The sequence below is a fragment of the Zophobas morio genome, unplaced genomic scaffold (genome assembly GCF_036711695.1).
Source record: "Zophobas morio isolate AGI-343-1 ecotype UQ-CSIRO unplaced genomic scaffold, CSIRO_AGI_Zmor_V1 ptg000017l, whole genome shotgun sequence".
Lineage (NCBI taxonomy): Eukaryota > Metazoa > Arthropoda > Insecta > Coleoptera > Tenebrionidae > Zophobas > Zophobas morio.
In genome coordinates, this window is record NW_026972122.1 from 222,073 (window position 1) to 292,605 (window position 70,533).

Below are 70,533 nucleotides of genomic sequence, written 5' to 3' on the forward strand. Positions count from 1 at the left end.
CTTTTCGTGTTTATTGGAACAGATATCGTGACGACGATTTCAGATTCGTAACTAGCGGCAGTTGGACACCATTTTCCTAGAGGGTATGCCATTAGCCATAACCAGTCTTATCTTAGCAAGAACTAGCCCCGCCTATCCGCCCTTTATTTTCTTAGAGGATATTTCATCTGCCAAAATCAGTATTGTCTTAGCAAGTACTAGCCCCGCCCACCCGCCCTCTATTTCATTGGGGGTATGTGATCTGCTAAAATCAATCTTGTCTTAGAAAGTAGTAGCTCCGCCTACCCGCGGACTTTTCACTGTAACAATTAATTTTATTTCTTCAGTATAAGATCCACCTTTCATTCTGACTAGACAAAACCAATCAATGAAATGGAAGCGGGGTGGGTGGGTGTGGTTAATTATTTTCTTCTCTCGTGTGGGAGTGGAAACTAATTGGGTCTAGGATCTGAAAAAATTCAAAAAAGGCCTAGTCGTAAATTTATTATTATACTACTTTTGACTTTGTTTTAAAGGCTTAGATTCTACCGCTTGTCAAAATAAAATTCAATTCCCATTTTACAGTAAATAAAATAAGTCAGTGAAATTGATAAAGGCGGTGGGCGGAGCTGAGTTTAACTTTTTTACAGAGTCTTATAAACAAACAGTTGCCCCGCCCAGTCGCCCTCTTCGCTCCAATAACTGCTCTTAATATTGTTCTATTTTATCTTAGTTGGTACTAGCCCTGCCCACCCGCACTCTGTTTTCCTAGAGGGTATGCCATTTGCCAAAACCAGTCTTATCTTAGCAAGAACTATCCCCGCCCACCCACCCTCTCCTTTCTTAGAGGATATGTCGTCTGCCAAAATAAGTCTTGTCTTAGCAAATACTAGCCCCACCCACCCCTTATTTTCTTAGAGGATATGTCATCTGCCAAAATCAGTCTTATCTTAGCAAGAACTAGCCCCGCCCACCCACTCTCTCCTTTCTTAGAGGATATGTCGTCTGCCAAAATAAGTCTTATCTTAGCAAATATTAGCCCCACCCACCCGCCCTCTATTTCCTTGAGGGTATGTCGTCTGCTAAAATCAATCTTATCTTAGCAAGTAATAGCCCCGCCCACTCGCGAACTTTTCACTCTAACAAGTAATTTTATTTGTTCAGTATAAGAACCACCGTTCATTCTGACCTGATTAAAGCAATCATTGAAATGGAGGTGGGGTGGGTGGGCGGGGTTAATTATTTTCTTCTCTCGTGTGGGACTGGAAAGTAATTGGGTCTAGGATCCGAAAAAAGTAAAAAAAGCCATATTCATAAATTTTTTATTACAGTATTTTCTATAAAATTGATTTCTTATTTCAAAAAAATAAGAGGAAAAGTGAGTGAGTGAGTTTAACTTTTCCCTACAGAATCTGATCTCTGATAAACAAGCAATTGCCCACCCACCCACTCCCTCTTCAATCTAGTGACTACTCTTGATATTGTTAATCAATGACAACATTATTAGCCATTAAACCATTGGTGGGAAAAGCGATAAATTGTTCAGCAAAGTATCAAACTGGTGTTAAATCAGCATACTAGACATGGGAATCACATTTAAAAAACAATATAACCGACACTCCTCCCACTCGCACAAGCTCCACCCACTTTAATAAATCGTTTCATTAGCCCGAAAAAGAGGGGCGGCGTTTGTAATTGTGTCTGCTTTATGTGATTTTTATTATTTAAATGTAAACGCTGTTGGTAAAGTCGTTTTTTGAAAAAAGAAATTAAAATTTAGTAAAAAATAAATTAAAAAAAATATCCTCGATTATATTAATTTATTTGTCAATATAAAATCCAACTTCCGTCGCAGAACCAATAAACTGAGTGATCAAAACGGAATAGGGGTGGGTGGGCGGGGCCACTTTTGACTTTGTTTTAAGTCTTAGATTCTCCTGCTTGTCAAAATAGAATTCAATTCCCATTTTACAGTAAATAAAATACGTCAATGAAATGGACAAAAACGGTGGGCGGGGCTGAGTTTAGCTTTTTTTACAAAATCTTATAACCAAACAGTTGCCCCGCCCAGTCGCCCTCTTCGCTCCAATGACTGCTCTTAATATTGTTCTGTTTTATCTTAGTTAGTACTAGGCCTGTGTACCCTCACTCTGTTTTCCTAGAGGGTATGTCATTTGCCAAAATCAGTCTTATCTTAGCATGAACTAGCCCCGCCCACCCACCCTTTATTTGCTTAGAGGATATGTCATCTGCCAAAATCAGTCTTGTCTTAGCAAGCCCGCCAACCCGCCCTCTATTTCCAAGTAATTGCCCCGCCCACCTGCGGACTTCATTCTAACGACTAATTTTATTTGTTCAGTATAAGATCCACGCCTTCATTCTGACCAGATAAAACCAATAATTGACATGGAGGCGGGGTTAATTATTTTCTTCTCTCATGTCGGAGTGGAAACTAACTGAGTCTAGGATCTGAAAAAAGCCATATTGGTAAATTTTTTATTATATTATTTCGTCGCCTGAGAACTTGTTTGATCTACAGACCAAAGCGCGCTCAGGCCACTGTCGACTCTAAAGGTTGTTTAACTAAGAATTAATTCTTTAATTGTGTTTGATACTAACAAAACGCCCTAAATTAGCAATATTGTTGAAATGGATTTTTTTCGGGAAAATTTAGTTATTTTTATGTTTTGGAAAAATTGTTTTCTTCTTTGTATGAATTTTTAAATGTTTTAAGTGACAATTTTTGTGGTTACTTTCGATAAATTGTATGTATGATGTCAACACTGAGAAAAAAATGAAAAATTAAAATAATGGAAAATTTAAAAAATCGAGAAATCGAAAAACCAAGATGTCAAGAAATCGAAACGTCAAAAAATAAAAAAAATGAAAAACCGGATTATTGAAAATCGAAACATCGAAAAACTGGAAAATTGAAAAATCGAGAAATCGAAAAGTTGGGAAACCGAAATAGGCCACAATCGAAAAGTTCAAAATTAAAAAATTTTTAAATCGAAAAATTGAACAATAGAATTATCGAAACATCCAAATTTCGATAGATCAGGAAATCAAAACATTGAAAAATTTTAAAACTGAAAAATCAAAAAATCGAAAATTTGAAAAAACGAAGCATTGAAAGATTAAGAAATCTAAACATTTGAAAAATTCGAAAACTTGAAAATTTGAAATAAAAAATCGAGAAATCAAAAAGTAATGTAAAATTTTAAAATCGAAAAATTGAAAAATCGAAAAAGTAAAGAAATCAACACATCAAAAAATCGAAAAGTCGAAGAATCGAAATTTTGGAAAATCCCAAAACCGAAACATCGAAAAACTGAAAAATTAAAAAATTGAGAAATCAAAGAGTCAAAAAAGTGAAGTCGAAAAATCAAAACCTTAAAAAAATGAAAAATAAAACAAGTAAACAATTTAAAATTTGAAGAATCGAAGAAATGGAAAATCGAAAAACTGAGAGTTTATCAAAGTCAAATTTGAAAAATTGCAAAGACCAAATATTTAAAAATCGTAAGATTGAAGAGGCGAAAAATTAGAAAAACGTAAAATTGAAACATCGCAAAATTGCGAAATCGAAAAATTGAAAATCATAATATTGAAAAATTGAAATTGTAAATCGAAAAATCCCAAAACCGAAATATCCAACAACTGAGAATTAAAAAGTTGAAGAACTGAAGAACTGGAAAATCAAAACATCGATTAATTGAAAAATCAAAAAATTGAGAATTTAGAAAAGTCAAAAATTGAAAAATCGGAATATTTAAAAATCGTAAAATTGAAGAGAAAAATTGAATAAGAAATAATCTGAAAAATCCCAAAATTTCGAAAAACTGAGAAATTGAAAAATTGAAAAATCAAAAAGTCAAAAAAGTGCAGACGAAAAATCAAAACCTTTAAAAATTGAAAAACTGAAAAACCAAAAATTTAATAAATTGAAGATTGAAGAAATGAAAAATCCCAAAACTGAAATTTATAAAAATTGAAAAATGAAAGAAAAACTAAAAAATTGAGAAATCGAAAAATCAAAAAAGTGAAGTCGAAAAATTGAATTGAAAAAGAATTGAAGAACTGAAAAATCGAAACAGTCGAAAGTCAAGAAATGGGAAAATCAAAACATCGATTAATCGAAAAATCGAAAAATTGGGAATTTAGAAAAGTCAAAAATTGAAAAATCGTCAAATTGAAGAGAAACATTGAATAACAAATAATCTGAAAATTCCTAAAACTGAACTTTTTAAAAATTGAAAAATGAAAAAAAGTCAAGAATGGAAAAACTGAAAAATCTCAAAACTGAAATATACAAAAACTGAGAAATGAAAAAATTAAAGAGTTGAGAAATAAACGGACAAAAAAGTGAAGTCGAAAAATCAAAATCTTCAAAAATTGAAAAATCAAAAACCTAAAAAAATTAAAAAGTGAAACTGAAGAAATGAAAAATCGAAAAACAGAGATTATAAAAGTCAAATTTAAAAAATTACAAAGACCAAATATTTAAAAATCGTAAAATTGAGAAATCGAAAAATTGAAAAAACGAAAAATCAAAAAAGTGAAGTAAAAAAATCGTAACCTTAAAAAATAGATTAATTGAAAAATCGAAAAATTGAAAATTTGGAAATGTCAATAATTGAAAAATTGTAAAATCGAGAAATTGAATAATAAATAATCTAAAAAATCCCTGAACTGAAACATCCAAAAACTGAGAAATTAAAAAATCAAAAACCTGAAAAATAAACTGAGTGATCAAAACGGAATAGGGGTGGGTGGGCGGGGCAATTTTTGACTTTATCTTAGCAGGTACTCGTCGCACAACGAAGTGTGTACCAAAATGACATTCGTGATTTACACAAATTTAATGTGTTTTTATTGATTGAAATTAACCCCTAAAATAAAATAAATATAAAACAGCGATACAAAGTATTTATTGAAAATATAATACAACAAAATACATGCACATTTTAATCTTATCTATACACTAGAAACAAAAACTGAATCCTTGAACTCCATCTCTGTGTACTTATTTCTTTCATATCCTGATTGTTGTTCAATTAAGTGACCTAGTTTAGATTTTCCTAAAAAAAATCCGTGCATACATACCACTTCATTTTTTAATAATCAAACAACTCTTCTGGACTATATACAAACATTTTTTACATTTTGTACATGGCGTGCATTCATGTGCCTCTTCAAGTGCGAGCTATACTTGCTTCTATACGTGCACTTTTCACATTCAAACCACTTAATATCCTTTTCATCCACGTGTCGAGTATTAACGTGTCTACATAAAGCTGATTTATATTTAGCTTTGTATGGACAGTTTTGACACTTATACCACTTGGTATTTTCGTCGTCCAAATGCAAAACACTCAAGTGCCGTTTCAAATGATTACTGTATTTGCTTTTAAACTGACACTTTTTACATTCATACCATTTCGCGTCTGGTCCATCCAAATGGTGCGTCTTTATGTGAATCACCAGATTAAAATTGTACTTGGTTTTGTAAGGGCACTGTTCACATTTACACCATTCAGTGCTTTGTTCGTCCAAATGGCGCGAATTTATGTGTCTTTTTAGGTCGCAAGTACGTACAGCTTTATATGGACAATTGGGACAGTAGTACCAACGTATTTCGGCGTCATTTGAGTGTTTTAAAAGTTTGTGCAGTTTTAAAGAGCCGTTGTACTTGTATCTGCGGTCACATTGATCACAGTTGTATTTCTTTAAACAATAATTTTTTGCATAGTTGGTTGAAAATTGTGGCTGATTCTCTTGGTTACATGTGGTAATATGTTGAAGCCATTTAAGTGAGAAGTGTGTCTGAAAGTTGCACTTTTTACAAATGTATCTGTATACAGAGTAGTCTTGATTTGGTGCTCCATTCTCGGTTTTGACACTGCTGTGGTTGCTGATATGTTGTTTCAAAAGGCAGCGGAGTTCAGTTTGAAAATTACAATATTTACAGTAATATGTTTCGATGCTGGCATGTTCACAGTTAAAATGTGCTGTTGTTATGAGATGGAGACTTATCATAAGAAAAAATAACGTTAGGTGTTCTTGCTAGAGGTGACTTCTATTTCTTTTTCTAGTTGTTTAGTTATAGTAACTAAAATTCATTCATTAGGGCCTTTTGGGGCACAAACAGAAAAACGGTTATGCTGTTCTCACTTACAATTTCATATAAAAATATTCTGAATTTTTTAAGACAAGTATAAACATAACCTTAAACACACCTAACCTCAAATATGGCCAAAATTCCCTAGAAGTTTATAACATTTTCAAACCAGAAGTAATCAAACAAAACTGCTAGAAAGGACGGTTAGGCACCAAAAATTCATCAATCAAAATGTTTATTGCCTTTTTTTCTCCAACATTTAATTGTAAAAATTTTGTATTGAATGTTTACATATAGAACAACGAGTTCATGATCAATCGCATCCGAAAATACCCATAGACAAGGGAGTTGTGTCATGCGTGGTTATATTAAATAAATTGAGTCGGGATTTTCTTCAGGTTTTTGGGTACTTTTCTAAATTTTTCAAAGTAAAAAATGGCCAAACGGATCCAGCAAGTTTTTGGCTCCTTAGTTTTAATTGTTATTGATGCACTCCAAAGTATATACGTTTTCAGGTTTCCTTTTATTTTTCAGTTAATTCAGATGCTCCAATTACAGAAATCAAGTAAACTTAAAATATAATATAAACAAAATAGAAATAAGTGAATTTTCGACCGACGCCAACACGTGTGTGAATTTGTTTTATTGTTTGTAAATTCACAGTTCATGTTAGGAGTTTAATCGTTAACTAGTGCTAACAACGCCTGATACATTTGTGTTGTTTATCCATTATGTGTTTTGTTTGATTCTGCTAACCTCAAAAATTACAACAATTACAAAGACATCCAGATTTTTGAAAAAATAAATAAATAAATAAAATTGTGCAACAATATTTATGCTCCTGCAATTGTGGTTTATGAGTTCGTGTTCAGTTTTACCTTTGATATCCATGATTAAAAATTTCCAGAAAATTCGGAATTAAAAGTGATTTTTTATAAATCGTAAAAATTGCTACATTTCAATTGGTAATTTTGGAAAAACACTAGAAAATGACCTCTGGACATCGGAATATGCAAGAAAATGTCCAGTTAATTTTCGAAAATAATTGAAAAATGGTCGAAAATGTCAAGAGTGCCAAAACAGTACTATCTTATCAAATATTAGACCCGCCCACCCACTCTCTATTTTATTAGAGGATATGTGATTTGCCAAAATCAGTCTTATCTTAGCAAGTACTAATCCCGCCCACCCACCCACCTTTTCTCATTCTAAGAACTAACTATATTTCAGTTCAGTATAAGATCATTCATTTCATTCAGATTGGATAAAATCAATCACTCAAAAGGAGGGAGATTGGGTGGGTGGGATTAATTATGTTCCGTAAATATCAAATTAGTTGAAAAATTCGAAAAATCGAAAAACAAAAAGATTGAAAATTCGAATATCGAATAATCGAAAAGTAAAAAAATTGAAAACCCTAAAACTGAGTGGAAAAATTGAAAAAAGCACAAATCGAAAATTTTAAAAATTGAAGAATTGAAAAATTGAAAAGAAATTAAACCAATTGTAAATTCGAATATGGAAAAAAAATCGAAAATTCGATTAATGAAATAATAGAAAACTTGAAATTCCAAGAAATCGGAAAACCCAAAAATCGAAATATAGAAAAAAAGTAATAGAAAGTTGAAAAGTCGAAAATTCTAGAATCGAAAAATCAAAATTTAAAAAAATTGAGTATCGAAAATTCTATATAAAATTGACGAGCGGAGAAATTGAAAAAATCACAAATCAAAAATTCGAAAATGCGAAATCGAAAAATCCAGGAAATGAAAAGGAATGAAACCAATTGAAAATTCACATCGAAAGAAAAACAAGAATTAGATGAATCAAATATTCTAAAACATGGAAATCCAAGAAATCGATAAACCGGAAATTGAAAATCTAAAAATCGAGGAATCGAAATATAGAACGAAGGACATATTGAAAAGTAAAAAATTCTAAAATCCAAAAATCAAAATAAAAAAAATCGAATATCGAAAAATCTTACCAAATACTAGCCCCGCCCACCCACCCTGTATTTTCTTGGAAGGTATGTCATTTACCAAAATCAGTCTTATTTTGGCAAGTACTACCCCCGCCCACCCACCCTCTATTTTCTTAGAAGGTATGTCATTTGCCAAGATCAGTCTTATCTTAGCAAAAACTAACTCCGCCCACCCGAAATTGTAGGTTCGGTATCCTTTGTATAGAGGGCGCTGCTACTAATTGAGCGAAAATAACCTATATAATCCACCACAGTACTTGTTAAGATAATGCTGATTTTGGCAAATGGTATACCCTCCAGGATAAAACTGATTTTGGCAAATGACACACCCCACAGCGTAAATTTTTGAAAAATTGCTGGGTGTTGGCTGTTGTTTCGGACTTTGACGGAAAAATAAGAGAAAACTTGAATGACGTTTAAATGTTGTCAAATTCTTTAAACGTATATAATAAGTTTTGTCATTTTTCCAATAACAGCACTAAAATAACTCAGAGTTACCCGCTTAATTTTGATTAATTTCAATCGTTTGAACAACAAAGAAAAACGAAGCAGAGCAACGTGTAACCAACTTTACTTTCTGTCAAATGGACTTGATAATTTATATGTAAAATTTAGTTTGTAATTTTATTTTAAGAAAGTAGCAGATTTAAATTGATTACTATACAAATTTACCATTTTAGACATGTTTTAAATTTGTTGTTTGTTGAAATAAGTCTACACACATTAAGAAAAAAAGGCAAAATATAAGCCCCGCCCACCCACCCTATCTCAATTGTGATGATTTTTTTATTATTCGTCGTGACCAAGAAGGCGGAACTTAACTGCAAGATCCATATTTATCTACAAGAATTTACGATTTTAAACATGTTTTAAGTTTCTTGTTCTAAAAAGATGATTACGTATATTAATAAAAAGGGCAAAATATGAGCCCCGCCCTATTTCTATTGTGATTTTTTTAATCGTCAAGAACCAAAAGAGCGGAATTTAATTGCAAAATTAGACTCAACGTTTCGCACACTTTCGTAAGTGGTATCTTCAGGAGCGGGATTTTTCCCAACCCGAAAAACAATCATATGTATATTGAATCCGACCGTGGAAACTTCCGAAATTATTTGCAAAATCCTTATTATTTCTCTACAAGAAATTACCATGTAAGACATGTTTTTGTGTATCGTGTTATTCAAATTATAGTTTATATTTATTGTTATATATATTTTGCCTTCTTTTCTTAATGTACATAGTATTCTTTGAACAACACGATACTCAAAAACGTGTTTTTAATTTCTTGTAAAGAAATAAGAATTTTGCAGTTAAGCTCCACCCTCTTGGCTCACAGCGAAGAAAAAATTCTTTACAATCGAGACAGGGTGGGTGGGCGGGCTTACATTTTGCCTTTTTGTTTTAATATGTGTAGACTTCTTTTCACAACATGAAACTTAAAATATATTTAAAATGGTAAATTAGTATAGGGAAACATCGATTTTGCAATTACGCTCCTCTCGGTCTGACAACGAATGAAAAATTCATCACGATTGATATGGACACGGATGGGTGGGGCTTCTCTCTTGGTTTTCTTTTTTAATTAATACATTTAGGTTTCTTTGTATAACACGATTACTTAAAAATATATTTAAATGTCTCGTAGAAAAATAAAGATTTTACAATTAAGCTCCGCCCCTCGACTTACGACGAATAAAAAAAAACATCAGAATTGAGATAGGGTGGGTGGGTGGGGCTTATATTATGCATTTTTCTTATTAATTTACATAGTCATCTTTTCATAACAATAAACTTAAACATGGTTAAAATGGTACTATTTTGCAACGAAATATAGATGTTGCAATTATGGGACGGAGCCGAATTGCAAAATCGATATTTCCTTATACAAATTTTCCGTTTTAAAAATATTTTTTTTGTTGTGAAAAGAAGTCTACACATATTAAAACAAAGAGGCAAAATGTAAGCCCGCCCACCCGCCCTGTCTCAATTGTGATGATTTTTTTATTCGCCGTGAACCAAGAGGGCGGAGCTTAACTGCAAAATACTTATTTCTTTACAAGAAATTAAAAACATATTTTTGAGTATCGTGTTGTTCAAAAAATACTGTGTACATTTAAAAAAAACAGTTTTTTAATTTCTCCTAGAGAAATAATGATTTTACTACAAAAATTTACCATTTCAGACATGTTTTAAGTTTGTTGTTGTCGAAATAAGTCTACACATATTAAGAAAAAAAAAAGGCAAAATATAAGCCCCGCCCACCCACCCTATCTCAATTGTGATGATTTTTTTATTATTTGTCGTGAGCCAAAAAGGCGGAGCTTAACTGCAAGATCCATATTTGTCTACAAGAATTTACCATTTTAAACATGTTTTAAGTTTCTTGTTCTGAAAATATTCCTACGTATATTAAGAAAAAGGCAAAATATAAGCCCCGCCCACCCACCCATTCCCTATTCTGATTTTTTTTTAATTGCCAAGAACCAAAGGAACGGAATTTAATTGTAAAATCTTTATCATTTCTCTAGAAGAAATTGCTATGTAAGACATGTTTTTGAGTATCATGTTATTCAAAGAATACTATGTATAATAAGAAAAAAATAAAGCCACAGATTAAGACCCACCCATAGCTGTAATGAACTTTTCATTCGTTAACAGACTTAGGGGCGGAGCCTAATAGCAAAATCCATATTTCCTTACAAAAATTCACCATTTTAAACGCGTTTCAAGTTTCTAAGAAAAAAAAAATCATGACAATGGAGATTGGGTGGGTGGGCGGGGTCTATATTTTGTCTTTTTTTCTTAATATACATAATATTCTTTGAACAACACGATCCGCAAATATGTTTTTAATTTCATGTAAAGAAATAAGTATTTTGCAATTAAGCTCTGCCCCCTTGGTACATGACTAATAAAAAAATCATTACAATTGAGACAGGGTGGGTGGGCAGGCTCATATTTTGTCTTTTTGTAAAAATATGTGTAGACTTCTTTTCACAACATGAAACTTACAACATGTCTAAAATGGAAAATTTGTGTAAGGAAATATCGATTTTGCAATTAGCCTCCGCCCCATAATTGCAAACCCCATATTTCCTTTAAAAATGTACCATTTTAACCATGTTTTAAGTTTCTTGTTGTGAAAAGATGGTTATGTATATTAAGAAAAAAAGGCAAAATATAAGCCCCGCCCACCCACCCTGTCTCAATTGTGATGATTTTTTTATTATTCGTCGTAGGCCAAGAAGGCGGAGCTTAACTGCAAGATCCATATTTGTTTACAAGAATTTACCATTTTAAACATGTTTTAAGTATCTTGTTCTGAAAAGACGACTACGTATATTAAGAAAAAAAGCAAAATATAAGCCCCGCCCACCCGCCCTATCTCAATTGTGATTTTTTTTAATCGTCAAGAGCCTAAGAAGCGGAATTTAATTGCAAAATCCTATATATGATCGTTTTCCGTGTTGTGACCGTGTCAATTGAGTATTTGGACTCAACGTTTTGCACGCTTTCGTAAGTGGCGTCTTCAAGAGCGGGGTTGAAAACTCTTCTGAGAGTTTTCCCAACCCGAAAAACGATCACATATTGAATCCGACCGTGGAAACTTCCGAAATTATTTGCAAAATACTTATTATTTCTCTACAAGAAGTCACCATGTAAGACATTTGTTTGAGTATCGTGTTATTCAAAGAATACTATGTATAATAAGAAAAAATTAAAGCCACAGATTAAGCCCCACCCATAGCTGTAATGAAGTTTTCATTCGTGGGCAGACATAGGGGCGGAGCCTAATTGCAAAATCCATATTTCCTTACAAAAATTCACCATTTTAAACGCGTTTCAAGTTTCTTAGAAAAAAAATCATCATAATGGAGATGGGGTGGGTGGGCGGGGTTTATATTTTGTCTTTTTTTTCTTAATATATATAATATTCTTTGAACAACACGATACGCAAATATGTTTTTAATTTCATGTAAAGAAATAAGTATTTTGCAGTTAGCTGAGCCCCCTTGGTACACGACTAATTAAAAAAATCATTACAATTGAGACAGGGTGGGTGGGCGGGCTTATATTTTGTCTTTTTGTAAAACAACCAGTCAAAAATGTAAAATTTGTGTAAGGAAATATCGATTTTGCAATTAGCCTCAGCCCCATAATTGCAAAATCCATATTCCCTTGCAAAAATGTACCATTTTAACCACGTTCTAAGTTTCTTGTTGTGAAAAGATGGCTATGTATATTAAGAAAAAAACGGCAAAATATAAGCCCCGCCCACCCGCCCTGTCTCAATTGTGATGATTTTTTTATTCATCGTAAGCCGAGGGGCGGAGCTTAATTGTAAAATCCTTATTTTTTACGAAAAATTACCATGTGAAATATGTTCTTAAGTAATCGTGTTATACAAAGAAAACTAAAATGTATTAATTAAAAAATAAAGCCAAACGAGAAGCCCCACCCATCTGTCTCGACTTCAATCGTGATGAATTTTTCATTCGGTGTCACACTGAGGGGCGGAGGGTAATTGCAAAATCGATATTTGCTTACACAAAGTTTCCATTTTAGACATGTTGTAAGTTTCATGTTGTGAAAAGAAGTCTACACATATTTTTACAAAAAGACAAAATATAAGCCCCCCCCACCCACCCTGTCTCAATTGTAATGATTTTTTTATTAGTCATGTACCAAGGGGGCAGAGCTTAATTGCAAAATACTTATTTCTTTACATGAAATTAAAAACATATATATATTGTGGCTTTTTCTTAATATACATAGTATTCTTTGGAAAACACGATATTCAAAAACAGGTTTTTAAATTCTTGTAAAAAAATTAGTACTTCGCTCTTAAACTCAGCTCCCTTGGTTCACGGCGATTAAAAAAAAATCATCACAATTAAGATTGGGCGGGTGCGCGGGTTTTACATTTAGCTTTTTTGTTTTAGATTTTCTGTTTTTCAATTATCGTTTTTTCAAATTTTCGATTTTTCAATTAATCGATGTTTTGATTTTCCCATTTCTTGACTTTCGAGGGTTTCGATGTTCCTGTTCTTCAATTCTTTAATTTTTCGATTTTTCAGGTTTTTTATTTTTTTAAGGTTTCAATTCTTCGACTTCACTTTTTTGATTTTTCTATTGCTCAATTTTTCGACTTTTTAGGTTCTCAGTTTTTGGATATTTCAGTTTTCGATTTTTTCAGGTTTTCCATTTTTCAGTTTTTCTTTCATTTTTCAGTTTTTCGATATTTCAGTTTTGGGATTTTTCAATATCTTGATTCTTCGACTTTTAGATTTTTGGATTTTGGAGTTTTTGATGTGTCGATTTTTTTACTTTTTCGATTTTTCAATTTTTCGATTGCTTAATCTTTCGATTTTTCGACTTCCCGGTTTTAGATTTTCTGTTTTCAGTTTAGTTTTCTTTGTATAACGCGATTTTACTTAAGAACATATTTCACAAGGTGATTTCTCCTAGAAAAATAAAGATTTTACAATTAAGCTCAGCCTCTCGACTTACGACGAATAAAAAAAATCATCAGAATTGAGATAGGGTGGGTGGGTGGGGCTTATATTTTGCCTTTTTCTTCTTAATTAACATAGCCATCTTTTCACAACAAGAAACTTAGAAAATAGTTAAAATGTTACATTTTTGCAAGGAAATATGGATTTTGCATTTATGGGGTGGAGCCTAATTGCAGAATTGATATTTTCTTATACAAATTTTCCCTTTTAAACATATTTTAAGTTTTATATTGTGAAAAAAGTCTACACATATTAAAACAAAAAGAAAAAAATATAAACCCCGCCCACCCACCCCATCTCAATTGTGATGATTTTTTTTATTCTTGAAAACTTAAAACACGTTTAAAATGTTAAATTTTTGTAAGGAAATAAAGATTTTGGAATTAGGGCCACCCCTAGGTCCGCCAACGAATGAAAACTTCATTACTATTTAGATCGGGGAAGGTATAGGTGGGGCTTTATTTTTCTTAATATACTCAGTATTCTTTGAACAATCCGATACTTAAAAACATGTTTTTAGTTTCTCTCGTAGAGAAATAAGGATTTTGCAATTAAATTCCGCCCCTTTGGCTCTCGACGATTTAAAAAAAAATCATCACCGTTGAGATGGGGCGGGTGGGCGGGGCTTATATTTTGCCTTTTATGTTAATATACGTGGTCGTCTTTTCACAATAAGAAACTTGGTTAAAATAGTAAATTCTTGTAGATAAATATCGATCTTGCACTTCAGCTCCGCTCCTCAATCTAACAACGAATGAAAAATTTATCACAATTGAGATCGGGGCGGGTATGGGGCCCCACCCATTTTTGGTTTAATATACATAGTATTCTTTGAAGAACCCGATACTCAAAAGCATATTTTTAATTTCTTGTAGAGAAATAAGGATTTTGCAGTTAAGCTCCGCCCCTTTGGCTCACGACGAATAAAAAAAATCATCACAATTAAAATAGGGCGGGTGGGCGGGGCTTATATTTTGCCTTTTTTTTCTTAATATACATAGTCGTTTTTTCCTAACAAGAAACTTAAAATCTGGTTAAAATGTTAACGAGCGTTCAAATAAAAACGACATGTTAGCTTTGGAAATGTGAACGTATCATTCACTAAGCCCTAAATTCACATTTACAAAGCCAGCTTGACGTCGTTTTTATTTGAACGCTAGTTACCTTTTTGTAAGGAAATATGGATTTTACAATTATGGGGCGGAGCTTTATTACAAAATCGATATTTCGTTATACAAATTTTCCATTTTGAACATGCTTTAAGTTTCTTGTTGTGAAAAGAAGTCTACAAATATTAAAACAAAAAGGCAAAATGTAAGCCCGCCCACCCGCCCGATCTCAATTGGGATGATTTTTTTTATTCGCCGTGAACCAAGGGGGCGAAGCTTAACTGCAAAATACGTATTTCTTTACAAGAAATTAAAAACATGTTTTCTATTTTGCCTTTTTTTCTTAATATGTGCAGGCTTATTTCGACAGCAAGAAACTTAAAACTACTCCCCCTAATGTTTGTCTATTAACTACCACACGTATTGTAAATTAAACAAGCTTCAAACAAAATTTATAGTATATTTCTTTCAATTCTGACATAACTTAAAGTGAATATTACACAAGACTGAAATTTACAATATATTCAGTGAATTTGGTGACTTTATTGCTTATTTCGTTAGTGTAACTACAGTTTGACGTTTGCATCCAACAACTAAATTTTACTTGGGGACACATCCATTTCAGCTTTACTGTATTTAATATCATTTTCGTCCAAATGGAGAATTTTTACGTGTCTTTTCAAAGACGCTCTATGCTTAAATTTGTACGCACACTTTGTACACTCAAAATATTTAATATCACTTGCGTCTAAATGAAGTGCACTGACGGTCTACTCAGCGACGATTTATGTCCTGTTCACACAAATCGTGGGCGGTGACACATTTCACATGTAATGGAAATTTAAAAATATGTACGCAACCAATTACACACGTGAAAACAGTCCATGAACGGATTTCAAAGTTTTCTTTCTATCGCAGAGAAAAATATATTCTGGTAATTTAACTTCACGATCAATTAATTTACTGAAAATATTCTGAATGTGTTTTTCTTTAATTTTTATTCCAGAAAACGCCTATAAAACCCATTTTTAAATTTGACGTCATTGTAGTACCATATCCTTAGTTGTGATGGCGTTAGTGAGCAAATACCCGCACATGAACTTGACAATCTATTTATTTTATTTTAATGTGACTGTCTTTTTAACCTTAAATCGTTGCTTTTAGTAATGTTCTAGTCCTCACACTAGTGTAAAAGAAAAAAAGAAACCACTCCAGAGATACAACAAAAATAATCAAAACATTTCGACAACCAAATGTGGGTTTGGTTTCGACCTTGAACGGAAACGTAAATTTTGAGGTTATATTTGTGTCTAAAACTAGCGAAGTAATAATAATGAAACGGTAAGATAAGAGCTAGTATTACATTTATTGTAAAACAAAGTATCCATAGGCAAACCACTATGTCAAGTCCAATGCCCCATGAAACCTTCCCTTGTGTCAAAAACCTTCACACTTGCAAACTTTGCCCGTACTTTAGTACATCACAGTTCCTTTTAACCAACCACGTTCGACGTCACCATTCATCGTTGCTCCATTTCAACTGTGAAAATATCAACATCGAGACTTACTACTGCAAGAACTGCAATTTCCAGACAGAACTCGCACTACTTTTAAAACAACACGTCGAACAACACCATAGCATTAAAAAAGAAAATGGTCAAGACTCATCACAGTTCAACATTCAAACGTACACATGCCAGAAATGTTGTCTCAAAACACACTTCTTACTAAAGTGGCTTCAACACGCTGCAACATGTCAACATAACCTACAAAAATCGAATTCAAGAAGAAATACAGTGAAAGACGTCTTAACGTGGTACAACTGCGACCAATGCGAACGCAAATACAAATTTAAACACTCGTTACGAGAACACAAAGTTTTGAAACACTTGAACGAAGATCAAGTGCTTTGGCACCATTGCACCAAGTGCTCGTACAAGTCACCACAGAGAAGACACTTGAAAGCCCACATGTACTTGCGACATACCGACGAAGAAAATATTAAATGGTTTGAATGCCATAAGTGTCCGTACAAAACCAAACAACACAACAATTTAATCAGACACATCAATGTACACCACTTGGACGGAGAAGACATTAAATGGTACGACTGCAAAAAGTGCCCTTTTAAAGCCAAAAGCGACTCAAGTTTGATTCACCACATGAAACGTCACCACGTAGACGAACAAGACATTAAATGGTACAAATGCAAAATGTGTTCGTACAAAACCAAGTACAATTTTTCTTTGCGACGTCACGTGATTTCGCGGCATTTGGATGAACAGGATATTCAGTGGCACGCGTGCGAAAAGTGCCCATTTCGGACTAAGCATAAAGTGTGTTTGAATCAACACATAAATGCGCGGCATTTAGACGAACAAGAGATTAAATGGTATGAATGTCAACAGTGTCCGTACAGAGCTAAGCAGAAAGTGTATTTGAAAATGCACATAAACGCGCGCCATTTGGATGAAAAGGACGTTAAATGGTATGAGTGTTCCAAGTGTTCGTACAAAAATAAGGACAGGTCGACGTTGGGTAGACACATAAATGCGCACCACTTGGATGGAAGGAGTGCCAAATGGTACGAGTGCGAAAATTGTGGCATCAAGTTTAAGTATAAGTCGTCTTTAACAAGACACATAAAGAAAAGTGTTTGTGTTAAACAAGACATAACCTAACTTTGTTTAATATAGTTTATGGAATAAATGTCAAACTGCGTTGTTGCCAACATAATTTTTTAACGCTAAAATGTTTTACTTATTGACTTCAATAAAGGTATAAAATAAAAATACAAACGAAAAACGCATGTGTTTTATTAATCCATATTATTATGTGTAACTGACAGTTGAACAGGGTTCATTTTATTATACAAAAAAGTGAGGTTAGTTTATAGCATTCCGCGTTGTTTTGGTTTCAATGTTGTTCGTCTTCGTCCAAATGTTCTGCTTTTACGTCGACCTTTAATTCAGAACTACATTTGGTTTTATTTTCGCAGCTCTCGCATCCATGCCATTTAATGTCCTGTTCTTTATGGCACGCTTTGACGTGCCTACACAAATGCGACATACGTTTGGTTTTGAATGGGCAACAGTCGCATTCGTACCATTTAATATCTTGTCCTTCCGAATGTTTGGCATTGATGTGACTTGTTATGTTCGACTGGTGTCGGGTTTTGTATGGACATTGTTGGCATTCGTACAATTTCGCATTGTTTTCGTGGCGCAGCTTTACATGCCTGGCTATATTTGAATTGTCTTTACTTTTGAACTGGCACAATTTACACTTGTACCATTTAACGTCGTTTCCTTGCAAGTGTCGCGCGTTTGTGTGCCTGCTTAAATTAGCCTGATGTTTTGTGACAAACGGGCATTTTTGACACTCGTACGATTTAATCTTACGTTCCTTTTTGACCGAATGTTTAATAGTATGTTCCCCTTTGACTGAATGTCGCGTTTTCATGTGATTTTTTAAACTAGAACTATATTTTGTTTTGAATGGACATTTTTCGCACTCGTACCGTTTAATATCGTGGTCAGGTTCATCAGAATGGAGCATTTTTATGTGATTTCTCAAATTAAAAATGTAGTGTGTTTTGAATTTGCATTTAACGCATTCGTACCCTTTAATAGTTTGTTCTGTATGTTTTGAGTGATGCAAACTTATATGAGTGTTCAAATTCAAAATGTCTTTAGTTCTGTATGGACACATTTTGCACTCGTACCATTTAACTTTATGTTGATCAGAATGACGCGCTTTTATGTGTCTACTCAAAGAGCACTGGTTTTTGGTGTTGAATGAACACCAATCGCATCCGTACCATGTGGCTTCGTTTTCATTTAAATGGAACGAATTAATGTGTCGGTTTAAAGACAACTTAATTTTAGTTTTAAATGAACACCACTTGCATTCGTACCATTTAATATCCTGCTCGGCTAAATGCTGCGTTTTTACGTGATGCCGTAAGCCAGAACTGTACATAGTCTTAAAAGGACATTGTTGGCACTGATGCCATTTAAAACTCGCGTCGTTAAATGAAGACTTTTTACATTCGTTATTAAGTTCTAAATTGTTTCCTTGGCCAGATTTATATGGGCGTATTTCGCATTCATACAATTTAATACCTAAAGCATTTAAGTGGTGTTCATTTATGTGTTTATATAAAGACGACCTATGTTTGCTTTTGAATGAACACTGTCTGCATTTATTAATGCCTCCCTCCCCAAAATGCCGTGAATACATGTGGCTTTTTAACTGGCGATTCAATTTGGCTTTAAATGAACACTCTGAACAATAATACCAGTGTATTTCATCATCAGTCAAGTGTTTCAGAATTTTGTGATTTTTTAAGTAACGCTTACACTTACTCTGGTATTCACACTGGTCACACTTATGCCAAGTGAACACTGTGTTTTCTGCACCACTTTTACCATTTGGTATCTGAGGGTTTTCTTGACTCCCTAAACATACCGTAGTATGTTGAAGCCACTTAAGGGAGCAGAAAGTTTCAAAGCTGCATTTTCTGCAAATGTAGCTCTGAATTTCATATTCTTTATTGCTTTTAACGCCATGGTGCAGTTCAAGGTGATGTTTAAAAATCAAGGTAAGTTCTGCTTGGACATCACAGTCTTTGCAATAATAGGGTTCGATGTTGACATTTTCACAATTAAAACGCTGAAGTGACTGGTGTCGTCTGGCGTGCGTCGTCAATAGAAATACCGAAGTTGTGAAGTATGGGCAAATTTCACAATTGTGAACCAATTTCTCAGAGAACTCCAAAGTCGACATTTTTGCTAAAGCGAAAATTTTATTAAAAATTCTGTTAATCATTGGCGGTTTGGTCTCACCTATTATGTCTGTAAATTAATCAAGGAAGTTGTTTGGATTTTTCCAGTGTTAACATAACCTCAACGTTGTAACCCAAATTCGAAACAGGTTACAACCTAAAATAGTAAGATGTTATAGTGAAAAATATGCATTTATTTCATTATATTTATAAAATTAAACTAATTGGCTTTTATTGTTTTTAAAATTATTAAAATCAATGTAGCAAGTGCAATTACCCATTGAAGCGCAGGGGTTGCGATTGGAAAGATAATTGACATTTGTTAGTGTATTAATACAAAATTCCCTAAAAAGAATATTTTCGTTGGTGAAACGGAAGTACTCATATAATTTAATTTATAATAAAATGGCTAAAACGAACTACTTCAGGACATAAAGTAACTAAAAAGTAAAATAAAATCGTCTAAAGTCGTCACCTTAGAACTGGTTTGCCGCATATCCAGATCGCGTCCGAGGGATTTTCGCCTCTACTGTTTAGTGCAGATTTGCCGCATGTCGCACTTGGGCGAAGCGAAACATAGTTTAGATTCAGTGCTGATTTGCCGCATGTCCAAGCAGAAATCGATACAGTACCGTTATCCCTTTTTACGTACTTCCTTGCTGTTTTGCTTTTCAGCGTTAGGTTTGGGGTTGGGAAAGAAATCGTATTCAACTTCACGCGCAGAACAATAAGAATAATGTGAAATAAATAAAAAAGAGACTTAACAATTTTGATGAATCTGAAATTAAAAAAAAACAACTGTAATTTGTGCAACTCTTTTTCTGTTGTTATAGATGTTACAAATATTTTCAAATTATTAGATTCGAAATTTTACAAATTTAAATTTCAAATAGATTTGTTGTTCGATAAACAAATAATTTAATTTTTTACTAAACAGTAACATTTTTCTTTAATTTTTTCTCGGGAATGATTGAACTTATTTTCTCTAAAGTTTTAGTGAACAAGATTTATAACGCTGCATAGCAGTAAAAGAGTTCACAATTTTTTGTAGTATTCTTATTTGTAGAAACGATATTTCTACATCAATAATCACAAATAATAGATACATTTTTAATTTTTTAAATTAAAATGTTGTAAAAGTAATATGAAAATTAAAATTTCGAAGCAAAATCTGTTTAGGTGGATTTTGCTTCGAAATTTATTACTGGAACGTTTACAAAAATCAGCTTTTGACATAAAATGCTTGCAAATTTGAAACAGAATTGGAATGTTTCTTGACAATCATGCCTAATACATTTTTGACTTGTATCTTTTAAAAACAATTATTTCCGAATTTATAGCTATTTACAATTTACGACTTACTTCAAGAATAAATTCCGTATTAGAATTTTACCTATAACTAAATAGATGTATGTTGTTAACTTATATAAGGTACCTTACATCGAAACGGGTAATTTGTTTTTTAATATGACATTGCCTTTCTTTATCATTCTATTTGTCTAACAATTATTGTTGTGCAATTATACGCGTGTAAATAAAAATAACTTTACAATAACTTATTTATGGGTAATTTTTTTTACCAATTAATTTAAGTGGATGGTTATATGTAATGGTAATAATAGCCGCATAAAATTGACTCACTGTTTAGGTATACCAGATATCAAAAGCTATTAAATCCAAATGTTATTGTTTATTTTTTTTATGTCTCGAGCGTAAGCTAAGGAAGTATTGTAATCAAGTTCATCGGGCGACTGGCTACTTTTATGGCTTCTCAACGTTTCATGACTCCTATAATACGAAAACATAGGTCTCTCGTTTCCGGTTGATAAAACGCTGTTTGTAATCATCCTCCCCATCATATAACGTCATCTCCAACTTTTACAGCAAAAAATGTTATATAAATTTTAAAAAATAACATACTTTTTCATTTGTTGTTTATTGAGATTTTACCCTAAGCATCCAGATTGAATTGAATTACCATAACCCTAATTTCTTGAGACTTTGGAAACAGGATATACTACATACATAAAGAAAGTTAAAAGAATTTGAAGTAATGTAATGATACTCTTTTTACATCAACATACTATTATTTATCAATTAATTGGGCATCGTCCAAAATACTGTTCATAAATTATAAGTGCAGGAAGTTTATGCAAAAACATGCAAATACATTTTTTGCGTATAATAATATGTATTGCTTTATTATTAAATATCTACTCATTTATAAGAATTATTAAAATTAGTAAAAAAAAGTATTCAAGTCTCTGTCTAGTTTAATACCTTACCTTATTTAAAATAATAAGTTTAATCAATTATGTAGTTAGCAAACAATGACGTTTAATTTATACTTAGTAGGGTTCACGGCATGTTTAATTCGGAGTTATAATTTGAGAATATAATTTACCATTTTATTTATTTTTGTAGTTTAGTAGTACTTCAGCAAATTTAGAAAACTGTATGTTATTTAAAAATACGTGACAAATCACGACGCCAGGCAATCTAGAGATCTGACTGCTGGTTTGCGCGGGAAATACTGCATACTTTTTAGATAAAAGGAGCCTATGATAAGCGCACGTAGGAGATGATAGACAGAGAGCTAATATTTAGAGCTAATGTATTGGAAAGAAATAGGACAAGTTTACGTGCGCACACCACAGCCTCCCTTTCTTCTCTAAACAGTTTGGGATCATACCATAGTATCATAAATAATAATTGACAAAGAGTTCGCAAAGGAATCCAACGGAAATATTTATACAATTGTTTACAACTACCAGTACAAATAATTCTTTCATTTTCAACTGAAAAGCATATAACTATATTAAGTACTAGATATTATGGAGTTAGGGGTAATCAAATAGATTTGGGTTGCAGTCAACATAATTGTCACTGATACATAAGACATGGAAACGAATGATTTATTTCCAAATCCAAATATACTGCATTTACAGTTTTAAACAGTATCACTGCTAATTTTCTCTGGTTGCCCGACAATAGCTACTTGTAGTCAATATCCACGTAATGTAATAAAATACTGGAATCTAATTGTTTGAGACAACAAACTATTTTTACCCGAGTGTTCTTTATCAGTTTGAATATTTTATATAAAAAAATTACATATTAAGCTGCAATTTTAGTAGGACTGCAGCGAGTCAACGAGCCGCCTTTACTCCGCCAATGCAAAGAAAATATCATTTTATTATCCTTTGTAAAAATAGTTCCTTTCTGTAAAACACATTTAAATTTGGTACTCCGTATTTCGTTCACAATTCACCATTTAACATGGGCGCCCATAGAAACCTTTCTCAGGGGGGGCCACCCTGAAATTTTTGTAATATACTCTGTTCTTGTATATATAAATAATATAATGATATAAATCTTTACTATTATAAATATATATTTTAATCATCAACTACGTTAATCAAATCTACTCGCAAATAATTCTACAACATCATTATTCTTATTATTAACAAAACAGTGTAAAATATTAAAATTAAAAAGTTATAAAAATATAAAATTAATCAAAAGCAAATTGCTAATTTCTTTTTTCTTGGCCAAAATCGTCAATTACTCTACCAACAGATGTTTCTTCGCCATTAACTCTCTCTCTCTCTCAAATACTACTGTCAAGTTTTTTTATTTTTACAAAATCCTGCCAATTTTGGATTTCGTCTGATAAATTGTCAGTGGAGTAAAATTCGCCCAACCCTTTAAAGCAACTTGGTTTTAAGTTATGTACATTCTTTGGATGTAAGGAAAATAATGAGTATAATGACACTTTTGTTTCGGAAAATCATGTCCTTAAGGAAAGAATGAAATGATCCAGATATGGAATAAAAGTGCCAAAATAATTTTCTATGCTATCTGTATTGTAGTTCGCACGCTCATTGGTGAAACAGTTCTGGAGCAACCGAAATTTCCACTCGAAATCGATGGCTACTCTGAAAACCCGCCATCAGTAGTAATAAATAACACCACTTATTTTATACTTCTTATTAGCTGAAGTATCATCATCAGTATTTGTAATTTTTCTCTTGAAGAAATTTCAAATATCCATATTTCTTTGTTTTTAAATAAAATATTAAATTTAACATTTAAACAGACATCAAGAGTACTTACGCTTGTATTTTGAAATAAATAAATAATAAAAAGTATAGTCAACAAAACGCCGGTTTAACAACTGTTCGTCTTTACACGTCACTTCACCACAGATAAAAAGTGAAAACGGAATGAATTTTTGGACGTAAGCAATAAAATGTTTGCTCTTGTGTTGTAATAACTGTAAAAAGCAAATAACGAAACAACTCATAATTCAGTACCGGTTAAAAAGGATAGATTTATGATGTTTCCAGGCAAATCTGGGCCGAATAGAGGGTTTCAAAACCAGATGGTCTAAGTTTGTCACATTTCTGTGTTTGTGTGGCCATAAAACTGAAAGTGTAGGGTATGTATCTTCTCTTACAAATGTGCTGAAGTTTAATTTTCACAAATAAAAAGGAAATTGACGCAGAATCTCAGGGGGGGCCATCGCCCCCCCTGGCCCCCCCCTATGGGCGCCCATGCCATTTAACAATGGAAATTAACAATGCAATATTTGGATTCTACAGTTTTTAGGAAAAATGAATGACTGCAATGAGTTTTATCAAATGTAGATTTTATATAAAAATAAAGAAAAATAAGTTTCTTTATTTTAGAAATATTTAGAAAAAATCGAATCAAAACATCAATAACTTAACATTCATTGTTCGTTATACTTAGTTAACTACTTCACCACGAGATTTCTAATATCGTTTCAATGTTTCATTTATTTCACATTATGAGTCCTTGCCGTATTACTTGTTCTGCGCGTGCGAAATCTTAATCTTAATTATCTCTGAAAAATGTATCTATTATTATCTGTAATTATTGATGTGGAAATATCATTTCTACAAATACGAATATAGGTATGCAGCATTATGAATTTTGTTGACTAAAATTTTAGAGAAAATAAGTTCAATCATTTCCGAGAAATCATTAAATAAAAATGTTACTGTTAAGTAAAAAATTAAATTATTTGTTTAACGAGCAACAAATCTATTTGAAATTTAAATTTGTAAAATTTCGAATCTAATAATTTGAAACTCAATCTTCCTTAAAAAAAAAATCGAAAATATTTGTAACATCTATAACAACAGAAAAAGAGTTGCACAAATTACAGTTGTTTTTTTTTAATTTCAGATTCATCAAAATTGTTAAGTCTCTTTTTTATTTATTTCACATTATTCTTATTGTTCTGCGCATGAAGTTGAATACGATTTCTTTCCCAACCCCAAACCTAACGCTGAAAAGCAAAACAGCAAGGAAGTACGTAAAAACGGATAACGGTACTATATCGATTTCTGCTTGGACATGCGGCAAATCAGCACTGAATCTAAACTATGTTTCGCTTCGCCCAAGTGCAACATGCGGCAAATCTGCACTAAACAGTAGAGGCGAAAATCCCTCGGACGCGATTTGGATATGCGGCAAACCAGTTCTAAGGTGACGAAGTATCACTGATTTTTTAAAACTGGCTATAGAAAAATCCGTTCATAGATTGTTCTCACTTTCACTTGCCTGTATAACTAGTTGCATATACACATCTTTCAGTTCTTTTTGACTAATTTATTTACTATTTGTACAAAACACTCAATAAATAGGACAACACAATCACATTGTATTCATAGTTGTTCGCCTGCATGATGCACGTCTATATGACGCCGTAAATTCGACTTAACTTTGGCTTTATATGGACACTGTTTGCACTCATGCCATTTAATATCATGCTCCTCTAAATGGTGTAAGTTATGGTGGATATTCAAAGCTGACTTATCTTTAGCTTTATACGAACAAATACCACATTTGTACCATTTAACATCCACCCCATCCAAATGACGCGCATTTATGTGCTTCTTTAAATTATCGTTGCGTTTTGACTTATATGGACACTTTTTGCATTCATACCATTTAATATCCTTATCATCCAAATGACGTGCTGTAACGTGACCATTAAACGACGATCTATACCTAGTTTTATACGGGCACATTTTGCATTCATACCACCTGATATCCTTTTCGTCCAAATGGCGCGAGTTTGTGTGCTTATTTAACGCAGTTTTGTTTTTTGACTTGTACGGGCATTTTTGGCACTGGTACCATATCACATCCGGGCCATCCAAATGTTGCGCGTTTATGTGGCTTTTCAAATTAGCTTTTTGTTTAGCTTTGTATGAACATTGTTTGCATTCATACCATTTAATATCTTGGTCGCTGCAATGTCGCAAAATCGTGTGTTTTTTTAAATAGGATTTCGTTTTACCTTTATAGGAACATTTGTTACACTCGTACCATTTAATGAGTCGTTCATCCACATGATGCACACTTACGTGTCTATTCAAAGACGACTTATCTTTAGTCTTGAACGGGCACTTGCCACATTTGTACCACTTAATATCGGTTCCACACAAATGTTGCGTATTCATGTGGTTCTTTAAATAGCGCTTCTGCGTCGTTCTATACGTACACTGCGCACAACGATACCACGATATTTCTTTATCATTCATATGTTTCGAAATCGTGTGCATCTTCAAATTATATCTGTGTTTGTACCGTTGCTCGCACTGATCGCACGCGTACGGGTTATCTCCAGAGTTCGTCGCAAACCTCGTCCACGAATTTTCTTCGTTTCCCAAACACGCAGCACTATGGCGCAGCCACTTGATCGAAAAGTGGGTTTCAAAGCCGCATTTTTCGCAAACGTAGCTCTGAATCCGGTGCCCCTCACTCGATGACTCTTGACACTCTTTTTTAACGCCGTGGCGCTCTTCAATGTGTTTTTTAAAAAGCAGGGTTAGTTCCGTTTCAAAGTCGCAGTCTTTGCAGAAGTAAGTTTCGAGGTTTGCGCTTTCACAGTTGAAGTGTTGCACCACTGAGTGGTGGCATCTGACGTGGTTCACCATGACGAGGAACGAGGTCGTGAAATATGGACAGACTTTGCAGTTGTGGACGTTGTTGGGGGAAGATTTCATTTCGATTTGAGTTTCGGAATATTCGAAAACCGACATTTTGAACTTGTTTGATAAATTTTATCACGGTGTGTGTGTTTCTTTTCTCACTTGTGTTTTTGGCGAAAAATTGCGAGTCTAAAAAATTTTGTTGAAACATAACCTCAAAATTTAGATTTAGTTACCATCACTGTCGTGTTGGAGGGCCAAGGTTTTTGTTTACGTAGTTTAATTAATTAGTGATTTGTTTGTGATTGATGAATTAACGGTTTTTGTGCCGTTTTCACCCAAAATTTTTCTATTTTTATCAACATTGGATTGTAGAAGATGGCAGGTAGGCAACCATAAATACTTGTGATGTATCATGGCTCCATTGTATACAAGGTTTAAAAAAATACAATTTTAGACATATTTTAACTTTTTGCTATCGAAATAAGTCTACACATATCAAGAAAAAAAGGCAAAATATAAGCCCCGCCCACCCGCCCTATCTCAATTGTGATGATTTTTTTATTCGTCGTGAGTCAAAGGGGTGGAGATTAACTGCAAAATCCTTATTTCTCTACAAGAGAAACTAAAAAACTGTTTTTGAGTATCGGGTTGTTCAAAAAATACTGAGCATATTAAGAAAAATAAAACCCCACCCAAAGCTTCCCCGATCTAAATAGTAATGAAGTTTTCATTCGTTAATTCCAAAGTCCAAATTCTCTTACAAAAATTTACCATCTTAAACGTGTTTTATGTTTTTAAGAATAAAAAAAATCATCACAATTGAGATGGGGTGGGTGGGCGGGGTTTATATTTTGCCCTTTTTTTCTTAATGTACATAGTATTCTTTTAGTAATACGATACTCAAAAACATGTTTTTAATTTCTTGTAAAGAAATAAGTATTTTGCAATTAAACTCCGTCCCCTTGCTTTACGGCGAATAAAAAAATCATCACAATCGAGATAAGGCGGGTGGGCGGGCTTACATTTTGCCTTTTTGTTTTAATATGTGTAGACTTTTTTCACAAGATAAAACTTAAAATATGTTTAAAAGGGAAAATTTGTATGAGGAAATATCAATTTTGCAATTAGGCTCCACCCCATAAATGCAAAATCCATATTTCCTTGCAAAAATATAGCATTTTATTATTTAAATTAAAAATATAAGCCCCACCCACCCACCCTATCTCAATTCGGATGATTTTTTTTTATTTGTCGGACGTCAATTTCTCGATATTTAAGCTTTCAATTTTTCAATCGTTCAATGTTGCGTTTTTTCGGTTTCACAATTTCGACAATTCTATAATTTTTCGATTTTGCAGTTTTTTCGTTTTCCGATTTTTCGCTTTCGCGTTTATTCTTCTTTCTAATTTTTCGATTCATTATTTTTTTTAGATTTTTAGGTTTCTCGATTTTTAGATCGTCAGTGTTTCAATTTTTCGTTTCTTCAGTTTTTCGATATTTCATTTTTCGATTTACAAAAAACGTCTTTAGCCGACTTTCGACAGTAGTCGAAAAATGATAAGAACTCATAATGTTTGTCTTTTTCGAAAAATGTCCTAAAAATCCTCAAAAAGTTTGGGATTTTAATCTCTGATTTCAATTTTGAATTTTGAATTTTTCATTTCTTCAAATTTTCGATTTGCAATCTGTCGCTTTCTTTATTTTTACAATTTTTCAAATTTTCCATATTCCGATTTTATAATTATTTGTTTTTTAAATCTCAACTTTTCGGTTCTTCAGTTTTTCAATTTTTCATATTTTTTGTTTCTTTAATTTTACGATATGCAACTCTTCGAGTTTTTATTTATAAATTTTCAATTTTTGAATTTTTTGGATGTTTAAATTTTTATAAGTTGCCATTTCACGAGTTTTTAATTTTTCGATTTTTCAACTTTTGGATTTTTTTATTTTTGTTTTTTCGATTTTAGATTTTTCGTTTCTCGATTTTCAAATTTTTCGTTCCTTCAATTTTTGATTTGAATTTTTCTAGTTTTCATGTTTAATATATAATACAATTTACTTAATTATGATAATTTTTAATATTTTTCACTTTTTCAATTGTAGGATTTTAAAATTTTTCCATTTTTCGTTTATTCGACTTTTCAAATTTTCGATTTTTAATTTGTCAATTTCTCGATATTTAATCTTTCAATTTTTTGAACTTTCACTGTTGCGTTTTTCAGTTTTACAATTTTGACGATTCTATAATTTTTCGATTTTGCAATTTTTTGGTTTTCCGATTTTCTCAATTTTCCAATTTTTCGTTCCTTCAATTTTTGATTTGAATTTTTCTAGTTTTCATGTTAAATATATAATACAATTTACTTAATTATGATAATTTTTAATATTTTTCACTTTTTCAATTGTAGGATTTTAAAATTTTTCCATTTTTCGTTTATTCGACTTTTCAAATTTTCGATTTTTATTTGTCAATTTCTCGATATTTAATCTTTCAATTTTTTGACCTTTCACTGTTGCGTTTTTCAGTTTTACAATTTTGACGATTCTATAATTTTCGATTTTGCAATTTTTTGGTTTTCCGACTTTCTCAATTTTCCAATTTTTCGTTCCTTCAATTTTTTATTTGAATTTTTCTAGTTTTCATGTTAAATATATAATACAATTTACTTAATTATGATAATTTTTAATATTTTTCACTTTTTCAATTTTGGGATTTTAAGATTTTTCCATTTTTCGTTTAATCGACTTTTCAAATTTTCGATTTTTAATTTGTCAATTTCTCGATATTTAATCTTTCAATTTTTTGACCTTTCACTGTTGCGTTTTTCAGTTTTACAATTTTGACGATTCTATAATTTTCGATTTTGCAATTTTTTGGTTTTCGGATTTTTCCAATTTTCCAATTTTTCGTTCCTTCAATTTTTGATTTGAATTTTTCTAGTTTTCATGTTTAATATATAATACAATTTACTTAATTATGATAATTTTTAATATTTTTCACTTTTTCAATTGTAGGATTTTAAAATGTTTCCATTTTTCGTTTATTCGACTTTTCAAATTTTCGATTTTTAATTTGTCAATTTCTCGATATTTAATCTTTCAATTTTTTGACCTTTCACTGTTGCGTTTTTCAGTTTTACAATTTTGACGATTCTATAATTTTTCGATTTTGCAATTTTTTGGTTTTCCGAATTTCTCAATTTTCCAATTTTTCGTTCCTTCAATTTTTTGATTTGAATTTTTCTAGTTTTCATGTTAAATATACAATACAAATTACTTAATTATGATAACTTTTAATATTTTTCACTTTTTCAATTGTAGGATTTTAAAATTTTTCCATTTTTCGTTTATTCGACTTTTCAAATTTTCAATTTTTAATTTGTCAATTTCTCGATATTTAATTTTTCAATTTTTCGAATTTTCACTGTTGCGTTTTTCAGTTTTACAATTTTGACGATTCTATAATTTTTCGATTTTGCAATTTCTTGGTATTCCGATTTTCTCAATTTTCCAATTTTTCGTTCCTTCAATTCTTGATTTGAATTTTTCTAGTTTTCATGTTTAATATATAATACAATTTACTTAATTATGATAATTTTTAATATTTTTCACTTTTTCAATTGTAGGATTTTAAAATTTTTCCATTTTTCGTTTATTCGACTTTTCAAATTTTCGATTTTTAATCTGTCAATTACTCGATATTTAATCTTTCAATTTTTCGACCTTCCACTGTTGCGTTTTTTCAGTTTTACAATTTTGACGATTCTATAATTTTTCGATTTTGCAATTTTTTGGTTATCCGATTTTCTCAATTTTCCAATTTTTCGTTCTTTCAATTTTTGATTTGAATTTTTCTAGTTTTCATGTTAAATATATAATACAATTTACTTAATTATGATAATTTTTAATATTTTTCACTTTTTCAATTGTAGGATTTTAAAATTTTTCCATTTTTCGTTTATTCGACTTTTCAAATTTTCGATTTTTAATTTGTCAATTTCTCGATATTTAATCTTTCGATTTTTGACCTTTCACTGTTGCGTTTTTCAGTTTTACAATTTTGACGATTCTATAATTTTTCGATTGCAATTTTTTGGTTTTCCGATTTTCTCAATTTTCCAATTTTTCGTTCCTTCAATTTTTGATTATTGTAGTTATGCCATGTCCTGTTTATCTAAATGGCACGTATTGAAGTGTCTACATAAAGTTGACGGACGTTTGGTTTTGTATGAACACTGTTGGCTTTGATTCCATTTTATGTCCCGTTCGTTAAAATGGCGCATCATTGAATTTTGGCACTCGTACCATTTAATATTTTGTTCTGTGGAATGCTTTATCTCCGTATGTTTTTTCAAAGCGAATTTCTGACAGAAATAAGTTGTCATAGTTTTGGGTCTGATATTACTGAGACGTAAAATGGGTTGCCTATGCAGAAATATTCAAGCGTGAATATATAATGTGTTGCCTATATTATCCAATTTATACCTGGTGGTGACTTTTTTTCACTGTATTCAAAAATTACGAATAATATCATCAAATTTTCAGTAAGAAGAAAGTCTGTCTTCTCCACCGAGTTTTTAGCTAATTAACTAGGATAAATCATGTTGGTAAGAAAACACTTTTTGAGGTTATGTACTTTCGTGGTTCATAAACATTTGTTCCAGGAAACCACAGCGTGCTTAAAAAAGACCCATGACTCCAGAATTTGCCCCCATGGTGAACCACCTTTCAACTGTGAACATTCCACCATCAAGAATTACTCCTGCGAAAGCTGTGATTACAAAACAGAACTTAAACTTCTTTTAAAACAGCACGTGGAACAGCGCCATGGCATTAAAAAAGAAAACGAAGATTCAACAAGTGAGAAATACGTAATACAACTTTATATTTGTGAAAAGTGTAGATTCGAGACACACTTCCTAATCAAGTGGGTTCAACACACTAGTACATGTTTAGAAAGTAAAACTAACCCCAGTTTGTTTGAAAATGAAGACGACATTGTTAAATGGTACGTATGTAAAGAGTGCCCACTCAAAACCAAGTACAAGTCTGTGTTAAAAACCCACATAAACACGCACCACTCAAAAGATATTAAATGGCATGAGTGCCAAATATGTCCATATCGAAGCAAATACACCTCTAACTTAAAAAGCCATGTGGTGAGACATCACCACGGTCAAGGTAAGTGCTACGAGTGCCAAAAATGCCAATTCAAAACTAAGTACAGATCAGCGTTAAAGATCCACACAATGACGCACCACGTCGACACCAAACATGTTAAATGGTATGAATGCCAAATATGTCCATACAAAAGTAAATACCCCCCTAATTTAAAAACCCACATGCAGAGATATCATTCCAGAGAAGCTCAATGGTACGAATGTGAAAAATGCCACTACAAAACCAGACACAAATCAGCTCTAAAAATGCACACCAACACGCAGCACACAGAAGATATTCAATGGTTTGAATGTGAACAATGTGCATTCAAGAGTAAGTACAGGTATAATTTAAAAAGCCACACAGTTGCACAGCATTCCAACAAACAGGATCTTACCTGGCACCAATGCAACGAGTGCCCTTATAAATCTATATACATTTCTAGTTTACGAAAGCACGTCAATGCCAAACATCTAGAACCGGAGAATGTTAAATGGTACGATTGTAAGTGGTGTCCATTTAAAAGCAAACATGGATCTTCTTTAAAAGATCACGTAAATGCGCGCCACTTGGACGGGAACGATATTAAATGGTTTGAGTGCAAATCTTGCGAATATAAGACTAAAAGCAGTTCGTCTTTGAACGAACACGTGAAGAGGCGCCATTTACCTAAGCAGAAGGGTGATGTTAAATGGCATGAATGCCAGATATGTCCTTTCAAAACGAAGGAAAGATGTAATTTAACTCAGCATGTTAGAAGGCGGCATAGGGATAAAAAAGAACCGGATGTTAAATGGCATGAATGCCAAATGTGTGAGTTTAAAAGTAAAGACAAGTCGAGTTTAAATAGGCATTTGAAGAGGGTACATGTGGACGAAGGACAAGAAAATAAGTGAAATTAAATATTTCTGTAAAGACTGTTAGGGTTAAATTTAATAAATCGTATCACTGAGTCCCGTTTTAATTTGTTTACTTAAAAAAAATAAATAAATAACCAGAGAACATAGAGAAGCGTCATAGTTCAAATTAAATGACAGTTGAGGACTGCTCGACTTATGTTGGCAACAGTGTTTGTTTCTAAGTTGGATTTTACAATTTCTCAATTTTTCGGTTTCTCGGTTTTCAGTTTTTCTCTTCAATTTTACGATTTTTAAATATTTCGATTTTTTAATTTTTGACTTTTATAAACTCTTTATTTGGCGATTTTTCAATTAATTGATTTTTCAGGTTTTTTGGTTTTTCGTTTTTTCTATTTGTTCAGGTTCGATTTTTCAACTTCACTTTTTTGATTTTTCGATTTCTCAATTTTTCAATTTTTTAATTTCTCAGTTTTCGTACATTTCAGTTTTGGTATTTTTCAGTTTGGTTATTATTCAATTTTTCGATCTTACGATTTTGCAGGTTTTTGATTTTTCAATTTTTCGATTTTTTTAAGGTTTCGATATTTCGACTTCACTTTTTTGATTTTTCGATTCTTTAGATTCTCAGTTTTTGGATATTTCAGTTTTGGGATTTTTCAGTTTTTCGATTCGTCAGTTTTATTTCATTTTTCAGTTTTTCGATATTTCAGTTTTGGGATTTTTCAATATTTCTGTTCTTCGACTTTTCCATTTTTGACTTCTGGATTTTTCGATGTGTCGACTTTTTACTTTTTCGATTTTTAAATTTTAGATTTCTCTTTTTGGTATTTTAATTTTTCAATAGATTTTTCATTTCAGTTTTTCGATATCTCAGTTTTTCAAATTTTCGAATTTTTCAAATGTTTTGATTTCTTAATCAATCGATTTTTCGACTTCCCGGTTTTAAATTTTCTGTTTTTCAATTGTCATTTTGCCAAATTTTCGATTTTTTAATTTTTCAAATTTGACTTTCATAAATTCTCAATTTTTCGATTTTTCAATTAATCGATGTTTTGATTTTCCCATTTCTTGACCTTCGAGTGTTTTCATTTTCCTGTTCTTCAATTCTTTATTTTTTTTACTTTTCAGGTTTTTGATTTTTCAATGTTTCGGTTTTTAAAGTTTCTATTTTTCGACTGTGTAATTTTCCAATATTAAAATTTTTCATTTTTCGATTTTTCAATTTTTCAAGTCCTCGATTTTAATTTTTCATTTTCCCGATTTTTTAATATTACATCACAATTTTTTTTGCTGCAGTTTTGTTTTCAATGTTTCTTTCGATTTTTCAATTTTTCATTTCTTTCATTTTTCGAGTTTTTGATTTCTAATTTTTAGATTTTTCATTTCATGTTTTTTCGGTTTATCATTTTTGATTTTTCAATTGCAGAATTTTGCAATTTTTCTGCTTTTTTATTCGATAAGTTGAAAATTGGAAAATTGAAAAACCGAAAACAAAACTCGGAAAAAATTGAAAAATCGAAATATTGAAATCTTAAAGAAGAAAATGCGAATCGAATCAAAAAATAGAAAAATCAAAAATTGTAAAATTTAAAAAATGATAAAATCGTCAAAATTGTAAAGTTGAAAAACCAAAAAGATCGAAAAACTTAAAAAGCGAAAATTGAAAATCGTATAAATGAAAAAACAAACAAAAAACTGCAAATCAAAAATTTGGAGAAACGAACAACTGAAAAATTAGAAACTGAAAAATCTAAAATTCAAAAAATGGAAGAATTTAAAATTTTCACATTGAAAAAAGGAGAAGAAAGTGAAAACCGAAACGAAAAATACCAAATCGAAAATTTGCAAAATCTAAAAATTGAAACATCCAAAAGTTGGAAATTCTGTAAAATTTAAAAATGTAAACTTGAAGAGTTAGGTATCCTAATTTTGAAGAAACAAAAAAATGAAAAATTGCAAATCAAAAATTTTTAAAAATTGAAACTGAAAAAACAAAAAATTATAAAATCCGAACATTGAAAAATCGATAAATAGTTTTAATAAAGGAAATAAAAACCCAAAGAAAAAAATGGGAAGAGTCGAAAAATTGAAAAATTAAAAATTGAAAACATGAGCAACAGCAAGTTCATAAATCCCGTTTTAAGCAGGATCATGACATGTTGTAAGTATCTTTTTGTCGAAATAAGTCTACACAAATTAAGAAAAAAAATGCAAAATGTAGCCCCGCCCACCCGCCCTATCTCAATTGTGATGAATGTTTCATTTGTTGTCAGGTCGAGGGGTGGGGCTTAATTGCAAGATCCATATTTGTCTGCAAGAATTTATCATGTTAAACTTGTTTTAGGTTTCTAAGAATAAAAAAAATCATCACAATTGAGATGGGGTGGATGGGTGGGGTTTATATTGTGGCTTTTTCTTAATATACATAGTATTCTTTGGAAAACACGATATTCAAAAACATGGTTTTAATTTCCAGTTTTTCGATGTTTCGATTTTTCAGTTATCCGATTTTTAAATTTTACATTTTTTCGATTTTCAGTTCTTCGATATTTCGATTTTTCGAATTTTCGATTATTTTAATTGTTTATTTTTTTTTCTCACTATTAATATCGAAAACAACCACAAAAATTGTCACTAAAAACATTAAAAAAAAATTCATACAAAATCGAACACAGTGTTTCCAAAACGTTTTCCCGAAAAAAATCCATTGGGTTATTACGATTTCAACAATATTCAATATTTCAGTTTTGGGATTTTTCAATATTTCTGTTCTTCGACTTTTCCATTTTTGACTTCTGGATTTTTCGCTTTTTAAATTTTAGATTTCTCAATTTTTTGGTATTTTAATTTTTCAATATTTAAAATTTTCGATTTCTCGATTTTTCATTTCAGTTCTTCGATATCTCAGTTTTTCAAGTTTTCGAATTTTTCAAATGTTTTGATTTCTTAATCAATCGATTTTTCGACTTCCCGGTTTTAGATTTTCTGTTTTTCAATTGTCATTTTGTCAAATTTTCGATTTTTTAATTTTTCAAATTTGACTTTCATAAATTCTCAATTTTTCAATTAATCGATGTTTTGATTTTCCCATTTCTTGACCTTCGAGTGTTTTCATTTTCCTGTTGTTCAATTCTTTAATTTTTTGACTTTTCAGGTTTTTGATTTTTCAATTTTTCGTTTTTTTAAGGTTTCTATTTTTCGACTGTGTAATTTTCCAATATTAAAATTTTTCATTTTTCGATTTTTCAATTTTTCGTTTCCTCAATTTTTCAAGTCCTCGATTTTAATTTTACATCACAATTTTTTTGTTGCAGTTTTGTTTTCAATGTTTCTTTCGATTTTTCAATTTTTCATTTCTTTCATTTTTCGGGTTCTTGATTTCTAATTTTTAGATTTTTCATTTTATATTTTTTCGGTTTTTCATTTTTGACTTTTCAATTGCAGAATTTTGCAATTTTTCTGTTTTTTTATTCGATAAGTTGAAAAATTGGAAAATTGAAAAACCGAAAACAAAACTCGGAAAAAATTGAAAAATCGAAATGTCGAAATCTTAAAGAAGAAAATGCGAATCGAATCAAAAAATGGAAAACTCAAAAATTGTGAAATTGAAAAATGATAAAATCGTCAAAATTGTAAAGTTGAAAAACCAAAAAGATCGAAAAACTTAAAAATCGAAAACTGAAAATCGTATAAATGAAAAAGTTTTTAAGATCCAATAATTGAAAAATGAAAGAATTCTAAAAACGTAATTAAAAAGTGAAAAATTTCAAAAATTATAACTATTATTACATATTTAAAATAAAAAACAAAAAAACTGAAAAATCCAAAAATTGAAAAATTTCACATTAAAAAAAGGAAAATTATAAAATAAGGACATTGAAAAACCGAAAAATTGAAAAAGTAAAGCAAGTAAAAACCGAAACAAAAAACTGCAAATCGAAAATTTGAAAAACTGAAAAATTAGAAACTGAAAAATCTAAAATTCAAAAAATCGAAAAATTGAAAATTTCCACATTGAAAAAAGAAGAAGAAAGTGAAAAGCCGAAACGAAAAATATCAAATCGAAAATTTGCAAAATCTAAAAAGTGAAACATCCAAAAGTTGGAAATTCTGTAAAATTTAAAAATGTAAACTTGAATACATATCCTAATTTTGAAGAAACAAAAAAATTAAAAATTGCAAATCAAAAATTTAAAAAAATTGAAACTGAAAAAATAAAAAATTATAAAATCCGAACATTGTAAAATGGATAACTATTTAAAAAATAAGGGAAATAAAAACCCCAAAAAAAAAATTGGTCTAAAGAGTTTAGACAGGACTTCCCCGATTTTTACATTTTTTCAAGTTTCAGTTCTTCGATATTTCGATTTTTCAGTGTTTAGGTTTTACGATTTTTTAAGGTTATTACGATTTCAACAATATTCTTAGTTTAAGACGTTTTGTTAGTATAAAACACAAATAAAGAATTAATTCCTAGTTAAACAAAATATGTAAAATCATCTAAATATGTACCAAAAATATTCACTTAGTCGTTATAAAAACCGACCAAACAACTATTTCCCGCAGAAATTATAGTCTAAACCAACCAAATCGCTTCTGGACGCTTAGAGTCGACATTGGCCTGAGCGCGCTCTGGTCTGTAAATCAAACAAGTCCTCAGGCGACGAGTTGTAATGAATCAAGTTTTAGACTATTTAAATTTGGCGCTTGCTTTTGGCGGTTGAGGCTTCCAATATCAATAAGGGTGGTTTTGCAAAATCAGCCTCTATGTCGCATCTATATTAATCTATGTAATAACTGTGCGTTAGTATAGTGTGTTGCCTATATAACACAGGTGATTATTTCTTAACATTTCTGAAAATTTAAAGAATATTATATTAAACTATGACCCACAGAAGTCACAAACATTGCATTTGTGTGTCAAGAAATGGTTAATAATTTTGGAAATAAAAATCTTCACAAAAAATATTTTTATTTTTGAGGTTATGTACCATGTTTGATTTTAAAATTAATTCAAACCGAGGTGAGTAAAGACCCCGCAGTCTCTTTAAATTACTAATGATCAATAAATTTTAGACAAACCAGAGTGTTATTTTCATGATGAAGCACCACCAATCATCAGAAGACACTTTCAATTGCGAATATTCCAACATCGAAGCTTATTGCTGCAAAACGTGCGATTTTCAGACCGAACTAAAACTTTTTTTTAAACAACATGTAAAACAAAACCACGACGTGCCAAAAGAAGATTCACCAATTGGAGAATATTTGATCCAAAGCTACGTTTGCAGAAAGTGTGACTTTGAAACTCACTTTACCCTTAAGTGGCTTCAACACACCATTGTATGTACAGGAGATGAAAATTCTCAAAGTGGAAATATTGTGAGGTGGTATAGTTGTGATCAGTGTGAGCTCAAGTACAAGAACAAATATTCCTTAAAGGAACACATCATTGCAAAGCATTTGAATGAAGACCAAATATCTTGGTTTCACTGTTCTCAATGTTCATTCAAAGCTAAACTAAAGTGTGGTTTGAGATATCACATGAACTCGTCGCATTTGGATAAAGATAACCTTAAATGGTATAAATGCAAAAAGTGTCCATACAGATCTAGACAAAGCTGTAACTTGAAAAGACACATAAACACACGACATTCATTTGGACAAGAAATTATATGGCGTAAATGCAGGCGGTGCCCATTTCAAACAAAAGATTATTCTACTTTACGGTGTCATCAAAGTACACATGCTCAAGATAAACGGAATTTTCAATGGTACCAGTGTAAAGAATGTCCATACAAAGCTAAATGTTCCAAATATTTAAACAAACACATAAAAGCGCGTCATTTGGATGAAAAGGACATTAAATGGTATGAATGCAAACAGTGTCCATACAAAGCTAAACAAGAAGCGAATTTGAGAGGGCACGTCACCGCTCACCATTTGTGCGAACAGGACATAAAATGGTTCAAATGTGACAGCTGCCCCTTCAAAGCCAAATTTAAATCATCTTTAAAAAGACACATAAATGCCCATCATTTGGCAGAACAAGACATCAAGTGGCATAAATGCCACAAATGTCCATACAAAGCTAAAGAAAAATTTTCGTTGAAAGAACACATCAATGCGCTACATTTAGATGAGCAAGATATTAAATGGTACAACTGCGAAATGTGTTCATTCAGAGCCAAACAAAAGTCGCGTTTGAGAAATCACTTCGCTGCACATCACCTAGATGAAAAAGATATTAAATGGTACGAATGCAAAACGTGCCCTTATAAAAGCAAACATAAAACGTGTCTAGACAGACACGTCAATGCCCTTCATTCCGACGAACAGAATATTCACTGGTTTCAGTGCCAAAATTGCCCGTTTAAAGCTAAACACAAATCGTCGTTGAGTAGACACGTCAGTGCACTCCATTTAGACGCAAGTGATATTAAATATTTTGAGTGTACAAAGTGTGCGTACAAATTTAAGCATAGAGCGTCTTTGAAAAGACACGTAAAAATTCTCCATTTGGACGAAAATGATATTAAATACAGTAAAGCTGAAATGGATGTGTCCCCAAGTAAAATTTAGTTATTGGATGCGTCAAACCGTAGTTACACTAACGAAATAAGCAATAAGGTCATCAAATTCACTGAATATATTGTAAATTTCAGTCTTGTGTAATATTCACTTTAAGTTATGTCAGAATTGAAAGAAATATACTATAAATTTTGTTTGAAGCTTGTTTAATTTACAATACGTGTGGTAGTTAATAGACAAACATTAGGGGGAGTAGTTTTAAGTTTCTTGCTGTCGAAATAAGCCTGCACATATCAAGAAACAAAGGCAAAATAGAAGCCCCGCCCACCCACCCGATCTCAATTGTGATGATCTTTTTTTATTCGTCGATAGCCAAGGGGGCGGAGCTTAACTGCAAAATTCTTATTTCTTTACGAGAAATTACAAATATGTTTTGAGTATCGGGTTCTTCAAAAAATACTATGTATATTAAGCCAAAAATTAGGCCCCACCCATACCCGCCACGACCTCAATTGTGATAAATTTTTCGTTCGTTGTCAGATCGAGGGGCGGGGCTTAATTGCAAGATCCTTATTTATCTACAAGAATTTGCCATTTTAACCAAGTTTCTTGTTGTGAAAAGACGACTACGTATATTAAGATAAAAGGCAAAATATAGGCTCCGCCCAACCGCCCCATCTCAATTGTAATGATTTTTTTTTAAATCGTGGACAGCCAAAGGAACGGAATTTAATTGCAAAATCCTCGTTATTCCTCTAGAAGAAATTCCCATGTAAGACCTGTTTTTGAGTATGGTGTTATTCAAAGAATGCTAAGTATATTAAGAAAAAATTAAAACCCCATCCTTACCTGTCCCGATCTAAATAGTACTGAAGTTTTCATTTGTTGACAGACTTAGGGGCGGAGCCTAATTGCAAAATCTATAGTTCCTTAAAAAAATCACCATTTTAAACGTGTTTTAAGTTTCCAAAAATAAATAAAAAATCGCCACAATTGAGATGGGATGGGTGGGCGGGGTCTATATTTATCCTATTTTTAATATACATATTATTCTTTGAACACCACGATACTCAAAAACATATTTTTAAGTTCTTGTAAAGAAATACGTATTTTGCAAATAAGCTCCTCCCCCTTGGTTCACGGCGAATAAAAAAAATCATCACAATTGCGATCGGGCGGGTGGGCGGGCTTACATTTTGCCTTTTTGTTTTAATATTTGTAGACTTCTTTTCACAACAAGAAACTTAAAACATGTTCAAAATGGAAAATTTGTATAACGAAATATCGATTTTGTAATAAAGCTTCGCCCCATAATTGTAAAATCCATATTTCCTTACAAAAAGGTAACTAGCGTTCAAATAAAAACGACGTCAAGCTGGCTTTGTAAATGTGAATTTAGGGCTTAGTGAATGATTCGTTCACATTTCCAAAGCTAACATGTCGTTTTTATTTGAACGCTCGTTAACATTTTAACCAGATTTTAAGTTTCTTGTTAGGAAAAAACGACTATGTATATTAAGAAAAAAAAGGCAAAATATAAGCCCCGCCCACCCGCCCTATTTTAATTGTGATGATTTTTTTATTCGTCGTGAGCCAAAGGGGCGGAGCTTAACTGCAAAATCCTTATTTCTCCACAAGAAATTAAAAATATGCTTTTGAGTATCGGGTTCTTCAAAGAATACTATGTATATTAAACCAAAAATGGGTGGGGCCCCATACCCGCCCCGATCTCAATTGCGATAAATTTTTCATTCGTTGTTAGATCGAGGGGCGGAGCTTAAGTGCAAGATCGATATTTATCTACAAGAATTTACCATTTTAACCAAGTTTCTTGTTGTGAAAAGACCACTACGTATATTAAGATAAAAGGCAAAATATAAGCCCCGCCCACCCGCCCCATCTCAATTGTGATGATTTTTTTATTAAATCGTCGACAGCCAAAAAAGCGGAATTTAATTGCAAAATCCTTGTTATTTCTCTAGAAGAAATTACCATGTAAGACCTGTTTTTGAGTATGGTGTTATTCAAAGAATGCTAAGTATATTAAGAAAAAATTAAAAGATTAAGCCCCATCCTTACCTGTCCCGATCTAAATAGTAATGAAGTTTTCATTTGTTGACAGACCTAGGGGTGGAGCCTAATTGCAAAATCCATATTTCCTTACAAAAATTCACCATTGTAAACTTGTGTTAAGTTTCAAAAATAAATAAAAAAAATCACCACAATTGAGATGGGGTGGGTGGGCGGGGTTTATATTTTGTTTTTTTTTCTTAATATACATATTCTTTGAACAACACAATACTCAAAAACATGTTTTTAATTTCTTGTAAAGAATGAAGTATTTTGCAGTTAAGCTCCGCCCCCTTGGTTCACGGCGAATAAAAAAAATCATCACAATTGAGACAGGGCGGGTGGGCGGGCTTACATTTTGCCTTTTTGTTTTAATATGTGTACACTTCTTTTCTCAAAAAGAAACTTAAAACTAGTTCGAAATGGAAAATTTGTATAAGGAAATATTGATTTTGCAATTAAGCTCCGCCCCATAATTGCCAAACCCATATTTCCTTGCAAAAATATACCATTTTAACCGTGTTTTAAGCTTCTTGTTGTGAAAAGATGGCTATGTATATTAAGAAAGAAAAAAAGGCAAAATATAAGCCCCGCCCACCCGCTTCATCTTAATTGTGATATTTTTTTTATTCGTCGTGAGCTTAATTGCAAAAGCGATATTATTAAAACAAAATGGCTAAATGTAGGCCCGCCCACCCGCCCAATCTTAATTGTGATGATTTTTTTGATTCAAAAACTCGAAAAAATAAAGAAATGAAAAATTGAAAAATCGAAAGAAACATTGAAAACAAAACTGCAACAAAAAAAATTGTGATGTAATATTAAAAAATCGGGAAAATGAAGAATTAAAATCGAGGACTTGAAAAATTGAAGAAACGAAAAATTGAAAAATCGAAAAACGAAAAATTTTAATATTGGAAAATTATACAATCGAAAAATAGAAACCTTAAAAAAACGAAAAATTGAAAAATCAAAAACCTGATAAGTCAAAAAATTAAAGAATTGAAGAACAGGAAAATGAAAACACTCGAAGGTCATGAAATGGGAAAATCAAAACATCGATTAATTGAAAAATTAAGAATTTATGAAAGTCAAATTTGAAAAATTAAAAAATCGAAAATTTAACAAAATGACAATTGAAAAACAGAAAATCTAAAACCGGGAATTCGAAAAACCGAATGAGTAAGAAATCAAAACATTTGAAAAATTCGAAAACTTGATAAACTGAGATATCGAAGAACTGAAATGAAAAATCGACAAATCGAAAATTTTAAATATTGAAAAATTAAAATACCAAAAAATTGAGAAATCTAAAATTTAAAAATCGAAAAATCCAGAAGTCAAAAATAGAAAAGTCGAAGAACAGAAATATTGAAAAATCCCAAAACTGAAGTATTGAATATTGTTGAAGTCATAATAACCCAATGGATTTTTTTCGGTAAAACGTTTTAGAAACACTGTGTTCGATTTTGTATGATTTTTTTTAATGTTTTTAGTGACAATTTTTGTGGTTGTTTTCGATATTAACAGTGAGAAAAAAATAAACAATTAAAATAATCGAAAATTCGAAAAATCGAAATATCGAAGAACTGAAAATCGAAAAAATGTAAAATTTAAAAATCGGATAACTGAAAAATCGAAAAATCGAAAAACTGGAAATTAAAACCATGTTTTTAAATATCGTGTTTTCCAAAGAATACTATGCATATTAAGAAAAAGCCACAATATAAACCCCGCCCACCCACCCCATCTCAATTGTGATGATTTTTTTTTATTCTTAAAAACCTAAAACAAGTTTAACATGATAAATTCTTGCAGACAAATATGGATCTTGCAATTAAGCCCCACTCTTCGACCTGACAACGAATGAAAAATACATCACAATTGAGATAGGGCGGGTGGGCGGGGCTACATTTTGCATTTTCTTCTTAATTTGTGTAGACTTATTTCAACAACAAGAAACTTAAAACATGTCATGATCCCACTTAAAGTGGGATTTATGAACTTGCTGTTGCTCATGTTTTCAATTTTTAATTTTCCAATTTTTCGAATCTTCCCATTTTTTTCTTTGGGTTTTCATTTCCTTTATTTTTAAAATATTTACGATTTTTCAATGTTCGGATTTTATAATTTTTTGTTTTTTCAGTTTCAATTTTTTCAAATTTTTGATTTGCAATTTTTCATTTTTTTGTTTCTTCAAAATTAGAATATGTAACTCTTCAAGTTTACATTTTTAAATTTTTCAGAAGTTCCAACTTTTGGATGTTTCAATTTTTAGATTTTTCGTTTCGGCTTTCACTTTCTTCTCCTTTTTTCAATGTGAAAATTTTCAATTTTTCGATTTTTTAAATTTTGGATTTTTCACTTTCTAATTTTTCAACTTTTCCTTTCTTCAATTTTTCGATTTGCAGTTTTTTGTTTCGGTTTTTAGTTTTTCAATTTTTCGGGTTTTCAATGTCCTTATTTTATAATTTTCTTAATTTTCCTTTGTTTAATGTGAAATTTTTCAATTTTTCGATTTGCAATTTTTCTGTTTTTTATTTTAAATATGTAATAATAATTATAATTTTTCAAATTTTTCACTTTTTAATTACGTTTTTAGAATTTTTTAATTTTTCAATTATTGGATCTTAAAAACTTTTTCATTTATACGATTTTCTATTTTCCATTTTTAAGTTTTTCGATCTTTTTGGTTTTTCAACTTTACAATTTTGACGATTTTATCATTTTTCAATTTTACAATTTTTGAGTTTTCCATTTTATGATTCGATTTGCATTTTCTTCTTTAAGATTTCAATATTTCGATTTTTCAATTTTTTCCGAGTTTCGTTTTCGGTTTTTCAATTTTCCAATTTTTCAACTTATCGAATAAAAAAACAGAAAAATTGCCAAATTCTGCAACTGAAAAGTCAAAAATGAAAAACCGAAAAAATATAAAATGAAAAATCTAAAAATTAGAAATCAAGAACTCGAAAAATCAAAGAAATGAAAAATTGAAAGAGACATTGGAAACAAAACTGCAACAAAAAAATTGTGATGTAATATTATAAAATCGGGAAAATGAAAAATTAAAATCGAGGGCTTGAAAAATTGAGGAAACGAAAAATTGAAAAATCGAAAAATGAAAAATTTTAATATTGGAAAATTACACAGTCGAAAAATAGAAACCTTAAAAAATCGAAAAATTGGAAAACCAAAAACCTGAAAAATCAAAAAATTAAATAATTGAAGAACAGGAAAATCGAAACACTCGAAGGTCAAGAAATGAGAAAATCAAAACATCGATTAATTGAAAAATCGAAAAATTGAGAGTTTATGAAAGTCAAATTTGAAAAATTAAAAAATCGAAGATTTGACAAAATGACAATTGAAAAACAGAAAATCTAAAACCGGGAAGTCGAAAAATCAAAAGATTAAGAAATCGGAACATTTGAAAAATTGGAAAACTTGAAAAATTCAAAATTCGAAGAACTGAAATGAAAAATCGAGAAATCGAAAAATCTAAAATTTTAAAAATTAAAAAATCTAAAATTTAAAAATCGAAAAATTGAAAAATCGAAAAAGTAAAAAAATCGACACATCGAAAAATCCAGAAGTCAAAAATCGAAAAGTCGAAGAATAGAAATATTGAAAAATCCCAAAACTGAAATATCAAAAAACTGAAAAATGATAGAGAAACTAAAAATGGGAATCTAAATAGGGAAATCAAAACGAAAAATCAAAACATTGAAAAATCGAAAAATTTAAAACGACAATTGAAAACAGAAAATCTAAAACCGCGAAGTCGAAAAATCAAAAGATTAAGCAGTTGAAAAATTGAAAAATCGAAAAAGTAAAAAAATCTACACATCGAAAACTCCAGAAGTCAAAAATCGAAAAGTCGAAAAATCAAAATATTGAAAAATCCCAAAACCGAAATATCGAAAAACTGAAAAATGAAACGAAAATGATATTAAATACAGTAAAGCTGAAATGGATGTGTCCCCAAGTAAAATTTAGTTATTGGATGCAAACGTCAAACCGTAGTTACACTAACGAAATAAGCAATAAAGTCATCAAATTCACTGAATATATTGTAAATTTCAGTCTTGTGTAATATTCACTTTAAGTTATGTCAGAATTGAAAGAAATATACTATAAATTTTGTTTGAAGCTTGTTTAATTTACAATACGTGTGGTAGTTAATAGACAAACATTAGGGGGAGTAGTTTTAAGTTTTTTGCTGTCGAAATAAGCCTGCACATATCAAGAAAAAAAAGGCAAAATAGAAGCCCCGCCCACCCACCCGATCTCAATTGTGATGATTTTTTTTATTCGTCGTGAGCCAAGGGAGCGGAGCTTAACTGCAAAATCCTTATTTCTCTACGAGAAATTAAAAATATGTTTTTGAATATCGGGTTCTTCAAAGAATACTATGTATAATAAGCCAAAAATTAGGCCCCACCCATACCTGCCCCGACCTCAATTGTGATAAATTTTTCGTTCGTTGTCCGATCGAGGGGCGGGGCTTAATTGCAAGATCCATATTTATCTACAAGAATTTGCCATTTTAACCAAGTTTCTTGTTGTGAAAAGACGACTACGCATATTAAGATAAAAGGCAAAATATAAGCTCCGCCCAACCGCCCCATCTCAATTGTGATGATTTTTTTTTTAATCGTGGACACCCAAAGGAACGGAATTTAATTGCAAAATCCTTATTATTTCTCTAGAAGAAATTCCCATGTAAGACCTGTTTTTGAGTATGGTGTTATTCAAAGAATGCTAAGCATATTAAGAAAAAATTAAAACCCCATCCTTACCTGTCCCGATCTAAATAGTAATGAAGTTTTCATTTATTGACAGACTTAGGGGCGGAGCCTAATTGCAAAATCTATATTTCCTTAAAAAAATTCACCATTTTAAACGTGTTTTAAGTTTCCAAAAATAAATAACAAATCGCCACAATTGAGATGGGATGGGTGGGCGGGGTCTATATTTATCCTAGTTTTAATATACATATTATTCTTTGAACACCACGATACTCAAAAACATATTTTTAAGTTCTTGTAAAGAAATACGTATTTTGCAAGAAAGCTACTCCCCCTTGGTTCACGGCGAATAAAAAAAATCATCACAATTAAGATGGGCGGGTGGGCGGGCTTACATTTCGCCTTTTTGTTGTAATATGTTATAAATTTCTTTACACAACAAGAAACTTAAAAGATGTTCAAAATGGAAAATTTGTATAGGGAAATATAGATTTTGTAATTAAGCTCCGCCCCATAATTGTAAAATCTACATTTCCTCGTGAAAATGTAACGAGCGATCGAATAAAAACGACGTCAAGCTGGTTTTGTAAATGTGAATTTAGGGCTTATTAGTGAATGATTCGTTCACATTTCCAAAGCTAACATGTCGTTTTTATTTGAACGCTCGTTAACATTTTAACCAGATTTTAAGTTTCTTGTTATGAAAAAACGACTAGTATATTGGGAAAAAAAAAGGCAAAATATAAGGCCCGCCCGCCCGCCCTATTTTAATTGTGATGATTTTTTTTTATTCGTCGTGAGCCAAGGGGGCGGAGCTTAACTGCAAAACCCTTATTTCTCTACGAGAAATTAAAAATATGTTTTTGAGTATCAGTTCTTCAAAGAATACTATGTATATTAAGCCAAAAATTAGGCCTCACCCATACCCGCCCCGACCTCAATTGTGATAAATTTTTCATTCGTTGTTAGATCGAGGGGCGGAGCTTAAGTGCAAGATCGACATTTATCTACAAGAATTTACCATTTTAACCAAGTTTCTTGTTGTGAAAAGACGACTACGTATATTAAGATAAAAGGCAAAATATAAGCCCCGCCCACCCGCCCCATCTCAATTGTGATGATTTTTTTTTTAAATCGTCGACAGCCAAAGGAGCGGAATTTAATTGCAAAATCCTTGTTATTTCTCTAGAAGAAATTCCCATGTAAGACCTGTTTTTGAGTATGGTGTTATTCAAAGAATGCTAAGTATATTAAGAAAAAATTAAAACCCCATCCTTACCTGTCCCGATCTAAATAGTAATGAAGTTTTCATTTGTTGACAGACTTAGGGGCGGAGCCTAATTGCAAAATCTATATTTTCTTAAAAAAATTCACAATTTTAAACGTGGTTTAAGTTTCCAAAAATAAATAAAAAATCGCCACAATTGAGATGGGATGGGTGGGCGGGGTCTATATTTATCCTATTTTTAATATACATATTATTCTTTGAACACCACGATACTCAAAAACATATTTTTAAGTTCTTGTAAAGAAATACGTATTTTGCAAGTAAGCTCCTCCCCCTTGGTTCACGGCGAATAAAAAAAATCATCACAATTAAGATGGGCTGGTGGGCGGGCTTACATGTCGCCTTTTTGTTGTAATATGTTATAAATTTCTTTACACAACAAGAAACTTAAAACATGTTCAAAATGGAAAATTTGTATAGGGAAATATAGATTTTGTAATTGAGTTGGGATGGGTGGGCGGGGTCTATATTTATCCTTTTTTTAGTATACAGATTATTCTTTGAACACCACGATACTGAAAAACATGTTTTTAATTTATTGTATAGAAAAATACGTATTTTGCAGTTAAGCTCCGCCCCCTTAGTTCACGGCGAATAAAAAGAATCATCACAATTGAGATGGGCGGGCGGGCGGGCTTACATTTCGCCTTTTTGTTTTAATATGTTGTAGACTTCTTTTCACAACAAGAAACTTGAAACATGTACAAAATGGAAAATTTGTATAAGAAATATCGATTTTGCAATGAATCAATTGTGATAATTTTTTCATTCATTGTTAGATCGAAGGGCGGAGTTTAAGACCTGTTTTTGAGTATGGTGTTCTTCAAAGAATGCTAAGTATATTAAGAAAAAATTAAAACCAAAGATTAAGCCCCATTCTTATCTGTCCCGATCTAAATGCTAATGAAGTTTTCATTTGTTGACAGACCTAGGGGCGGAGCCTAATGGCCAAATCCATATTTCCTTACAAAAATTCACCATTGTAAACTTGTGTTAAGTTTCCAAAAATAAATAAAAAAAATCACCACAATTGAGATGGGGTGGGTGGGCGGGGTTTATATTTTGCTTTTTTTCTTAATATACATATTCTTTGAACAACACAATATTCAAAATAATGTTTTTAATTTCTTGTAAAGAATTAAGTATTTTGCAGTTAATCTCCGCCCCCTTGGTTCACGGCGAATAAAAAAAATCATCACAATTGAGACAGGGCGGGTGGGCGGGCTTACAATTTGCCTTTTTGTTTTAATATGTGTACACTTCTTTTCTCAAAAAGAAACTTTAAACTAGTTCGAAATGGAAAATTTGTATAAGGAAATATTGATTTTGCAATTAAGCTCCGCCCCATAATTGCCAAACTCATATTTCCTTGCAAAAATATACCATTTTAACCGTGTTTTAAGCTTCTTGTTATGAATAGATGACTGAGTATGTTAAGAAAACAAAAAGGCAAAATATAAGCCCCGCCCACCCGCCCCATCTTAATTGTGATGATTTTTTTATTCGTCGTGAGCTTAATTGCAAAATCGATATTTCCTTATACAAATTTTCAATTTTGAACATATTTTAAGTTTCATGTTGTGAAAATAGGTCTACACATATTAAAACAAGATGGCTAAATGTAGGCCCGCCCACCCGCCCAATCTTAATTGTGATGATTTTTTTTATTCAAGAACTCGAAAAATTAAAGAAATGAAAAATTGAAAAATCGAAAGAAACATTGAAAACAAAACTGCAACAAAAAAATTGTGATGTAATATTAAAAAATCGGGAAAATGAAGAATTAAAATCGAGGACTTGAAAAATTGAAGAAACGAAAAATTGAAAAATCGAAAAACGAAAAATTTTAATATTGGAAAATTACACAATCGAAAAATAGAAACCTTAAAAAAACGAAAAATTGAAAAATCAAAAACCTGAAAAGTCAAAAAATTAAAGAATTGAAGAACAGGAAAATGAAAACACTCGAAGGTCATGAAATGGGAAAATCAAAACATCGATCAATTGAAAAATTGAGAATTTATGAAAGTCAAATTTGAAAAATTAAAAAATCGAAAATTTGACAAAATGACAATTGAAAAACAGAAAATCTGAAACCGGGAATTCGAAAAACCGAATGATTAAGAAATCAAAACATTTGAAAAATTCGAAAACTTGATAAACTGAGATATCGAAGAACTGAAATGAAAAATCGAGAAATCGAAAATTTTAAATATTGAAAAATTAAAATACCAAAAAATTGAGAAATCTAAAATTTAAAAATCGAAAAATCCAGAAGTCAAAAATGGAAAAGTCGAAGAACAGAAATACTGAAAAATCCCAAAACTGAAATATTGAATATTGTTGAAATCGTAATAACCCAATGGATTTTTTTCGGGAAAACGTTTTGGAAACACTGTGTTCGATTTTGTATGATTTTTTTTTTTGATGTCTTTAGTGACAATTTTTGTGGTTGTTTTCGATATTAACAGTGAGAAAAAAATAAACAATTAAAATAATCGAAAATTCGAAAAATCGAAATATCGAAGAACTGAAAATCGAAAAAATGTAAAATTTAAAAATCGGATAACTGAAAAATCGAAAAATCGAAAAACTGGAAATTAAAACCATGTTTTTGAATATCGTGTTTTCCAAAGAATACTATGCATATTAAGAAAAAGCCACAATATAAACCCCGCCCACCCACCCCATCTCAATTGTGATGATTTTTTTTATTCTTAGAAACCTAAAGCAAGTTTAACATGGTACATTCTTGTAAGCAAATATGGATCTTGCAATTAAGCCCCACCCCTCGACCTGACAACGAATGAAACATTCATCACAATTGAGACAGGGCGGGTGGGCGGGGCTACATTTTGCATTTCTTTTCTTAGTTTGTGTAGATTTATTTCGACAACAAGAAACTTAAAACATGTCATGATCCCACTTAAAATGGGATTTATGAACTTGCTGTTGCTCAAGTTTTCAATTTTTAATTTTTCTATTTTTCGACTCTTGCTATCTTTTTCTTTGGGTTTTTATTTCCTTTATTTTTAAAATATTTATCGATTTTTCAATGTTCGGATTTTATAATTTTTTGTTTTTTCAGTTTCAATTTTTTCAAATTTTTGATTTGCAATTTTTCATTTTTTTGTTTCTTCAAAATTAGGATATGTAACTCTTCAAGTTTACATTTTTAAATTTTACAGAATTTCCAACTTTTGGATGTTTCAATTTTTAGATTTTGCAAATTTCGGTTTTTCAGTGTCCTTATTTTATAATTTTCTTAATTTTGCTTTTTTTGTGAAATTTTTCAATTTTTGGATTTTTCAATTTTTCGATTTGCAATTTTTCTGTTTTTCATTTTAAATATGTAATAATAATTATAATTTTTAAAATTTTTCACTTTTTAATTACGTTTTTAAAATTCTTTCATTTTTCAATTATCGGATCTTAAAAACTTTTTCATTTATACGATTTTCAATTTTCGATTTTTAAGTTTTTCGATCTTTTTGGTTTTTCAACTTTACAATTTTGACGATTTTATCATTTTTCAATTTTACAATTTTTGAGTTTTCCATTTTTTGATTCGATTCGCATTTTCTTCTTTAAGATTTCAATATTTCGATTTTTCAATTTTTTCCGAGTTTTGTTTTCGGGTTTTCAATTTTCCAATTTTTCAACTTATCGAATAAAAAAACAGAAAAATTGCAAAATTCTTCAACTGAAAAGTCAAAAATGAAAAACCGAAAAAATATAAAATGAAAAATCTAAAAATTAGAAATCAAGAACTCGAAAAATGAAAGAAATGAAAAATTGAAAAATCGAAAGAAACATTGAAAACAAAACTGCAACAAAAAAATTGTGATGTAATATTAAAAAATCGGGAAAATGAAGAATTAAAATCGAGGACTTGAAAAATTGAAGAAACGAAAAATTGAAAAATCGAAAAACGAAAAATTTTAATATTGGAAAATTACACAATCGAAAAATAGAAACCTTAAAAAGCCGAAAAATTGAAAAATCAAAAACCAGAAAGTCAAAAAATTAAAGAATTGAAGAACAGGAAAATGAAAACACTCGAAGGTCATGAAATGGGAAAATCAAAACATCGATTAATTGAAAAATTGAGAATTTATGAAAGTCAAATTTGAAAAATTAAAAAATCGAAAATTTGACAAAATGACAATTGAAAAACAGAAAATCTAAAACCGGGAATTCGAAAAACCGAATGATTAAGAAATCAAAACATTTGAAAAATTCGAAAACTTGAAAAACTGAGATATCGAAGAACTGAAATGAAAAATCGAGAAATCGAAAATTTTAAATATTGAAAAATTACAATACCAAAAATTTGAGGAATCGAAAATTTAAAAATCGAAAAATCCAGAAGTCAAAAATGGAAAAGTCGAAGAACAGAAATATTGAAAAATCCCAAAACTGAAATATTGAATATTGTTGAAATCGTAATAACCCAATGGATTTTTTTCGGGAAAACGTTTTGGAAACACTGTGTTCGATTTTGTATGATTTTTTTTTATGTCTTTAGTGACAATTTTTGTGGTTGTTTTCGATATTAACAGTGGGATAAAAAATAAACAATTAAAATAATCGAAAATTCGAAAAATCGAAATATCAAAGAACTGAAAATCGAAAAAATGTAAAATTTAAAAATCGGATAACTGAAAAATCGAAACATCGAAAAACTGGAAATTAAAACCATGTTTTTGATTATCGTGTTTTCCAAAGAATACTATGCATATTAAGAAAAAGCCACAATATAAACCCCACCCACCCACCCCATCTCAATTGTGATGATTTTTTTTATTCTTAAAAACCTAAAACAAGTTTAATATGAGAAATTCTTGCAGACAAATATGGAGCAATTAAGCCCCACTCCTCGACCTGACAACGAAGGAAAAATTCATCACAATTGAGATAGGGCGGGTGGGCGGGGCTACATTTTGCGTTTTTTTCTTAATTTGTGTAGACTTATTTCGACAACAAGAAACTTAAAACATGTCATGATCCCACTTAAAGTGGGATTTATGAATTTGCTGTTGCTCAAGTTTTCAATTTTTAATTTTTCTATTTTTCGACTCTTGCTATCTTTTTCTTTGGGTTTTTATTTCCTTTATTTTTAAAATATTTATCGATTTTTCAATGTTCGGATTTTATAATTTTTTGTTTTTTCAGTTTCAATTTTTTTAAATTTTTGATTTGCAATTTTTCATTTTTTTGTTTCTTCAAAATTAGGATATGTAACTCTTCAAGTTTACATTTTTAAATTTTACAGAATTTCCAACTTTTGGATGTTTCAATTTTTAGATTTTGCAAATTTTCGGTTTGGTATTTTTCGTTTCGGTTTTTCACTTTCTTCTCCTTTTTTCAAGGTGAAAATTTTCAATTTTTCGATTTTTTCAATTTTAGATTTTTCAGTTTCTAATTTTTCAACTTTTCCTTTCTTCAATTTTTCGATTTGCAGTTTTTTGTTTCGGTTTTTACTTGCTTTATTTTTTCAATTTTTCGGTTTTTCAATGTCCTTATTTTATAATTTTCTTAATTTTCCTTTTTTTAATGTGAAATTTTTCAATTTTTGGATTTTTCAATTTTTCGATTTGCAATTTTTCTGTTTTTTGTTTTAAATATGTAGTAATAATTATAATTTTTGAAATGTTTCACTTTTTAATTACGTTTTTAGAATTCTTTCATTTTTCAATTATTGGATCTTAAAAACTTTTTCATTTATACGGTTTTCTATTTACCATTTTTAAGTTTTTCGATCTTTTTGGTTTTTCAACTTTACAATTTTGACGATTTTATCACTTTTCAATTTTACAAATTTTGAGTTTTCCATTTTTTGATTCGATTCGCATTTTCTTCTTTAAGATTTCAATATTTCGATGTTTCAATTTTTTCCGAGTTTCGTTTTCGGTTTTTCAATTTTCCAATTTTTCAACTTATCGAATAAAAAAACAGAAAAATTGCAAAATTCTGCAACTGAAAAGTCAAAAATGAAAAACCGAAAAAATATAAAATGAAAAATCTAAAAATTAGAAATCAAGAACTCGAAAAATGAAAGAAATGAAAAATCGAAAAATTGAAAGAAACATTGAAAACAAAACTGCAACAAAAAAAATGGTGATGTAATATTAAAAAATCGGGAAAATGAAAAATTAAAATCGAGGGCTTGAAAAATTGAGGAAACGAAAAATTGAAAAATCGAAAAATGAAAAATTTTAATATTGGAAAATTACACAGTCGAAAAATAGAAACCTTAAAAAACCGAAAAATTGAAAAATCAAAAACCTGAAAAGTCAAAAAATTAAAGAATTGAAGAACAGGAAAATGAAAACACTCGAAGGTCAAGAAATGGGAAAATCAAAGCATCGATTAATTGAAAAATCGAAGATTTGACAAAATGACAATTAAAAAACAGAAAATCTAAAACCGGGAAGTCGAAAAATCAAAAGATTAAGAAATCGGAACATTTGAAAAATTCGAAAACTTGAAAAATTCAAAATTCGAAGAACTGAAATGAAAAATCGAGAAATCGAAAAATCTAAAATTTTAAAAATTAAAAAATCTAAAATTTAAAAATCGAAAAATTGAAAAATCGAAAAAGTGAAAAAATCGACACATCGAAAAATCCAGAAGTCAAAAATAGAAAAGTCGAAGAATAGAAATATTGAAAAATCTCAAAACTGAAATATCAAAAAACTGAAAAATGAAAGAAAAACTGAAAATTGGAAAATCTGAAAAATACGAAAACTGAAATATCCAAAACCTGATAACCTAAAAAGTCGAAAAATTGAGCAATAGAAAAATCCAAAAAGTGAAGTCGAAAAATTAAAGAATTGACGAACAGGAATATCGAGACCCTCGAAAGTCAAGAAATGGGAAAATCAAAACATCGATTAATTGAAAAATCGAAAAATTGACAGTTTATAAATGTCAAATTTGAAAAATTGAAAAATCGAAAATTTGTAAAAACGACAATTGAAAAACAGAAAATTTAAAACCGGGAAGTTGAAAAATCGGTTGATTAAGAAATCAAAACATTTGAAAAATTTGAAAACTTGAAAAACTGAAATATCGAAGAACTGAAATGAAAAATCGAGAAATCTAAAAATCTAAAGTTTTAAATATTAAAAAATTAAAATATCAAGAAACTGAAAAATCGAAAAACTGAAAAATGAAATAAAAACTGACGAATCGAAAAACTGAAAAATTCCAAAACTGAAATATCCAAAAACTGAAAATGTAAAGAATCGAAAAATTGAGAAATCGAAAAATCAAAAAAGTGAAGTCGAAATATCGAAACCTTAAAAAAATCGTAAGATCGAAAAATTGAATAATAAGTAAATTGAAAAATACCAAAACTGAAATGTCCGAAAATTGAGAAATTAAAAAATTGAAAAATTGAAAAATCAAAAAAGTGAAGTTGAAAAATAGAAAAATCGAAAAACCAAAAAACCTGAAAAATCAATTAATTGAAAAATCGACAAATAAAGAGTTTATAAAAGTCAAAAATTGAAAAATCGAAATATTTAAAAATCGTAAAATTGAAGAGAAAAACTAAAAACCGAGAAACTGAAAAATTGTAAAATCCAAAAATTGAAAAATAAATAGGAGTAAACTGAAAAGTCCCCAAACTAAAATTTCGATAAATGCTATCTTTGTGTGATATCACATCTCCATCTTTGTCATATGCATGTCGTCTGTTATGTGTTTATTTTCTCTTCCGTGCTTGCACCGCGCCTGCGCAACACAACGCTTTTTTGACAGATGTTTTTTCTAACCTTCTTTCGAGGACTTATAAGAAAAACAAGTTTAGAATTTACAACAAAGAACTTATTTTATGTGATATTATTAGTTATCTACTGTGAATTAAAAAAACACACATTTTAAAAAACACTGTTTATTTTTATATACATATTATTTATGGCAAAATACCATTTTTGAAAATATTAGATTAAAATTTCTTGTATTGCTGCTGAAGTGCTGTCTTATAACATGAGTGATAAGTGACAAAATGCTTGTAACTGCCATTCAAAAGTCATGTTAGTTGTATTATGTCAATTTAAAATGCACTTTAATAGCATCATGTGCTTCATTAGACATTAACTTTTTTTCTTTCAAGTCAGCTGCAAGTGTTGCAAACGAAGTAATTTTTTTGTTGAGTCTTTGATTCTGTGTATGCAACAACCGAATTTTTTTTCTTTGACCTTCTATAACTTCCATTACGAATTCCAAATGTCTTTTTGCTTTGCGAGGTGTTTCAAAATGACTCACTTGCAAATCTCCAGGATAACGTACTGCAATTTCTGGTTCCAGTTGTGCTGCAAATGTACATAATACACAAATATAACTATATATGAATCAGTCAGAACTTGCTACAAACCTGGGTTTTGTACATCAGTTGATACATGGGGTAGGTTGAAGTCAGATATTGGATTATGAGATTCACATTTAATTAACATCTCTGATTCTATGAAAATATAAATTGTAAAGACATCATAAATCAAGTGCCAATAATATACAAACCTGCGTTTTGTGTATCTTCAACTTTAATAAAAGTGAATTGAAATTCTTGCTTCACATGAACAGATGAAGGAACTGCGGAAGGAAGTAATGTCCGTTTAGGGCTATGATGCTCATCATAATCATTTTCCGCAAAATGCTGACTGCAAATGACTGAATATTTTGATATGGACTTGTGTTCAAGACCACAGGCCTTTAGCCATTTTGCCCTTTTGCTCTCAACCGTGGGAATCCTTTATATTGCACATAAATATTAAAATGTCCCATTTTTATATACATTTATTAATTTAATTTAATCTTCCTTACCGATGAAATGAATATGAGCTATATTTTGTTTGAGGAGAGCCACAAACAACACACTGTCGTACCATTTTTTTCTTACTAGAACTAGAATCAAAAACCGTGATATACAAATAACGCAGACACACGCAGGGTGGTAACAATAATAACTGAAATAACACCAACAGGAGCTTGTTAATTTCTATAATAACCTCACAATTTAGTTGTGTCAAGTCAAGCTGTCAACGTCTTCCGTACGAAGTCAGTTCAGACATACTTCCTAAAATTTAGACGCGCACAATTCAAAAAGTACACGACAACCCATTCTACGTTTCATTAACACCTTTGATTAATTTTTATTTTTAAATAATAATGGACGCATAGATAGCAATGATCAGAACCACGGTTATTTTCAATATTAATTTTTCATACAATTTTAAATAGTTGTGCATTGTGTGTTGCCTACTTGTAATGGGTGAAATAGGCAACACACAATACACAATATTCGTTTAACGTTCATTAATTAATGAAGGGGTTTGAGAGGATGTTAAGTGGCACGAATGTGACGAGTGCAAAAAAAGACTAGTTTATTTAGAAAAAACTATATTTTCTTATTTCATGTTTGGTTTGACGCAAACGCCCCTTTTTACGTGTCTGTTCAAAGACGACTTATATTTAAACTTGACCACACAATGTTTACATTCATACCACTTGGCATTTTTCCCATCCATATGGTACGCATTCACGTGCCTAACCAACGTCGATCTATCTTTATTTTTATATGGACAAATCTTGCACTCGTACCATTTAATGTCCTCTTTATCCAAGTGTCGCGCATTTATGTGCTTGTTTAAATTATCGTTCCGTTTTGACTTGTATGGGCACTTTTGGCATTCGTACCATTTAATTTCCTGCTCGTCCAAATGTCGCGCATTCATGTGTTGACTCACACAAACTTTGTGCTTGGTTCTAAATGGGCACTTGTCGCATTCGTACCATTTAACATCTTGTTCATCCAAATGTTGTGCGTTCACGTGTCTAATCAAATTATACTTTTGTTTAGTTCTGTATTGGCACTGACTGCATTCGTACCATTTAACGTCTTTTTCATCCAAATGACGTGCATTTACGTGCTTTTTTAGGTTATCGTTTCGTTTGGATTTATACGGGCACTTTTTGCATTCATACCAGTTAATTTTTCCTTCGTCGGTATGTCGCAAGTATGTGTGTGTTTTGAGGTGTCTTTTGTGCGCGGATTTATACGGACACTGGGTGCAATAATGCCAACGGATTTGGTTTTGATTCAAGTGTTTTAATATTTTGTGTTCTCGTAGTGAAGGTCTGTGTTTGTATTTGCGGTCACATTGATCACATTCATGCCACGTGAAAACTGTTTGGGAATTTACACATTCTGTAGTGTGCTGAAACCACTTCAGGGAGAAATGAGTTTCAAAGTTGCATTTTTTGCAAATATAGCTTTGAGCGGCGTTTTTCTCTCTTGAATGAATTTGTTCACTTTCTTTTTTAAAAATGTGATGCTGGATGTGTCGTTTGAAAAGTAGTGTTAGTTTTGTTTCGAAATCGCAGTCTTTGCAGCAGTAAGTTTCAACGTTGGAGTGTTCACAGTTGAAAAGCAGTGATGGGTGATGTCTTAGTTGGGTCATCAAAAGGAACGAAAACTGTTCCAGAAGAGATTTTTGTCTAAAATATTACTGTTTTATTTAAATAAGTACTTACTTACGCGTTTAATATAATTATAAAACCATGAAAGGTATCTGGTCTTGGTGACTTTTTATTTGTGGTTATGTCAATCTAGGGGAAAATTGAAAAATGATGCAAGTTTAACAGTTGGTAAGTGTGTTTTAGGCAACCCGTTATACAACTATGTCGTGCAAGGTGCAGACCACACTTGTCGTGACAACAAAAACAAACATTTTGGTACATTCAAACTCACTTTTATGCAATTTTTGGTAAGAGAAGGTGTAAGCAGGGTTTCATTGACAAAATAAAAATTAATTAAAATTTTAGGTGCACCAGTTCCATGTCAAGAATCAAATTTATATTTTGAGGTTATGGTCAACAAAATTAGGATCACTAAAATGCGGAATGTGGATCTCCACAACTGTAAAGTTTGTTCATATTTCACAACATCCATTTTTCTGAAGAGGAACCACATCAGACGCCACCGGCAACCACTACAGCTCTTTAATTGCGAAAATTGCAACGTTGAAACTTACTACTGCCAAGTTTGCAATTTTCAAACAACACTAACGCTATTTTTCAACCAACATGTACAACAATATCATCAGCTTGATACAGAAAATGATGTACTAAATTGGAAATATGATCTACGGAAGTATAGGTGTAAAAAATGCAACTTTGAGACACATTTCTCACTTAAGTGGCTTCAGCACATAATAGTATGTCCTAATACAACCACCAAAATTAGTATCTTGACCGGATATAAGTGTGATCAATGTGACCACAAATACAGGAGTAAACAGGCTTTAAAGATGCACAAAATCTCAAATCACTCAAAAGACGACGAAATATTGTGGCATCAATGTGCCCAATGTCCATACAAAGCTAAACACAGAGCATATTTAAAAAGACACGTAATTGTAAACCACGTAGACGAAAAAGACATCAAATGGTGTAAATGTGCAAAGTGTCCATATAAATCAAAGCGAGGTTCTGAGTTAACCCGCCACATAAAAATAAACCACTTGGACGACATTAAATGGTACGAATGCGACAAGTGCCTATTTAAAACTAAGTACGAATTATCTTTAAAAAAACACTCGTTCGTGCGCCATCTAGTCAAAGAAAACGTTAAATGGTATGAATGCAAAAAGTGTGCATACAAATCTATTCACAGTACTAGCTTAAGAAGACACATAAATGTGAAACATTTGGAAGCACAGGAAGTTAAATGGTACGAATGCGACTGCTGCCCCTTTAAAACCAAACTGAGTTCGTCTTTAAAAGATCACGTAAATGCGCGCCACCTGGATGAGAAAGACATTAAATGGTATGAATGCAAATACTGCGACTTCAAAACCAAAAATAAATCGACTTTGAATGAACACGTGAAGAGGCGCCATTTGGGTAGGGAGAATTGGAATGTTAAGTGGCACGAGTGCCAAAAATGCCCGTTCAAAACTAAAGAAAAGTCGAATTTCACCCGACATATAAAAGCACGGCATGCAGATAAAGCGGAACGGGTTGTTGTGTGGCATGAATGTAAGGAGTGTCCGTATAAAACTAAGGACAAGTCGAATTTGAAAAGACATGGAAAGAGGCACATATAAATAAGGATTCTAATTAGAATTAAAATACAATTGGCTGTAATTTATGTTAAGTTGCTGTTAATATTGCTTTCGTTTTTAATAAATTTGTGTAAAGTGTGTTGCCTATCAACACTTTCTAGTTTTATTGGCATTAAAAAATTGAGGTTATGTATGTCCGACAAAATCATTTCAAACTGACTTTAAGACACCATTTACCACCATCTTTACAGTCTTTTCTGCCACTTACCATCACAAACTAAAACATATTTTGAATCTGTGTTAATGGACGAAATTAAGTAAAATTTGATTTGTTTTACATAGACAGTGATTATATCCGATGAGTGATTTTCCTGTTGACATGAACAACCTTGTATCCGCATGTCACGTGTCCACTTGAGAGAAATACTCTCGAGATCAGCTCTCGAGAGGTTTTCTCGTTTTCTGTCCAATCGATACACTTGTGAAAACAACACGTGGAAGATTCGGTTGCCATCGCGGCGAGCGAGTGTGTCCAGGCCTGCTCTCAAGTGAGCACGTCAAACTGTGTCTATGAGAAAGTGACTCTCGATAAGTTTCAAAGTGGACAGTGCTCTCTGAAAATAAGCGGAACCGTTCACAATGTCAAGGATTGAGTGGTCGAAAGACCAAACAGCCAACCTCATCGCAAAGTACAAAGAAACGTCGATTCTGTGGGATACGACAAACATACAACACAAAAATCGAGAGTTAAAAAATCGAGCGTGGAAGGAACTGGCCGTAAACTTCAACTGTGTTGTGGAAGAAGTGCAAAGGAAAATACACAATTTAAGAAACCAGGTAATAACTATACCGGGTGTCACAATTTTCACTGAAAGTTGAAATAGCAAAAATTAACACGAAAGACGACATGAAATCACTTTTTAGGTTAGATATTACTGCCCGCATTTAACTTTTTGAGGCAAAAGTACTTGAAGTATTTATATTTAATTAAAGACATTAATACAAAATAAATGGGATGTTAAAATCGAACACCCGGTAGATTTTTAACCAAAAACATTGGAGTAATAATAACCACTGAATTCTAGCTCTGCCAAGAATTAAATAAAACTCGCATTAGACGTAGCAGGGGTGCCACCGATGACAGTTGTGTTAGTAAGTGGCCATTTTTCACAGTCCTAGAATTCCTGATACCTGCCTTGACTGCAAATTGCAGACGATCTTCAAAAACATTATCGAAGGAAATAGTTGACGTGGTAAGGAATAATAAAATTGTATAATTTATACAGAATGGTCCCGAGTAAATTCAAAATGCAACCCAAAAATTAAGTAATAACTTGTATTTTGACTTTTTTAAGGCAGATACACCATCTGAAGAACAAGTGTCACATGATGATGTTGATAAACAAGGCATCGACAAAGAAGAATCTCCGAAGAAGCAAAAACGAAAAACGATTAGTCAGCGACAGAAAAGAAAAAAAAAAGATATCGAAGACGACCCATTGCTCAAACGAACCCCGCCAACTGTGCCGGAAGCCTCAGACGCGGACGATCGTTTCATTCAATATGTGGCAATGGAATTAAAAGGTTTACGGTCTGATTTTTATAAAAGAAAACTGAAAAGCGAAATTCGTCACGCTGTCGCTCGCATTGTGGATGAAGAAGATGTGGCTCTTGCTGCCCCGGCAAGTTCGTCGCCCCCAAGAATCGTTATTCAGTCAATTGGGGCATCATCGGGCACCCCCACACCGCTACCGTCACCAAACGGTGAAACAACATCGAGTTCCTATTGCCTAGAGTATATCAAGATTGAGTGAGAGTTGGTTGTTAATTTAAACAAATTCAACCGACGATACAATGTAAAGTGAGAATATCCCTAGAACGATTGCTGGTTTCACCACATATCATTACAGTTTCAATAAATATTTTGTTAATTTGTTTACATTTTTATTAATATTTTTAACAATTACAGTAAATACACTATCCTAATGGCGTCCATTTACGTGTGTAATTAAATTCGATCTATATTTAGTTTTGAATTCACATTTACTGCACTCATACCATTTAGTGTTCTCTCTATTCGAGTGAATCGCGTCAATGTGCTGCTTTAGAACCCATTTTCGCTTACACTTGTATGTACACTCTTCGCATTCGTGCCATTTAACGTCCTTATCGTCCAAATGGCGCGCATTGTTGTGATATCGTAACGACCCTCTATACACCGTTCTGTATGGACAAAGCTTGCACTCATACCATTTAACATCTTTTTTATCCAAATGGTGCGCGTTTACGTGTTGGTTTAACAACGCTCTACGTTTAGCTCTATATGGACATTTTTCGCATTCATACCATTTGGCATTTTGTTCATCCAAGTGCCGAACATTCACGTGAAGTTTCAAGCTAGATTTATGTTTAGCTTTGTACGGGCACAAATCGCATTCATGCCATTTAGCGTTTTCGTCATCCAAGTGCCAAACATTCACGTGACTTTTTAAGCTAGATTTAAGTTTAGCTTTGTATGGGCACTTTTCGCACTCATACCATTTAATATCTTGTGCATCTAAGTGGTGCGCATTTATGTGTGCCATTAAACTAGATTTGTATTTAGTTTTGAATTCGCATTTACTGCACTCGTGCCATTTTGTATTGGCTTCGTTTGAATGAAGCGTGTCTACGTGCTGCTTTAGATCCCCTTTTCGTTTACTCTTAAATTGGCATATTTTGCACTCATACCATTTAATATCTTTATCGTCCAGATGGTGCGAATTGTTGTGATTCCGTAATGACGTTCTATATATCGTTCGGTATGAACAAAGTTTGCACTCGTACCATTTAACATCGTTTTTGTCTGAATGGTGCGCGTTTATGTGTTGGTATAATAATTCTCTAAGTTTAGCTTTGTAAGGACATTTTTTGCATTCATACCATTTGGCATTTTGTTCATCTAAGTGGCGAACATTCACGTGACTTTTTAAACTAGCTTTATATTTAGTTTTATATGCGCACTTTTGGCATTCATACCATTTAATATCTTGTACTTCTGAATGGTGTGAATTTGTGTGACTTTTTAAACTACACCTGTATTTACTTTTAAATGTACATTGTTTGCATTCATACCACTTAAAGCTCGTTTTTTCTGGATGGTCAGCATTTATGTGGCTATTTAAAACTGACTTAAACCTGGTTTTAAATGAGCAGTTTTGGCATTCATGCCATTTAATATTTTGTATTTTGTGATGCACAGGTTGGTGTTTTTGTAAATTGAAAGCTTTTCTAGTTTTATATGGACACTTTTGGCATTGGTACCATTTAACGGCATCTTCATGCATGTGCCGCATGTTTATATGAAACTTTAAATTACCCTTTAGCTTGGCTCTATATGAACACTCTGCACAGTAATACCAAAGTATTTCATTGTCACTCAAGTGTTTTGAAATTTTGTGCATGTTTAAAGATCTTTTACATTTATACTTGAGTTCACACTGATCACAGCTATACCACACAGACAAACTTTTATCAACATTTTCACTTACTGTTGGAGGCTTTCCCACGTTTTTTAAACAAAATGCAATATGTTGAATCCATTTAACCACAAAATGTGTTTCAAAATTACACTCTTCACAAATATAGTTTTGTATGGTGTATTCTTCACACGTAAAATTGTCTTCCTTTTCTTTCTTAAAACTACCACATTGATTAACATGTTGTTTGAAAAGAAGTAGCAATTCTGTCTGGAAATGGCAGTTCTTGCACTTGTAACATTCGAGGTTGGTGTGTTCGCAGTTAAACGGTGACGATAATACATGATAGCGTCTGACGTGGCCTTTCATAAGACAAAACGAGGTTGTAGAGTACGCACAAAAATCACAACCGTGAGAACTGTCCAGATTTCTCGAAATTCCAGATGTTTTAGAGGATTCCAAAAACGACATTTTAATTTATCTGAAATACAGGCACGGATTCAAAAGAATAGTCGAATAATTAGTGGGGGGTATTTACCTAAAATTTTACAATTAATTGGTTTAGACGTTTCAGTGTTAAAACAAACCTGAATCAACTTTTGCAACCACAGATGCACATAACCTCAAAATTGAAATTTCTTGTCTAATGCAAGTGTGTTCATTTTAATTAAATAATTGTTGATTAAAATTGATGTGTACATTCTAACATGAAAATCGGTGGAAAACAGTTCTGGTTTTCAGATACATTTTCATTTAGTATTTAAAGCACCTAAAGTAGGCAACACATAATACAGCTGACTCATGAAAGTCATCAAGTCATAATCAAAGATATTGACTACAATTTTTTTTGAGTAATTCAGCCACTTTTACAATTACTTTTAATCCAAATACTCAAAAATATTGTTTTGATTTTCTCTACGAATCGTTTACCTGACCTGCTGGGATTATTATACCTGGTTCGTCCCCCAGTACGGAGTTAAAATCTAAAACGAGTTTAGCACAGAATTTGTTAAGAAACAAGGTAACCATAATATACATAAGCTCTTCATCATTTTAAGGGTGAGCTAAAGTATATTCCAGCATAGTTTTTGCCAAAAGTATAGTTCCGATTGTAATAAACTTCACACCGTTGAAATGAGCGTAAAAAACCCTGTCCAGACTGCTTTTCGCGCGTTAAAATTGTAATGAGTATGAGATTATCTGGTTTTTGCTATTTATGAGTCAATTTTAAATTTTCAAAAAAGTACATTAGTAGAAATTGTATTAAATAATCCATTGCGCTTTACAGAAGTAAAATATCTTAATAAATAATTAAATAAACAAGGGCAGAATATTTAAAATTCTAGGTCAAACAAACTTTAGCCATTTTTCTGGTCCACTCAAATTTATAATAGGTAATCCGTCCTTTTAAACCCCTCATAATCCGACAATAAAAGTTTATGAGAGTGTCCACACTCTAAGCTTTTCTAAATTTAATCTGTAAGACACAACGCCAAGTAAGAGGCAATTAAAGACAGACTTTTAAGTTTACATTATCTTGTGCCCCCTTCTAAGTATTTAGAAACATCCTTTTTATTAAAGATTAAAAGATTTGGGTCCTCAGGTAATTATCGGTGGACTAATATTTACGATACATTTACACGTAGCCGATAAGAAATTTTGAAATCACAATTTCATTTTAGAGCACAGTAAAAATACCCATAGGTGGTGTTGTAGCACGAGCGGAGTTTGGGGCTCCTGGTTGTGGCTGTTCTCCCCCCACGACGGTGATTTTCTTATCGGCAAGCACATGCCGCCCAGCACCCCTCTATCTAACGAAGAAACGTGCCGCACCAACAGGCCGTTACGGTCGCAAACTCGTGGTTGGAACTCACGGCTACAAATAAGTTGATAGCGTCACGTCATACCGACCGCTTCCCTGACTTGTATTCTAGATCTGCGTCTTTTGTGCTCGACAAGGAACCGCACACTCCGCTTTCGCCACGTGTTTCTGTATTATTTACCTCAATTCCATTTAAATGTTCAATTCTTATGACTCTGATATTAAACTACAATCGAACAAGTGTTAAAGTTTCAAAAGAACAATAAACAACATTTAAACTCACCATACACTTCCGCGAAATTTAAACAGCAAACAATTCTTATCTGAGATTAAGATTGGACATTAGACAAGTTATTATGTGATGGAAACATAAATCAACAAAATATTTACAAAACTATAAAAACTAGCAAACATTCATAAAAACAAAAAGATCTGGTGTGAACTAAAACTGGTGCAGACAAAAAAAATACGTGAGGTTAGAAACTGCACAGCATGAAATTTACGTTCAATGTAATCAATCGTGTGGCGCTGTGCAAATAATGGTCTAAATCAAAAGAATAAAATATACATTCCGTATGATCCACAATGTTCTTAATTTGTTCAACCAGATTTAACAGTTCAAACATGTGCTCGGTTTGGAAATACTCTTTCAACATGGCCTCTGCCAGAACAAAGAATTTACGCGATGTTAAATTATGCCACACTTTATCAACGATTCAAACAAAGAGTTTACATTATGTTAAATTATGCCATGATGAATAAATACAAAATTCGTCCAGCGCTGGGAGCAAATATGTCTCGGTGATGTGATGATGATAATAACGATGATAACTGCCTAAAGGTAAAAATTTATAATCCCCCGTACCTCAGTCCACGATATTATGATTTCTACCATACTTTCACGGTCCTTTTCCCAGAGTGGGACAACGTTAGATTGATTAATTGCCATAAATAAACTATTAACAATTATGTGTGAGGAATTATGAAGTATTACAATGTAACACTTAAAAGTATAAACATTCGAAAACCATATTTATAACTTAATAAACAAAGGACTAAAAGTCTAACTAAGTGAATCTCAAGAAATCTTCTAACAAGTACTTTATCTGGACAATCTTATGACTGTTAAATTGTGTTCGAACCAGTAACGATTAAAATCCTAACATGAACTGTGAATTTACAAACAATAAAACAAATTTAGCTACACGTGTTGGGGAAACTATGGCGTCGTAGTCATTACGATTAATTGTTGTTAAACAAAAAAAAAAAACAATTTTTCAGGTCCAAATGAATGATTTCGATCACCTTCAAGCACGAATTATAGAGAACGTCAACGAAATCAAGAACAATCCCATTGTTACAAAATGTTTTTAATTCTGTTAATCGGTGGTCCAACATCTTCTATTTAATGACATTTAACATAACCTCACAGTCACCAAGCCCTACGTTCACATTTCCAAAGCCAGCTTGACGTCGTTTTTATTTGAACGGTCGTTCCAATTTGTTTTATTTTTTGTATGTAAGCAACCGACGATACAATGTACAGTGAAAGCACCCATAGAACGAAAATCATTACAGTTTCTATAAATATTTATTAATTTATTTACATTTTTATTAATATTTTTAGCAATGCGTAAAATTAATGGTGTCCATTTACGTGTGTAATTAAATTCGATCTAAATACGTTTAGTTCTGAATTCACATTTACTGCAGTGCTTCTTTAGAGCCGATTTTCGCTTACACTTGTATGCACAGTCTTCGCATTCGTACCATTTAACGTCCTTATTGCCCAAATGGCGCGCTTTGTTGTGATTCCGTAATGACGTTCTATATAAGGTTCTAAATGGACAAAGTTTGCACTCGTACCATTTAACATCTTTTTTGTCTAAATGGTGCACGTTTACGTGTTGATTTAACAACGCTCTACGTTTAGCTTTATAAGGACATTTTTCGCATTCATACCATTTGGCATTCTGTTCATCCAAGTGCCGAACATTCACGTGCAGTTTCAAGCTAGATTTATGTTTAGCTTTGTACGGGCACAATTCGCATTCATGCCATTTAGCGTTTTCGTCATCCAAGTGCCAAACATTCACGTGACTTTTTAAGCTAGATTTAAGTTTAGCTTTGTATGGGCACTTTTCGCATTCGTGCCATTTAATATCTTGTGCATCCAAGTGGTGAGCATTTATGTGTACCACTAAATTCGATTTGTATTTAGTTTTGAATCCGCATTTACTGCACTCGTGCCATTTTGTGTTCGCTTCATTTGAGTGAAGTGTTTCTACGTGCTGCTTTAGAACCCCTTTGCGTTTACTTTTAAATTGGCATGTTTTGCACTCATACCATTTAATATCCTTATCGTCCACATGGTGCGCAGTGTTGTGATTCCGTAGTGACGTTGCATATATGGTTCGGTATGAGCAAAGTTTGCACTCATACCATTTAACATCCTTTTTATCTGAATGGTGCACACTTGTGTGACTTTTTAAACTGCCGCTGTATTTACTTTTAAATGCACATTTTTTGCATTCATACCACTTTAAAGTCGTTTTTTCTGGGTGGTCAGCGTTTATGTGTCTATTTAAAACTGTCTTAAACTTGGTTTTAAATGAGCAGTTTTGGCATTCATGCCATTTAATACTTTGTATTTTATGATGCACAGGTTGGTGTTTTTGTAAATTGAAAGCTTTTCTAGTTTTATATGGACACTTTTGGCATTGGTACCATTTAACAGCATCTTCATGCATGTGCCGCATGTTTATATGAAACTTTAAATTACCCTTTAGCTTGGCTCTATATGAACACTCTGCACAGTAATACCAAAGTATTTCATTGTCACTCAAGTGTTTTGAAATTTTGTGTATGTTTAAAGATCTTTTACATTTATACTTGAGTTCACACTGATCACAGCTATACCACACAGACGCACTTTTGTCACCAGTTTCACTTATTGTTGGCGGTTTTCCCATGTTTTTTAAACAAAATGCAATGTGTTGAATCCATTTAACCACAAAATGTGTTTCAAAATTACACTCTTCGCAAATATAGTTTTGTATGGTGTATTCTTCACATGAAAAATTGTCTTCCTTTTCTTTTTTGAAACTACCGCATTGATCAACATGTTGTTTGAAAAGAAGGAGCAATTCTGTCTGGAAGTGGCAGTTCTTGCACTTGTAACATTCAAGATTGGTGTGTTCACAGTTAAACGGTGGCGATAATACATGATAGCGTCTGACGTGGTCTTTCATAAGACAAAACGAGGTTGTGGAGTATGGGCAAAAATCACAACCGTGAGAACTGTCCAGATTTTTCGAAATTCCAGATGTTTTAGAGGATTCCAAAAACGACATTTTAATTTATCTGAAATACAGGCACGGATTCAAAAATATAGTCGAATAATTAGTGGGGGGTATTTACCTAAAATTTTACAATTAATTGGTTTAGACGTTTCAGTGTTAAAACAAACCTGAATCAACTTTTGCAACCACAGATGCACATAACCTCAAAATTGCATTTTCTTGTCTAAAGCAATTTTGTGTTCATTTTAATTAAACAATTGTTGACTAAAATTGATGTGTACTTTCTAACATGAACTACACTGGTGGAAAATAGTTCTAGTTTTCAGATATATTTTTATTTAATATCTAATGCACCTAAAGTAGGCAACACACAATACTTATGACAGATGAATTAATAACATCCCATAAACGCATAAACTTATATTGAGCGACATATAGAACAAAAATCCAGTGTCTAAAAACTTTAAATGTTGTTTAATAGTTACAAGTTACACAAAAAATCCTACTTAATACTTCTCTCTAAGAAAAACACAAAAATATCACGTGTTCGTCCGTCTTGAGTGTCTCTTCACATGTTGGTTTAAACTCGAACTGTCTCTAGTTTTAAAATGGCACTTTACGCATTCATACCATTTAACATCTTGCTCTTCTGAATGGTGCCAGTTTACGTGTCTTTGCAAACTGTACCGTTCTTTAACTTTGTATGGACAATGTTCACATTCGTACCATTTAATATCTCGTGCATCTAAATGGTGCACCCGTATGTGTCTATTCAAATGATAATTTTGCTTAGACTTATACGGGCAATCTTTGCACCGATACCACACGATTTCGTTTTCATCTAAATGATGCGCTTTTATGTGTCTTTTCAAGTGTGAATTTTCTTTGGTTTTGTAGGAACACTTTTTGCATTCGTACCATTTAATGTGTTCTTGATTTAAATGACGCGCCTTCATGTGTCTGCTTAACGTTGATTTATATTTGGCTTTGTATGAGCACTTCTGGCATTCGTGCCATTTAATATCTTGTTCCTTTGAATGAAGAGCGTTAAAGTGCATTTTTAAATGGTGGTTATATTTTGTTCTGTAGGAGCATTTGGTGCATTCATACCATTTAATATCTTCTATCTTCAAATGACGTGCATTAACGTGCATCATTAAAGTGGAATTATATTTGCTTTTGTATGGACACACTTTGCATTTGTACCATTTAATATCTTGGCCTTTTGAATGCTGGCCATTTATGTGACGTTTTAAGCGTGACTTGAACTTGGATTTGTAGTCACAATCTCCACACCGGTGCCAAGAAATCTGGTCTATGTGCAAGTGTCTTGAAATGATGTGGTCTTTTATTGAATACTTTTTCTTGCATTTGTAGTCACAGTGGTCACAGCTGAACCATGGGAAAACATCTGTGTCTTTATTTTCCAAACAGACTGTAGTGTGTTGCAGCCATTTAAACACAAAGTGTGTTTCAAAGTTGCACTTTTCACAAACATAACTTTGAACTGTGTAATCTTCTGAAAATTGTTTTTCGTGCTCTTGTTTGTTTCTATGAAATTGCTGAATGTGCTGTTTGAAAATAAGTATTAAGTCTGTTTGGAAGTTGCAGTCCTTGCAGTGGTAAGTCTCAACTTTGGCAATTTCACAGTTGAAACGAATCAACGATGACCGGTGGCGTTTAACGTGATTCACCATCAAGAAAAATGAGGTTGTAAAGTATGGGCACACTTTACAATTGTGGATATTGTTGGACTCGGATTTCACACGTGCCAACTTCTCAGAGTATTCCAGGATCGACATTTGCGTTTACCTAAATTCGTGCAAAAAATTGTTTTATGAAATAAATTGTCCTTTTCTTACCTACTAGTCCGTGTCGTTTCTGTATTATTATATGTGTTACAATGTTTGTCGAAAATGTTGAAAAAATTAAATTTTATTATCCAACATAACCTCAAAAACACACATGATTGGGATCAGGTACTCGAAGTAAACAAACTAACCGCCATTTTTGGTAGAAAATAATGTCAAATCTAGTAATTTTCGCCAAAAGTCCCTATATAGTCGGCCATTTGGGGACAAAATTTAAGGATAGGCAACACACATTTCAACTGATTTTGAAAACATTTATTAAAAAAATAAAACCAACAAGCGTTTTAATCCACGTGGAGGGTGCTCACGTGTCTGTTTAGCGACGACTTACGCTTAGTTTTGAACGAACATTTGTGGCATTCGAACCACTTCATAATTTTTTCATGTTGCGTGCTGACATGTCTGCTTAAAGACGACTTATACTTGGCTTTGTATGAACACTGCTCACATTTGAACCATTCAATGTCCTCCTCTTTTAAATGGTTTACCTTCAGGTGCCGTTTTAAACTGTCGCTGCGAATAGCCTTATATGGACATTGATCACATCTGTACCACTTAACATCCTGCACGTCGAAATGGTGCCCAATTATGTGATTCCTCAAATGGGAACTTCGTTTAGCTTTGTATGGGCACTTTTCGCATTCGTACCATTTAATCTCTTGTTCATCCAAATGACGCTCGTTTACGTGCCGGATTAAATTGGCATGGTGTTTGGCTTTATATGGACACTGATTACACTCGTACCATTTAACGTCAGCTTTATCCAAGTGGTGCGAATTTACGTGGTTTATTAAATTGGAATGGTACTTGCTCTTGTACGGACACTTTCCACAGTCAAACCATTTAATATTTTGTTCATCTGAGTGTTGTCTAGTGGTGTGTT

At 31.8% G+C, this 70,533-nt stretch overlaps 11 protein-coding genes across 17 annotated transcripts in view; 4 read left to right on the forward strand and 7 right to left on the reverse strand.

Moving 5' to 3' along the window:
- Positions 1-15,746: 15,746 nt before the first annotated feature.
- On the forward strand, positions 15,747-17,481 carry LOC135130097 (zinc finger Y-chromosomal protein 2-like). Its single transcript, XM_064057419.1, has 2 exons — positions 15,747-16,050; positions 16,100-17,481. Exons 1-2 carry the CDS (start codon positions 16,043-16,045, stop codon positions 17,388-17,390), a joined length of 1,299 nt encoding a protein of 432 aa, XP_063913489.1. The 5' UTR covers positions 15,747-16,042; the 3' UTR covers positions 17,391-17,481.
- Positions 17,482-17,509: 28 nt separating this feature from the next.
- LOC135130096 (zinc finger protein 142-like) lies at positions 17,510-19,820 on the reverse strand. Its single transcript, XM_064057417.1, has 3 exons — positions 19,773-19,820; positions 19,557-19,652; positions 17,510-19,502 (listed from the first exon to the last, which is right to left on the reverse strand). The coding sequence occupies exon 3, from the start codon at positions 19,495-19,497 to the stop codon at positions 17,626-17,628; it is 1,872 nt and encodes a 623-aa protein (XP_063913487.1). The 5' UTR covers positions 19,498-19,502; positions 19,557-19,652; positions 19,773-19,820; the 3' UTR covers positions 17,510-17,625.
- Positions 19,821-25,120: 5,300 nt separating this feature from the next.
- LOC135130064 (zinc finger Y-chromosomal protein 2-like) lies at positions 25,121-26,906 on the reverse strand. 2 transcript variants are annotated; one of them, XM_064057378.1, is made up of 3 exons: positions 26,700-26,906; positions 25,571-26,652; positions 25,121-25,505 (listed from the first exon to the last, which is right to left on the reverse strand). In XM_064057378.1, the coding sequence occupies exons 2-3, from the start codon at positions 26,572-26,574 to the stop codon at positions 25,490-25,492; spliced, it is 1,020 nt and encodes a 339-aa protein (XP_063913448.1). In that variant the 5' UTR covers positions 26,575-26,652; positions 26,700-26,906; the 3' UTR covers positions 25,121-25,489. The 2 variants fall into 2 exon arrangements, with proteins under 2 accessions (XP_063913448.1, XP_063913447.1); XM_064057377.1 differs by having other exon boundaries at positions 25,121-26,652; positions 26,700-26,903.
- Positions 26,907-30,643: 3,737 nt separating this feature from the next.
- LOC135130103 (zinc finger Y-chromosomal protein 1-like) lies at positions 30,644-32,579 on the forward strand. Of its 3 annotated transcripts, none has more exons than XM_064057425.1 (3): positions 30,644-30,957; positions 31,012-31,073; positions 31,131-32,579. In XM_064057425.1, exons 2-3 carry the CDS (start codon positions 31,068-31,070, stop codon positions 32,520-32,522), a joined length of 1,398 nt encoding a protein of 465 aa, XP_063913495.1. In that variant the 5' UTR covers positions 30,644-30,957; positions 31,012-31,067; the 3' UTR covers positions 32,523-32,579. The 3 variants fall into 3 exon arrangements, with proteins under 3 accessions (XP_063913495.1, XP_063913494.1, XP_063913497.1); XM_064057427.1 differs by having other exon boundaries at positions 30,941-30,954; XM_064057424.1 differs by having other exon boundaries at positions 30,644-31,073.
- Positions 32,580-37,315: 4,736 nt separating this feature from the next.
- On the forward strand, positions 37,316-39,167 carry LOC135130145 (zinc finger protein 711-like). The gene is made up of 2 exons (XM_064057478.1): positions 37,316-37,509; positions 37,563-39,167. Exon 2 carries the CDS (start codon positions 37,584-37,586, stop codon positions 39,066-39,068), a length of 1,485 nt encoding a protein of 494 aa, XP_063913548.1. The 5' UTR covers positions 37,316-37,509; positions 37,563-37,583; the 3' UTR covers positions 39,069-39,167.
- Positions 39,168-56,539: 17,372 nt separating this feature from the next.
- On the reverse strand, positions 56,540-57,764 carry LOC135130554 (zinc finger Y-chromosomal protein 1-like). The gene is made up of 2 exons (XM_064057960.1): positions 57,666-57,764; positions 56,540-57,607 (listed from the first exon to the last, which is right to left on the reverse strand). Exon 2 carries the CDS (start codon positions 57,590-57,592, stop codon positions 56,540-56,542), a length of 1,053 nt encoding a protein of 350 aa, XP_063914030.1. The 5' UTR covers positions 57,593-57,607; positions 57,666-57,764.
- A 1,840-nt stretch (positions 57,765-59,604) lies between these two features.
- Positions 59,605-61,136, forward strand: LOC135130311 (uncharacterized). The gene is made up of 3 exons (XM_064057675.1): positions 59,605-60,034; positions 60,283-60,450; positions 60,553-61,136. The coding sequence occupies exons 1-3, from the start codon at positions 59,837-59,839 to the stop codon at positions 61,009-61,011; spliced, it is 825 nt and encodes a 274-aa protein (XP_063913745.1). The 5' UTR covers positions 59,605-59,836; the 3' UTR covers positions 61,012-61,136.
- A 43-nt stretch (positions 61,137-61,179) lies between these two features.
- LOC135130555 (zinc finger protein 43-like) lies at positions 61,180-63,237 on the reverse strand. Its single transcript, XM_064057961.1, has 2 exons — positions 63,194-63,237; positions 61,180-63,136 (listed from the first exon to the last, which is right to left on the reverse strand). Exon 2 carries the CDS (start codon positions 63,124-63,126, stop codon positions 61,180-61,182), a length of 1,947 nt encoding a protein of 648 aa, XP_063914031.1. The 5' UTR covers positions 63,127-63,136; positions 63,194-63,237.
- Positions 63,238-66,116: 2,879 nt separating this feature from the next.
- LOC135130194 (zinc finger protein 699-like) lies at positions 66,117-68,138 on the reverse strand. Of its 2 annotated transcripts, none has more exons than XM_064057548.1 (2): positions 67,947-68,138; positions 66,117-67,840 (listed from the first exon to the last, which is right to left on the reverse strand). In XM_064057548.1, exon 2 carries the CDS (start codon positions 67,828-67,830, stop codon positions 66,154-66,156), a length of 1,677 nt encoding a protein of 558 aa, XP_063913618.1. In that variant the 5' UTR covers positions 67,831-67,840; positions 67,947-68,138; the 3' UTR covers positions 66,117-66,153. The 2 variants fall into 2 exon arrangements, with proteins under 2 accessions (XP_063913618.1, XP_063913619.1); XM_064057549.1 differs by having other exon boundaries at positions 67,898-68,138.
- Positions 68,139-68,234: 96 nt separating this feature from the next.
- On the reverse strand, positions 68,235-69,756 carry LOC135130164 (zinc finger Y-chromosomal protein 1-like). 2 transcript variants are annotated; one of them, XM_064057509.1, is made up of 2 exons: positions 69,646-69,756; positions 68,235-69,591 (listed from the first exon to the last, which is right to left on the reverse strand). In XM_064057509.1, the coding sequence occupies exon 2, from the start codon at positions 69,579-69,581 to the stop codon at positions 68,319-68,321; it is 1,263 nt and encodes a 420-aa protein (XP_063913579.1). In that variant the 5' UTR covers positions 69,582-69,591; positions 69,646-69,756; the 3' UTR covers positions 68,235-68,318. The 2 variants fall into 2 exon arrangements, with proteins under 2 accessions (XP_063913579.1, XP_063913578.1); XM_064057508.1 differs by having other exon boundaries at positions 69,642-69,756.
- Positions 69,757-69,931: 175 nt separating this feature from the next.
- LOC135130233 (zinc finger protein 64-like) overlaps positions 69,932-70,533 on the reverse strand; it is a 1,376-nt gene continuing 774 nt past the window's right edge. For both annotated transcript variants that reach the window (XM_064057587.1, XM_064057586.1), the window contains exon 2: positions 69,932-70,533. This exon is cut by the window's right edge and continues 557 nt beyond it. In XM_064057587.1, coding sequence (XP_063913657.1) covers positions 69,935-70,533 — 599 coding nt within the window. In that variant the 3' untranslated portion in view covers positions 69,932-69,934.

Bases quoted from the DNA above. Each gene is read 5' to 3' on its own strand.
- LOC135130194 (XM_064057548.1), bottom strand. From the start codon at position 67,830: ATGTCGTTTTTGGAATCCTCTAAAACATCTGGAATTTCGAAAAATCTG.
- LOC135130311 (XM_064057675.1), top strand. From the start codon at position 59,837: ATGTCAAGGATTGAGTGGTCGAAAGACCAAACAGCCAACCTCATCGCA. The intron at 60,035-60,282 runs GTAATAACTATA...ACTGAATTCTAG, and splicing joins TACACAATTTAAGAAACCAG to CTCTGCCAAGAATTAAATAA. The intron at 60,451-60,552 runs GTAAGGAATAAT...GACTTTTTTAAG, and splicing joins CGAAGGAAATAGTTGACGTG to GCAGATACACCATCTGAAGA.
- LOC135130096 (XM_064057417.1), bottom strand. From the start codon at position 19,497: ATGTCGACTTTGGAGTTCTCTGAGAAATTGGTTCACAATTGTGAAATT.
- LOC135130554 (XM_064057960.1), bottom strand. From the start codon at position 57,592: ATGACCCAACTAAGACATCACCCATCACTGCTTTTCAACTGTGAACAC.
- LOC135130064 (XM_064057377.1), bottom strand. From the start codon at position 26,574: ATGTCGGTTTTCGAATATTCCGAAACTCAAATCGAAATGAAATCTTCC.
- LOC135130555 (XM_064057961.1), bottom strand. From the start codon at position 63,126: ATGTCGTTTTTGGAATCCTCTAAAACATCTGGAATTTCGAGAAATCTG.
- LOC135130145 (XM_064057478.1), top strand. From the start codon at position 37,584: ATGATGAAGCACCACCAATCATCAGAAGACACTTTCAATTGCGAATAT.
- LOC135130164 (XM_064057509.1), bottom strand. From the start codon at position 69,581: ATGTCGATCCTGGAATACTCTGAGAAGTTGGCACGTGTGAAATCCGAG.